The sequence below is a fragment of the Apium graveolens genome, unplaced genomic scaffold (assembly GCF_009905375.1).
Source record: "Apium graveolens cultivar Ventura unplaced genomic scaffold, ASM990537v1 ctg7102, whole genome shotgun sequence".
NCBI classification, from domain to species: domain Eukaryota; kingdom Viridiplantae; phylum Streptophyta; class Magnoliopsida; order Apiales; family Apiaceae; genus Apium; species Apium graveolens.
The window spans coordinates 1-58485 of NW_027420040.1; the positions used below are offsets into that span (position 1 = coordinate 1).

General features: G+C 33.5%; 3 protein-coding genes across 3 annotated transcripts; all 3 read right to left on the minus strand.

Annotated features, from left to right (window-relative positions):
• Positions 1–8988: 8988 nt before the first annotated feature.
• Positions 8989–10173, minus strand: LOC141703789 (uncharacterized). The gene has a single exon (XM_074507227.1). The coding sequence runs from the start codon at positions 10171–10173 to the stop codon at positions 8989–8991; it is 1185 nt and encodes a 394-aa protein (XP_074363328.1).
• An 18273-nt stretch (positions 10174–28446) lies between these two features.
• LOC141703791 (secreted RxLR effector protein 161-like) lies at positions 28447–29208 on the minus strand. Its single transcript, XM_074507228.1, has one exon. The coding sequence runs from the start codon at positions 29206–29208 to the stop codon at positions 28447–28449; it is 762 nt and encodes a 253-aa protein (XP_074363329.1).
• A 2091-nt stretch (positions 29209–31299) lies between these two features.
• Positions 31300–32484, minus strand: LOC141703792 (uncharacterized). Its single transcript, XM_074507229.1, has one exon. It carries the CDS (start codon positions 32482–32484, stop codon positions 31300–31302), a length of 1185 nt encoding a protein of 394 aa, XP_074363330.1.
• Positions 32485–58485: the final 26001 nt, after the last annotated feature.

Sequence of the window (58485 nt, forward strand, 5' to 3'; positions counted from 1 at the left end):
ATTAATTTATCATTCAAAATTTTCTATTTGTGTTCCTCAATATAGTATTTGATAAATTATCTAACAATATCATTCATTAATTTTATATGACCAAACACATCAAAAATGTGTCCCACAAAAAGTTTATTTTCCTGTTCGCAATAATTTCTCATTTTTATTTACACAACTTCTAAATATATTTATCACTAACTTCTCGTTGCCATCAATCAAGTAATTCATTTTTTTTGTGATAAAAAGATTAATGAACTCAAGTTTTAGGGAAACTAATTATTACAAATAGTAATATCCAATATCAATTAATTTCATATTTATAAAATTATAAAATAATAGTATTGTACTATTATGTATAATATACATCACATTCACAAAAATATTTATAATATTAGAGTACCATTTATTCAAATCATACATAATAAGTAAAACTTTCTAACATATGCTTAAGTTTATCATTTTTGGTAGAGCTTGAATGAAGTGATGACTTCAAGCCCCTTAATAAATTTCTCCAACTCTTCACCACTCAAGACTTCTTCTTCTGTGGATGATCCTCTCATCTGCTACATTCAAATCCATGCTCGTTAATCACCTTGCCAAAGCTAACAATATTTTACTCTAAGTTAAGAGTCCGTACATCTCGATCCAGTTTTTCCTGTCGGCCTGCAAGTTGTGAGCTATTCCTCTAAACAAGGCCAATATAGATAGAGATGCCTCTATTCCTGATGTTGGTGGAATTCTTGACAAGTCATCAGCTAAGTCATTATCTAGTCTTGATACTGGTCAAGCCGGTACTGACAATTTGAAAACGAAAACAGAAGATAAAATTGTATATTACAGAAATAAATCAAGGTATCAATCTTCACAGAAAGGTTACAGCACACAAGAAGTTGAATCTCAAAGGGATTCAACAGGCGTTAATGACCTTGTCACAAAAGAACCACCTTCTCAAAGTGAAGGTTCACACACTACTACTGGAAGGACAATTCCCTGACACTGCTCAAGGAGGTTCTGAAAAAATGGAATTTAATATTGTACCGCACACAAAGGATAAAGAAGCTCATCAGGAGCATATAGCTGAGTTCGATGCAATATTGAATGATTCAATATTTGCGATAAGCCAACAAGAACTCTCAGCTTAAAGGGTTATATAAGCTTCATGCCCCACAAGAATGATCAGGTCAAAGTCTTGATGAAGGCACCACTACGACTCCAGATGATGCTGCATATGCTGACACTTCAATATTTCTTGATCTTAAGGTTGAAGTGGTTGATGCAAAGAAGAATGCTAGTGTTATTCTTGTAACTCCTCTAATATCCATTCATATGGATTCTTCTTTTGAAGGTACATATTTAATTAGTACTATTATTTTATATTCTAGTATGGCTAAACATAGACCCTTGTGTGAGGATACCCTTATTTATATGACTGTAGACCACTCTTTCCCGGCCCTCTCTAATTTTTCATTTGGTAGTGATTGAGCCTTTCAAGTGGGAATGTGGGAAACAATTAGTGAAAAATTAGAAACTGAGAGGCCGTCTTTTATGCTGGAAAAATGAGAGGTAGACTTGAGAGAGAAGTCAGGGACATCTAGTGCCTTAAATATTGCTTTTGAAAAGTGATATATGTGTGAGAAGTGATGAGATCGCTTTAAAATAATAAAGAGAATTAAAGGTCTTTCTGTTTCAGCTACATATTAGGATAAGAATTTCCAAATCTAAAGTTGACTAAAAATTTAAGGGTATAGTATAACATTTCTCTCATGATGATGATCTTGACAGCATGCCACATCCTAGTGATATTGATGATAATATTGATGATAATGATATTGCAGGTAATATAGATGAGATTCTTATTAGAAATTGTCCCACATCATTTATGGGAGTGGCAGATAACTAGAATATAAGCCGCCAAATAACTCCTTAGTATGAGGCCTTTTGGGAGGTGCCCAAAAACAAATCGGTGCAGGCTCGGCCCAGAGTGGAAAATATCATACTAATATGGAGTTAGACCTGCTCAGTAAAAGCCCAACAAGTGGTATTAGAGCTTGAGGTTGTAACGGTCCAAAACAATCTCAGACGGAATCCCAGATAGGCCTAGGGAAAGGGCAGATGGGCTAACCCCATATGGGCTCAAGGAAAAGGCAGGTGGAACTTCCAGTATGGGCCAAGGGGGAGGCAGAAAGCTAAAAGAATTCCAGTATGGTCAAGGGGGATCCAGATCACACAATCAGCAGGAAAAAATCGAAAGGTGCTGGGCTCGATATTTGAAGGGTGAGATTGTCAGGAGTTATCCCACATCATTTGTGGAGGGGCAGATGACTAGAATATAAGCAGCCAGATAACTGCATTAGTATGAGGCCTTTTGGGAGGTGCCCAAAAACAAATCCGTGCGGGCTCGACCTAGAGTGGACAATATCATAATTAATGTGGACTTAGGCCTTCTCAGCAAAAGCCCAACAATTCTAAAATCTATGATCAAAGCCTCTAAAGCTTATATATTTCGATTCTCTCATCTTGCCTTGATGTTGAATTGAAGATATTAAGATAACATGAATGTACCAATTCTTGGAGATTATCGACAAAAAATATCTCTTATCAAGTTGCACATGTTCATGTTGTTGCTCTTAAAGCTACTACCAATATGCCATAAGTGGGATACTATAATGTCAGTGTTACAAGCAACGTTACATTAGTTAAAAAATTGTTATTCTATTGTTACCCGCTCTCAATTAGTGTTACAATAGCGATAAAGCTAATGTTGAAGAAAACTGTAACACCAATACCGTGTATCACATTAGTTACTTTTTAATTTTAAAAATATTGAAATGATATATTATCATAAAAATTGTATTACAATTATATTTTATATTATTAATTAATCATGCATGAAATGTATAATATAATACATAGATATTATAAAATCATCATTCAAATTTTTCTATCGGTGTTCCTCAATATAGTATTTATGATAAATTATCTAACAATATCATTCATTAATTTAATATGACCAAACACATCAAAAATGTGTCCCACAAAAGTGTATGTTCATGTTCGTCGTAATTTTCTTATTATTATTCGCACAACTTCTAAATATATTTATCAATAACTTCTCGTTGCCATCAATCAAATAATTCATTATGGTGATAAAAAAGTAATGAACTCAAGTTTTAGTGTAACTAATTATTAGTAACATCTAATATCAATTAATTTTAAATTTATAAAATCATAAAATACTAGTATTGTACTATTATGTATAATATACATCAGTTCACAAAAAATATTTATAATATTAGAGTACCATTAATTCAAATCTACATAATTCGTAAAACATTCTAGCATATGCTTAAGTTTAACATCTTGGTAGAGCTTGAATAAAGTGATGACTTCAAGCCCCTTAATAACTTTCTCGAAGTTTTTACCGCTCAAGACTTTTTCTTCTTTTGTTGATCCTCTGATCTGCGGACATTCAAATCCATGCTCGTTAAACACCTTGCTAAATATATTTAACTCTAACTCAATAGTCCATACGTCCCGATTCAGTTTTTCCTTCCAGCCTGCAAGTTGTGAGTTCCCCTTCCGATTCTCCAATTGCGTATGTGAAACAATAACCACAGCATTTCCTGGAAAATTTCGAGGCTTAATCTTGAAAGATGCATATGCCGCAGGATAGCCCATCCTAGGAACAATGTGTGACTGATGTGATTTGATGATAACATCACATCTCAGGATTCTTAGTTCGATATCAGCTTCATCTACTCCTTGCATCGCCAGATATGGGTTCTGCATTGTCTATAATTTAGCGGAGACATGTATGAGATTTATCCATGAATGAAAATGGAGATGTTTTTTTAAGACATTGACATGTTGAAACTAATACATATGCCTTATTTATATGAAATTTACGGGTATAATAAATTGGAATTGACAGGATATGCTAGATTACAAAGATTCAATTTGGATTTTTGACTTTGACTTAATTTAGTAAAATCCATGGACATCATGGAAATTAAAACGTCTTTTAGAATATTAAGATATTATGATATATTGGGTCAAAAAAGAAAGATCTTAATATTTGACTAAAATTCTATATTATCCTTTAAATGTATTAAACATGTATGAAACTAATACATAATTGTGTATTTATATGAAATTTAGGGGTATAATAAAATTGAGATTGTGAGCATATATGTTTCAAAGATCGATTTTGATTTTGAATTTATTCAATGAAATCCATAAATGTTTAAAAATTAAAATGTCTTCTAAGATAGTAAGATATTAGGAGATATTAGGATATATTTAGTCAAAAAAGAAATATGGTGGGATTTGACTAAGATTGTAAGATACTATCTTAGGAGATATTTAGTCACAAAAGAAAGATATCCTCGATTAAAACGTCTTCTAAGATTAAAAGGTCTTATAAGATTCTAACATATTAGGATATATTTATTGAGAGATATTCATATTTCAATGAGAACACTTAATTAATAAATAATAAAATTTAATTCCAGCCAGTCATACATATCTATGTATATTAATCCAATATATGATTTATATTCATTTTCCACAACTCTTTAATTCTATCCAAATTTTCATAAACCACAATCATCTCTTTTCTACTTGAACAACGATTGCCCACAACCATCCACTACCACATACAACCATGAACTTTAGCCACCAATATCATTACGTAGATAATAAATTTATTTTAAAAAATAACTACATTCAAAGTTCAAATCATTGCATGACCACTTTTTTCCATCCATTTCTTTCCACTCAATATCATATGCCAATACCAAAAAGTATATGTAAACCACCTGATTTAAGAATATTATCACAATCATACACACTTACTAAAATCAAACTGTCACAAATTCCAAATATTTAAATATCACAGGAACGACTACTTAGCGACCACTTTTCACCACGTATCCACCATCACAATAACCAGTGGCATCACTAACTACATACCATCACCATATCTAGATAATCAAATATAAGCCGGAATGACCATAAAAATCACAAAACTAGATAGAACTTGAAAGTAAATAATGTGTGCATAAAAGAAACCAAAGACATAAAAGCAACTTCAAAGAAATAAATAATTTATCGATGAAACATGCAGTGCTGAATAACATAACATAATATATCTAAAAAATTGGTCATGCAATATTAAATTCGAATTTCCTATTTATTTAATTAATTAAGTCACACTTAATTAATAACAAATAATTCGAATACTTACATTTTATTTAAGTCCGAATTTAAATTAAATAATCCTTCAATCATTCTTTGTGCGACCCTTTAGGTTATTGTTACGTTGGCAACAATTTTAAATCTAATTTCAAATCATAAACAATGAGCGGCATCTAGTAATACATCATTGTTACCCAAGTATTAATTATTTAATCAGTGATCAATTAAACCTTTCGTGAATAATGTACAATGTAATATAATCCCTTTAGCCTTATATTATAGATCAAACTCGAGGCATGCATTGTGTCATCCTCCGTTAACGTTCAATCCTTCTTTCCTTGATCAATGAGTAAACTATTAAACAAATCAGTATTTGAGCACGACCATGCATTTTATAGTCTTACTCAATCAAGGGCCAATAATATCACTCCTTTAATACATGAGGGCTAAATCCCATCTAGATCATTCATATTTCTCATACGATTCATAATGTACCCAATCTCTACTTTTATTATTACCCGGTCAAGGATAACTTTCAATAGTATCAAAGTATATTAATTCTCGTATAGAAATATAATGATTTCAAGTCAAAAGACCAATACATCATTATTACTGTGAGATTAACTTATGACACTATAAACATGTAGTATCTCACAACGGGTCAATCCAGCACCATATATAATATGTGTACTAAAATTAATAATAATGATATTACAAAGGAAAAATGGGTAATTTTATATCTATATCTTATATTCTTATACTTTATATCATTAAGGAATTGTGCTATTAACTAGGATAATTGATCCTAATTTATCTCTCACTTATTTTGATCCTAAACTTGCGGGACACTACTATAACCAACTACAATAATCGAGACTTTTTATTCAATAACATAAACTCAAATAAATATGTGTAGATTAAGCCCAAGCCCAACATAACTCCCCTTTAATCAAAACATTCTCCAGCTTTCTGACACCAAGCAACTGACGCATCTTCTCAAACTTGGATATTGTCAATGCCTTCGTTAGGATGTCAGTTCGTTGTTCATTCGTGCGGACATGTCTTATAATTATCAATCCTTGTTCAACACAATCACGGATGAAGTGATAGCGCAAGTCAATATGCTTGCTTCGTCCATAGAAAACTGGATTACGTGCCAAGTCCACAGCTGACCTATTATCAATGTACAATGTGACAGGAGCAACCTTGATGCCCATGATATGACTCAGTACCCGCTGCAACCAAATCGCCTGGCAGGCAGCCGCCGTAGCCGCCATAAACTCAGCCTCACACGAAGATAGTGCAACACACCGTTGTTTTTGTGACACCCAAGTAATTAAATTCTCATCAAGATAGAAAGCCATTCCTTCCGTACTCTTTCGGTCATCCATACTCCCTCCTAAGTCACTATCCGAAAAACCCGAAAGTATATAATTTCCTTGGCCTTTTATGTAGATTAGTCCGTACTGTAGCGTTCCCTTCAGATATCGACAAATCCTTTTAACTGCGTTCATGTGCAGCTGTGTAGGCCTTTCCATAAACCTGCTAACAATCCCTATAGAATAAGCAATATCAGGTCTTGTATTCACTAGGTATCTGAGCCCGCCTATAATGCTTTTAAACTGCGTAGGATTTACAACTTCACCCGAGCTGTCAGCATGTAATTGTATCTTGTGCTCCATAGGATATCTCACACTATTACATTCTGCCATGCCTGCCTATTCGAGCACCTTCTGCGCATAAGTCAACTGCCTGAGTTCAATAAACTCCTTGTCTTGAGTAACTTCCAACCCCAAATAGTAAGACAGCAGCCCTAAGTCAGACATGTCAAATTCACGATTCATTTCCCCCTTGAATTTGGCAATGTGTGACAGAGATGAGCCAGTAACTAATAAGTCTTCGACATAGACACCAACAACTAGAGAATGAGCTCCATCCTTCTGAGTATATACAGCATGCTCATATGGGCATTTAACAAAATCGAGTGTGAGAAGGTACTGGTTGAGACGAGCATACCACGCTCGAGGGGCTTGACGAAGCCCATACAAAGCCTTGGGAAGCCTATAGACTTGATGTTCGGAGCCGTTTTTGACATAGCCTTTGGGTTGTGTTACATAAACCTCCTCTTGTAAAACACCATTCAAGAAAGTAGATTTAATGTCAAGACGGTGAATCTCCCAATCATTTTTAGCTGCCAATGCAAGGAGTAAATGGACTGTTTCAAGTCGAGTAACCGGGGCAAAGCCTTCTTCATAATCGATTCCATGACGTTGAACATATCCTTTAGCCACAAGACGGGCTTTGTGTTTAGTGATAGCTCCATTTTGATCAGTCTTCAACTTGTAAACCCATTTAAGTGCTATAGGTTTATGCCCTTTTGGAAGATCCACTAGTTGCCAAGTATTGTTTTTTCAATAGAGGCGATTTCATTATCCATTGCTGTCTTCCAGGCATCGTCCTCAACAGCCTGCTCAAAAGAAATGGGTTCATCAATACCCATTAACATAAGTTCATCTTCAGCTAATTCCACCTCAGTCGTGTGGTCATAAATATCTGCAAGTGAGCGGAGCCTTGGGGGCGGTGTTTCTGCAGTTTCATCAGAAGATGTCGTGTCTGGAGTGGTAGGTGTTGTACTGTCAGTTTCTTCTTCGCTAGAATTCTCAGGTTCGGTGGGATCATTTTCCAGGATAAAGTGTGCACCGCTGTTAGGCGCAGATTTAATAGAGTCATCCCAATTCCAGGCTTTCTGTTCGTTGAAAAACACATCTCTGCTGATGTGAATACTGCCAGTTATAGGATCAAACAGTCGAAATATCTTGGTTCCAGCTTCTCTGCCAAAATGAACCATTAGTCGACTTCTATCGTCGAGTTTTTTTGTGTGTACAGCTGGAATCTTGACATAAGCAGTACAACCAAATACTTTGGCATAATGTAAGTTTTGTTTTGTTCCAACCAGGCTTCATGAGGAGTAAGATTCGACATTGCTCGTGTTGGCAGCTTGTTTAAAATATAAATGGCATGAGTGACTGCCTCTCCCCAATAAGTAGCTGGCACCTGTCTTTCCTTGAGCATGCTTCATGCCATGGCAACTACTGTACGATTCCGGCGCTCTACGACACCATTTTGTTGTGGTGTGTAGGATTCCGTGTAGTGCTTAAGTATGCCATGTTCCTCACAAAAAAGGTTGAACTCTTTTGAACAAAATTCGCCTCCTCGATCGGTTCTTAAAACTTGAATACCCTATCATTTTCAATTCTCAACAAGAACTTTAAACTTCTTGAAATAATTCAGTGCCTCATTCTTGTGTTTAAGGAAATAAACCCACATCATACGGCTGTAGTCATCAACAAGAAGCATAAAATAATTGTTCCCCCCCGGTGTGGAAGGGGATATAGGACCGCATAAATCCAAATGTATCAATTCTAGAGCAGACTTAGCAATAAAATTAGATTTATTTGGAAAAGGCTTACGTGTTTGTTTTGTCATAAGGCAACTCTCACAGATTTCTTTGGGGTGAACAATGTTTGGTACACCATGAGCCATATGATTCTTTGATAACAGTTGCATTTCCTTGAAATTTACGTGTCCGAGTCTTCTATGCCACAACCATGCTTCCTCGTCACCCTTTGTTAGTAGACAATAATGTTTAGCTTCCTGAATGTGAATCTTATAGAGTCGATTTGCAGACCTTTAGACTTGCATAAGCATCCTTCCACAACTATCATAAACCCACAGCTTCTCTCCGTTCATGACAACTCTATTTCCCTCCCCCGAGAGCTGTCCTAAGCTGATGATGTTGCTTCACAAAGTAGGTATGTAGCAGACTTCGCTTAAAATTCTGGTCTCCCCATTCTTGCACAGGAATTTGATTGAACCTCTGCCCTGAATTTGGACTACTGAGCCATCACCAAATTTCACTTCCCCTTTCACAGTCCTGTCAAGCTTTTCAAATTTCTCACGACGTCCAGTCATGTGATTACTAGCTCCATTATCAAGATACCATACGTTTTCATCTCTCTCCTTGATGTTTACTATAATCTTATCCTCGGTAATGCCAATCACATCAGGTTTGATGTTTTCGCATAAATTCATCAAGAGTGCAGGTTCTTCGTCGATTATAAATGACATATTTGCTTCCCCTCTTTGTGGCCTGTTCTTCTTAGGCTTACGACACTCATAAGCGAAGTGTCCATATGCAGCACAATTGTAACATTTCACCTGGCTTCTATCTCGAGCCATACGGTTATCCCTTGTGTGATAATCACTACCACTGCTTTGCCCAGCCTTTCCTGACTTCTTCAACCACTCTTCTCGAGTGAGAAGAAGTTTCCTGTCGTTGCCTTCTCTCTTGAGCCACTCATCCTCAGTCAAGAGTAGTTGCTGCCCCTCGTTGTTCTCCGTTTGTCCACCCAAGCGTTCCTCATGGGCTTTAAGAGAACCAATGACCTCCTCCACGGACATAGTGTCTAAGTTACCAAATTGTTCGATTGCAGACGCAATTTGGAGGAACTTAGTTGGGACAACCCTTAGTAGCTTTTTAACGACATACTCTTCAGCAATTGTCTCTCCTAACGCCCTGATTTTCGAAACCAAGCCGTTTAATTTCATACAAAAGTCATCCAACATTTCAGTGTCTTTCATCTTTAGAGACTCAAACTCTGATTTTAGGGTCTGAGCTTTAGCCTTCTTTACTTTATCCGCACCTAGGCACATTATTTTTATAGCCCCCCAAGCCTCCTTCGATGTTTTCTTTTCTGCTATCGTTAACAGCATGTCATCTGCAATCCCTTGATAGATAATGGCTAGTGCTCGCTTGTCTGTTTTTTCTTCGACTGTACCCTTTGGATCCTTTGGTTCTATTGCATCCCAAACACCGTGTGCCTGCATAAAGACTTTTATCTTGATGGCCCATGTGGTGTAGTTCGTCTTAGTTAGCATAGGATAACTCAGTCCAAATGACCCCTCGTTGTTCTTGCTAGCTTCCATTTCACTGTTTAACCACGATCGTGTTTCACAGGTGACTTGAGTGCTCTGATACCAGATGTTAGAGCAAATAAAGAAAGAGATAACACAGCTAATATTTGATTGATTACTTGTATGAAATTCTTACAATTGATGAGATCTTACAGAATAAACCAGCACTGCTACTTAAACAACTTGTAACAGAATTGTGCTATAAACTAGGATAATTGATCCTAATTTATCTCTCACTTATTTTAATCCTAAACTTGCGGCACACTACTATAACCAACTACAATAATCGAGACTTTTTATTCAATAACATAAACTCAAATAAATATGTTTAGATTAAGCCCAAGCCCAACAATATTGGTTGCAAAAGGATATGCTCAAGAGCACAAGATAGACTACCATGAGATTTTTGCACTAGTGAGACGTTGGAAACTGTTCGTTTGTTATTGGCTGTGTCAACCAAAAATAATTGGCAAGTTCATCATTTAGACGTGAAAACAATGATTACTGAGTCGCTGGAGGTGTGCGACTCAGCCAAAGGGATATGTAAAGGAGGTTAAGAACATTTAGTTTATAAGTTGATTAAGGTAATTTCACAGCTTACTAAAATCTTTTTTATCAAAACTAAAAATATAAACAAAATATGCTTAATTTTTATGAAATATTCAAATTTTACATTAATAAAACAATATTTATTGTGCTACTTAAACTTGAAAAGTGAATATACTATAGTACATATCAATTATACACCAAACTTATATATAACATACATTCATAAAATTTCAAATTAATGTGACTATTTCAAACAAGTACGTCTGTGCATTTTTAAGAATTAAAACTGAAATGTACTCTCTTTGTCCCCACCCTAACATCGTCCCACCAATTTTTAACATGTATGTAAGAGTAGTTTTTTAAAAATTAAAGTGTAAATGTACTTAGCATCTCACCCAATTGTTAATGTGTTTGTGGGAGAGTGTTACGAAAAATATTTTAAGATTAATGTAAAGTATAATTATATTATTTTAGAAAAAAAATAAAAGTAGAATATTTTAAATATTTATTTAAAAAATAAAAAATAAAAATAAATTATAGAGATATATTTTATATTTATGTTAAAGTGTGTGTCAAACACAATATCATAAACATTAACAATTGGATGGGTGAGAGGTGGGGGTGGGGGGATGGTGGTTGGGCGGTGGTTGGGGCATTTAGAGAGTAAATATTTTGACACAATTAAATATTAGTGGCCTCTTCTGCGTTTGATAAGAAAAGATAAATGCATTACTACCAAATATTAAGTTACATAATTTTTAAATATTTTAAATTACTCAAATAAAGACAAAAAGAAGTTGTTGATGGTAACCTTTTTATCTCTATCTTTAATCATAATGACAAAATTGAATGCTTCTGCATGTAAATTTAAAAGTTTATGCAGATAATGTCGTCATAATTTGACTTATTATGATTTTATAATTTGACTTATATATTATGATTTTATTAAAGATTGTTCACGAACATATTTTTATAAGTATTTAGTAGGCTAAAACATTTCATTGCTACAGAGGTGAGTATAGGCTCCAGCAGATCGTTTGAAAGAGGTATATAGCTTTTAAAATTGTGTAGCTAGTTTTGTTGTTGTGAAATTATGCTTTTTTATATTTAATCTTAAGATTTTATTTTTGTGCTTCTATAATTCTCATTATTTGATAAAATTATTATCTATTGTTGTATTGAATTCTATGTTTTGTGATTTATATATGTGCATCTTAATTCTTGTCGATCATGTTGATGGTAAACTATTTATCTCTATCTTTGATTTATATATGTTTTTTAATAGTTCTTACAAAGATTATTGAGAAGGATTTACATGTTAGATCCATTAATCTACCTCTTTTGTCAATGGACCTTTTGAAAGAAATGATACTTTTCATAAACCTTTTGTTTTTTTTTGCAAAATTGTTACGATCTATATCATTTAACAAATTCAAAGAAGATTAGGTGAGGAAGTGTTCTTTGAATATAAATTTTAGCTTTGTAGTGTGTAAGTATATGTTTATATTTCATTCTGCCTCAAACGGAAAATGGTTGTTTAAGTTTGTTAATTAATAGGCACTTTTCGATTGTGTACGAAATTGAAATTCGATTTGTAGTTTTCTAAGTATAAGTTGCATAATACTGTTGTAGTCCCTCTCATTTTTTTACAGTTTTTACGTATTTGACACGCATTTTAAGGCGATTATAATGTATAGTTTCATAATTTATTTTTGAAATTTTCCTTTTCTGTATAAAAATATGGCCATTATATTCTTATTTAGAAGATTTTTTTTTTTAAATGTTGGCAACTATACTTTTATAAGAATCTTAAACTGTGTGTAGAGTTGAATATAAAAATTGGATGGGACTTGAGGAGTAGTATAACGGAAATTGGATGGGACTGAGGGAGTAGTATAACGGTATTTAGAATAATTTTGATAGTTTATCATGACACTCACATTGTTCTGTTTTTTCTAAGTCACAGCTCAAGCCATTATTTTTTCTTCAACTTCTGTTTTGTGCCACTTTGATGAGTTACTTAGATTTTTAGGAAATTAAACAAATGGATAAGGGCAAGGCTGTTATGGAAGAACAAATAGACACCCAGGTAAGCCTTTTGTTATATATATGGAGATATAGCAGTAAAAAATTACTAAGCTTATACTTGAATTACTAATTACAATTTTAATATAAACTTAGTCTACATATAATTTTAGTGTAAGCTATTTATACTTGAATTACTAATCACAATCTTAATGTTTAGTCTACATATAATCTTAGTGTAAACAAATTAGTCTAACTATCTTATTGTCTTATTTATTAAGAGGTTTTCTCAACTTTTTGGTTCTTCCCTTTCTACCTATTAAATAAGTTACTTGTTTATCGCACTCCTTGTACATTAAAAAATAATTTTATTATAATATAAATTCGATCATCCAAACTCAAAAGTTACAATTTACAATGTTTAAACAAAACATATTACAAACCTGCTAATATCTTAACTTCTCCAATATACCATCCACACCTCTGTTTCATTAACCTGTAGTTGGCGAATACATAGTAACCTGAAATTTTTAATTTAAAAAAATGGATCAACCTAAATAAGTCCAATAATTGTGGAGAGTGTAAAATAATATTGGGTACTAGTTTTGAAACAATAACAAAATTACAACTAAGTACATTACAAGCAAGTAAACACTTACTCTCCTAACAATCAACTATAGACTTGGGAAGCTCCATACTAAAAACGGACCTGACAACAAGTCCTCCGTGTCAATTTCTTGTATTTTAATTTTCATTCCATAAGTGCAAAATGTTTGTTTAAGTTTGCTAACTAATGGATATTCTTCTAGCTGTGTGTACAAATTGAAAGACCAATATTTAGGTTTTCTATGTATAAGTTGCATAATGTAATGATGTTTTGATTAGTTTTACTAGTTTAATGGTACTCACATTGGTAATTTTTTTATTTAACAATGTTACTATTTAAGTTGTAGAAAGTCATTGTTTTTGCTTTAAACAGATGGAGAAGGGTAAAGCTGTCGTGAAAGAACAAATGGACATGCAAGTAAGCCTTTTCGTGCAAGTATGTAAATTTATATAATGATAATATGCAGTACTCTTGTAAAGTTAACATCCTGCAATTGCTTTGAGAGTTTAAGTGTACCTAAAACTCGAACAGTACCGGAGCTGGTATGGGAGCTACAGACTCCATTAATATTTTTAGGCTTATCCAATGCCAATATTACTGACACTCAAGTTCAGAGCATTTCACAGTTTCTGCAGCATCGATTTTTATAAGCATTCTGAGTTCTGACATTGCATTGTCTAAAAAAATGTACATCTACATGCATATATAGTACTTTAGTAACAGAATTACAAAGCATAGATTCAGAAGTGCATTGCATTGTCGAACAAACAAAACATTCATCATGCACTATTCACGTTGCACATACTTGGGATTTGGCTTAGTTGCCCGTTGAGACAATCTAAGTTGCAATATTATAATTGCAGATAATATTTATAATTATAATTTTAATCTAAGTTGCAATTGCAGGATGTTTCCACTTTAGATGGAAATTTATATAATGATAATATGCAGTACTCTTGTAAAGCATACATTTATAATTGACAATTATTTACTAACTTTATGCTTGAACTAATTACTAATCAATTTTGGCAATTATGGTATCACTCCAGGTTTTTAAATTACAAATTTATGCTTCAATTATTAGTTATCTAAGTTACAGCAGCTATGATATCACTCAAGATTTTCTCTCCTTTTTCTCCCTCTTTTCTACCTATATATTAATTGATATGTATATCTCTTTCAATTACTTTTTTAAATATTAATAGAAAAACAAAACAATGCTCTATCATATGCCGTTGTACTGTAACATTGTCATGCTTTTATATGTGGTAGGAGTGATTACCTACACTGTACTAAGATAGCTATAGAGTTACAACCTTAAATAACTTCATATTTTAATTAGAGTTGAACATGTATTGTAATGTCAGGAGCGTGATATGTCGGAAACCTCTCTTCCAACAACAATGATTGTTCTCTCCTCGGATACCCAAAGGTTTGTTACCCTTAGGCCTTCATATGATTCCAAATTTTTATCCGAAGAAAAATGCAAGAGAATACCCAAATTAGTTCTGTCATTCTTTTTTATAATTAGTGTTGCAAATTAATTGTAGGCCGAAAGAAATGACAATAGAAGAAGTGCTATTATTTTTTTGCTAAATTAAGAGATGTATTAGAAAAGAGAATATAAAAGGGAGATCTCCCTTGCTCTATAACCAATTAAAGCAAACTATAAGCTGATCCCTTTGTCATGGTTTAACATCAACTAGAATACAATCTATAGGCTTCATTGGGCCAAAAATTCCTTTGTCATGGGCTCGGGCATTTCTTTCTCGCCATAGCTGGCAGCAAAAAACCTGGATCAAACCAAGAGCAACACTACTCTTGGCTCTGTCCTGAATATGTAGCATGTGGTTGAGAAGTTCCTAACTTATGCAACAAGTTAGGGAGAACAAAACGACTATAGTGGCAGAGCATAAATAAGTGATTATCAGTCTCATTTACTGCATAAAATAATGATAATTTCATTACGTAGGAAGATATGTTAATCAAGCAGGAAATATAATCATCAGCTGCATCATGAAACTTCATTCACTTTATTTTACAACAACCAACTTAATCCAAATTACGACCCCTTTAATTTTTTTATAATAAAGTTTCCATTTGTTTTATAGGCTCAACACTCTCTTCATGAAACTGTCTTTTATTATTGCTAAACTGATCTAATTGATTCTGCATAGCGAACAAGATCCAAAAGAGATGAAAAGAGAGAAAAGAAAAATCGCATCTCGTGAATACAGAAAAAGAAAAAAGGTATGCCTAATACATGTTCTACTTTATGTTTTTAACGTCTACTACTATAAGATTCATAACCATATTTTATAGCAGAACCATGTCGAGGAACTTAAAGAACGTTGTCATTCTCTTAATCTTGAAAACAAATCTCTTACAATAGAGAATCAGCAACTAAAAGAAAAGCTCAACAAAATTGAAACTGATTTGGCTCTCGTCAAGGTATTTCTTTAGTTTGTTTATCTTCCTTCAGGTTACTTGCTTTAACTTGCTTACATATAATATTTAGGCCGTCTGAGAAAACTAACCATTATTGTTGTAGGAGGTGTAGAATTTTAACTGATTATTTATAAATAAGTATATATCTGTATACTTCTCACTAGTAAAACACAAATCACACACCCAGATTTGCACACCAAAAGATATACTTTTCTTTAATCAATGATACAATATATATAGAAAGGAACTAAGGTACTGGTAGCTATAAATCAGGAAAACTAGTAATGGGCCTAACAACTCCGACTAATCCCCTGCCACTTATTATGAGTCCTACCATTTCTCCACTAACAGCATGACTAAGTCATCAACTGAACAAATCAAATAAGAAAACATTATTAATTTACTACAAATACAAATAAGTTTAAGATTATTTTTCAACAATCTCCCCTGTAATCTTAAACTTAGCTGAACAAAATTTATGAAGCACTTCTCTTCATTTTGTGATGCACTTCTCACCACCATCTCTTCATTTTGTGATGCACTTCTCACCACTATCAAGTTTGATGCACTTCTCAACAAAAACAATTTTTTTGTTGATGCACTTCTCATCAACGTCATTTTTGTTTGCCGGAGCACTTCTCTCCTGGTGCACATAATCACCCACACTTCTAAAACAAAATTTCTTTCACAACCACTTGTGCCATGATATCTTTCTCATTATTTTCACTGCTCAATTTTCTCCTCAATTTTCTCCTTAATTTTTTATCATGCTTCTCTTTCTTCTTCCCATGCTTCTCTCTCGTAGACTTTTTTCTTGATACCTCATTAAATATAAATTGAGAAATTTTTTGATGCCATTAAATATGATAAATAAATACTTAACATATATATATAGGTGTATATTTTAAAATATCTTACAAAGCCTTAGATCATGAGGCTCGCATACAAGTGTAGAATTTTAACTGATTATTTATACATAAGTATATATCTGTATACTTCTCACTAGTAAAACACAAATCACACACACATGTTTGCACACCAAAAGATCTACTTTTCTTTAATCAATGATACAATATATATAGAAAGGAACTAAGGTACTGGTAGTTATAAATCAGGAAAACTTGTAATGAGCCTAACAACTCCTACTAACCCCCTGCCACTTATTATGAGTCCTACAATTTCTCCACTAACAGCATGACTAAGTCATCAACTGAACAAATCAAATAAGAAAACATTATTAATTTACTACAAATAAAAATAAGTTTAAGATTATTTTTCAATAGGAGGACCATCATTACAATTGTAAAAATTTGAGATGAAAATGTTATTAACTTGTTACATGGTCTAGATCATGATGACTACAGATAATGTAATGATAACTATATATATATAGAGTATCACGTTTGATTTTGTAAATGAGAAGATGACCTTTTATTAGTTGTTGTGGCACACCTTTGCCCATCCACATAACTTCATCCGTCCATGAGACCATTATTATATAAAGTTTTATGCCTTAAATGATTAGTGTCAAAATTAGGGTACACTTCTGCAATATAAAATTTTATTTCTGCCCCAGCTAATATTATTACATAATTAAGATAAATTCATAGAACAAACATGCGTGTGCACGTTCTCCTGCTAATATTAGGCCATGAAGATTTTGACTAGTGGTTTGCGCAAGTTGGGGGACTAGTGCAGGATAAGCTAAATTTGTTGTAGCTTTCAAGTGTTGCTTTATGTAATTGACCGTGACTTACAATTAAATGTGTTTTAAGTTTTTGTTGGATCATTATGTACCCAGAGTTTGGTCTGGTGGAATACTCTTAGCTAGAGAATTAATTAATTAAGAGAATTATTATTAGTCATGCAAAATTTTCCGTATTATGTTTTGTAATACTTTAAAGCAAAACTTGTTGGAGAACATACTTCTCCATTTGAGCCTACTCGTACAATTTTTGTCACTTACATATATAAAAGGCTTAACGTAAAAATTATTTATTTAAATTAATTAGTAGGAGGGTGATTGTCAGTCCACACTTCCATTGTTTAATATCTTTTTATATATATATGCTTTGGGAGAAGTGGTTTGGTGCAATTGAAGTGCACTAGTCCAAGTTTATATTTCTTAAATTTTACTTTTTGAATCCTAGGGTACATCCTCTATATATATTGTACATAATAATAATCTCTTTATTGCAATACAAACATTACAATCCCATTTCTAATTATAATTAAGAACAACCAATACATTTGTAATATTTTATACCTCCATTATTTATTAATTTTGCTCTGTATAAGAATAAAAAGCTTATAAAGATATGAGGGAGATATAGCTTAGCATAATAGGTTAACTGCTTGATTATCTCTAGTATCATTTTAGTTAGCTGATGAGTTTGTAACAGTTTTATATCACAAATTATAAAATTGTTTCATATTTACATCCTTACTTATTCCATTCATCTATACAATTATATCCAACGGTCTGAAATAATTATTATCTTACTAGGCAATACAAATGTTATTACCACAACAGGAAGTCCAGTACCCAATTTCCGTGACAAAGCATATTAATATTAGATTTCATTTTGTAACGGATCATGTCATGAAAGTAACAATAAATGACAGACATTTTCGCCAAGTCATTATTAGAAGTCACATTCACAAACCAAATCAATGAACTTGAAATGATAAGTTATAAAAAGTAGTAAGTAGTACAAATACTGATGCACAGGTGAGACAAAGTAGATAAAATACTAACATGGTCAAATCCTATTGCACGTCAAATCCTGATCGAGTAAAATTCTAAAAGTATTGTGTAATCCTTATGACACATCAATAATATATATAAACCATTCAAATTCAGTATTTGTTCTAAAAATAAATACTAATATCTCTTTGATATCACATGATTTTATGAGTTAAGTGAAGAAATTTTAATTATTTTGTTTCTAAAGAAACTATTCTAATGCATGTGAGATAATTATGCGGAAACGATTCTAATTCATGTGAGATAATTATGCACACAGTTGCGTATTTCTAGGCGTAGTATACAAGTCTATTGTCTATTGTAGATATACATTAATAAATTAACTATGATTACAAGAAACTAGCACCGCCAATTATTCTCACAAATCACATCAAGTCGCTTGTTTTGTTTGTCTATAGACTGTCTAAAATCATGTTAGTTTTTATAAAACTAATAATATTTCCCACATCAGTTTTTATACACAAATATCGTTTCTCCCCTCTCTCGTAAACTTAAACTAGAACTCTAATTCTCAACAATGACAAATACTAGTGTCTCTACATGCCTTTCAAGCTTCTTCAACAAAACCTTACTTTCAACATAATCATGAAATCGGCCCAAACAACTTCAAAGCACATCATGATCACAATGAAATCCATCCTAATTTTCACGTCATTCAAGATTTTCTTGAAAAAAGCAACATTGATTTTGCCTTAACTAACCCCACTATTAGATGCTATGCGGATTTGGGACACAAAAAAGTACATAAGAAAAAAGGTAGTATCTTTTTTCACAATGGCAATAGGAGGTATGAAATCACCCCTGAAGTGATTCAAGCAGCTCTATAGCTACCTATTCTAATTGACAAATCTCCTTATATCATTCTACTGAGGTCCTATTTTATTATCTCAGGATATTGATGTACAGTTATGAGTTTTCCAAGATGAGAGAACTGTTCAGAACCAAGCTTAGGAAATGCAGAATTTCTATTTTGACTGTATTATTAGATGCTTTGTCAGCAATGTATTTAACTTTGATACTCTTCTAGTTGTATCTCTGCAAATTGGTTATTCATACCGTTGATGATGAATGGCTACTTATGTTCAAAATTACTAATAATGACATTCAAGATAATGAGAGTAGGGACGAGAAAAATAAATTACATGAAAGGTTGTGATTCTTGTGGAGGTCAAGCATTTTTTCCAAAGAAAACTTTACTCAGTATGTGGCAACAAATCTTGACGCTTCTCTTGTCACTTCTTTCCAACCATGTTCCTGACACAAGAAGCTTATTTTGTAAAATAGAAGAAAATAACGGCATTGAGAATGACTGTTAAGTCAGATTCTGATGAAGATGACACTACAACTCTAAATTCAAAGCTAAATATTAATAAAGTTGCAGATAATGATGCAAGTAAGGAGGTCACTGCATCTGGACTTTTGTCAAAGAGGAAAAGGATATTGCTCAAGGTGCAAATGACTATACATTACTCTCCTACACAGTCTACTTTTATATAGAACATGAATCATCAGGAGCTATTCCTCTAAAGGAGGCCAATACAGATAAAGATGCTTCTATTCCTGATGTTGGTGGAATTCTTGACAAGTCAATATCTAGTCTTGATGCTGGTCAACCTGGTATTGACAATTTGAAAAGGAAGACAAAAGATAAAGTTGTATATTACAGAAAGAAATCAAGATATCAATCTCCACAGAAAGGTTACAACACACAAGAAGTTGAATCTCAAAGGGATTCAACGGGTGCTAATGACCTTATCACATAAGACCCACCTTCTCAAAGTGAAGGTTCACACACTGCTATTGGAAGGACAATTCCATGACACTGCTGAAAGGAGGTTCTGAATAAGTGGAATTTGATATTATACCACACACAAAGGATAAAGAAGCTCATCACGATCATAGAGCTGAGTTTGATACTTTATTGAATGATTCAATATTTACGATAACCCAAAAAGAACCCTTAGTTCAAAGGGTTGAAGAAGCTTCAAAGCGTCATGCCCTACAAGAATGATCAAGTCAAAGTCTTGATGAATGCACCACTACGACTCCCGATGATGCTGCATATGCTAACACTTCAATATTTCTTGATCCTAAGGTTGAAATGGTTGCTGCAAAGAAGAATACTATTGTTATTCTTGTAACTCCTCTAATATCCATTCATATGGATTCTTCTGTTGAAGGTACATATCTAATTAGTACTATTATTTTATCTGCTATTATGACTAAAAATAGACCCTTGTGTGAGGATACCCCTATTTATATAACTGTAGACCACTCTTTCTGGCCCTATCTTATTTCTTCATTTGGGAGTGATTTGAGCCTTTAAAGTGGGAGTTTGGGAAAATAATTAGTGAAAAATTAAGAAACCGAGAGATCATCTTTTATGCTGGAAAAATGAGAGGTAGACTTGAGAGCGAAGTCTGGGACTTTTAGTGCCTTAAATATTGCTATTGAAAAGTGATATATGTGTGAGAAATGATGAGATTGTTTTAAAATAATAAATAGATTTAAGGGTCTTTCTATTTCATCTACACATCAGGATAAGAAAATTGTCAAATCTAAAGTTGACCTAAAACTTAAGGGTGTAGTAGAACAGTTCTCTCATGATGATGATCCTGACATGCATGCCACATCCTAGTGATGTTGCTGATAATAATGGTGATGATAATGATGTTGCAGGTAATATAGATGAGATTCTTATTAGAAGTTGTCCCACATCATTTGTGGGAGGGGCAGATGACTAGAATATAAGCATCCACATAACTCTATTATTATGAGATCTTTTGGGAGGTACCCAAAAACAAATAAGTGCGGGCGCGGCCCAGAGCAGACAACATCATACCAATATGGAGTTAGGCCTGCTCAGCAAAAGCCCAACAAGTGGTATCAGAGCTTCAAGTTGTAACGGTCCATAACAATCTCAGAAGGGCTCCCAAATAGGCCTAGGGAAAGACAGATGGGCTAACCCAATATAGGCTTAAGGAAAAGGCAGGTGGACCTTCCAGTATGGGCCAATGGGGAGGCAGAAAGCCAGAAGACAGGTGTCGGGCCCGATGTGTGAAGGGGGAGATTATTGGGAGTTGTACCATATTGTTTGTGGGAGGGGCAGATGACTAGAATATAAGTAGTTAGATAAATCTATTAGTATGAGCCCTTTTGGGAGGTGCCCAAAACAAATTCGTTCGGGATCGGCCCAGAGCGGACAATATCATACTAATGTGGAGTTAGGCCTACTCAGCAAAAGCCCAACAATTCTAAAATCTATGATCAAAGCCTCTAAAGCTTATATATTTCGATTCTCTCATCTTGCCTTGATGTTGTATTGAAGATATTAAGACAACATGAATGGAACAATTCATGGAGATTGTCGAGTGAAAATATCTCTTATCAAGTTGTACATGTTCATGCTGATCTGACTCCCAATGCACTTTCAAATCCAGATATGCAAACTATTCTAGATGCTACTACCACTATGCTATAAATGGGCTACTATAATGCAAGTGTTAAAAGCTTAACATTAGTTAACAAATTATTGTTCTATAGTAACACCTCTCAATTAGTGTTACAATAGCGATAAAGCTAATGTTGCAGAAAAATGTAACACCAATACCGTGTATCACATTAGTTACTTTTTAATTTTGAAAAATTGAAATGAATATATTTTCATAAAACTTGTATTAAAATTATATTTTGTATAATTAATTAATCATGCATGAAAAGTATAATATAATACATATATATTATTAATTTATCATTCAAAATTTTCTATTTGTGTTCCTCAATATAGTATTTATGATAAATTATCTAACAATATCATTCATTAATTTTATATGACCAAACACATCAAAAATGTGTCCCACAAAAAGTTTATTTTCCTGTTCGCAATAATTTCTCATTTTTATTTACACAACTTCTAAATATATTTATCACTAACTTCTCGTTGCCATCAATCAAGTAATTCATTTTTTTTGTGATAAAAAGATTAATGAACTCAAGTTTTAGGGAAACTAATTATTACAAATAGTAATATCCAATATCAATTAATTTCATATTTATAAAATTATAAAATAATAGTATTGTACTATTATGTATAATATACATCACATTCACAAAAATATTTATAATATTAGAGTACCATTTATTCAAATCATACATAATAAGTAAAACTTTCTAACATATGCTTAAGTTTATCATTTTTGGTAGAGCTTGAATGAAGTGATGACTTCAAGCCCCTTAATAAATTTCTCCAACTCTTCACCACTCAAGACTTCTTCTTCTGTGGATGATCCTCTCATCTGCTACATTCAAATCCATGCTCGTTAATCACCTTGCCAAAGCTAACAATATTTTACTCTAAGTTAAGAGTCCGTACATCTCGATCCAGTTTTTCCTGTCGGCCTGCAAGTTGTGAGCTATTCCTCTAAACAAGGCCAATATAGATAGAGATGCCTCTATTCCTGATGTTGGTGGAATTCTTGACAAGTCATCAGCTAAGTCATTATCTAGTCTTGATACTGGTCAAGCCGGTACTGACAATTTGAAAACGAAAACAGAAGATAAAATTGTATATTACAGAAATAAATCAAGGTATCAATCTTCACAGAAAGGTTACAGCACACAAGAAGTTGAATCTCAAAGGGATTCAACAGGCGTTAATGACCTTGTCACAAAAGAACCACCTTCTCAAAGTGAAGGTTCACACACTACTACTGGAAGGACAATTCCCTGACACTGCTCAAGGAGGTTCTGAAAAAATGGAATTTAATATTGTACCGCACACAAAGGATAAAGAAGCTCATCAGGAGCATATAGCTGAGTTCGATGCAATATTGAATGATTCAATATTTGCGATAAGCCAACAAGAACTCTCAGCTTAAAGGGTTATATAAGCTTCATGCCCCACAAGAATGATCAGGTCAAAGTCTTGATGAAGGCACCACTACGACTCCAGATGATGCTGCATATGCTGACACTTCAATATTTCTTGATCTTAAGGTTGAAGTGGTTGATGCAAAGAAGAATGCTAGTGTTATTCTTGTAACTCCTCTAATATCCATTCATATGGATTCTTCTTTTGAAGGTACATATTTAATTAGTACTATTATTTTATATTCTAGTATGGCTAAAAATAGACCCTTGTGTGAGGATACCCTTATTTATATGACTGTAGACCACTCTTTCCGGCCCTCTCTAATTTTTTCATTTGGTAGTGATTTGAGCCTTTCAAGTGGGAATGTGGGAAACAATTAGTGAAAAATTAAGAAACTGAGAGGCCGTCTTTTATGCTGGAAAAATGAGAGGTAGACTTGAGAGAGAAGTCAGGGACTTCTAGTGCCTTAAATATTGCTTTTGAAAAGTGATATATGTGTGAGAAGTGATGAGATCGCTTTAAAATAATAAAGAGAATTAAAGGTCTTTCTGTTTCAGCTACATATTAGGATAAAGAATTTCCAAATCTAAAGTTGACTAAAAATTTAAGGGTATAGTATAACATTTCTCTCATGATGATGATCTTGACAAGCATGCCACATCCTAGTGATATTGATGATAATATTGATGATGATAATGATATTGCAGGTAATATAGATGAGATTCTTATTAGAAATTGTCCCACATCATTTATGGGAGTGGCAGATAACTAGAATATAAGCAGCCAAATAACTCCATTAGTATGAGGCCTTTTGGGAGGTGCCCAAAAACAAATCGGTGCAGGCTCGGCCCAGAGTGGAAAATATCATACTAATATGGAGTTAGACCTGCTCAGTAAAAGCCCAACAAGTGGTATTAGAGCTTGAGGTTGTAACGGTCCAAAACAATCTCAGACGGAATCCCAGATAGGCCTAGGGAAAGGCAGATGGGCTAACCCCATATGGGCTCAAGGAAAAGGCAGGTGGAACTTCCAGTATGGGCCAAGGGGGAGGCAGAAAGCTAAAAGAATTCCAGTATGGGTCAAGGGGGATCCAGATCACACAATCAGCAGGAAAAATCGACAGGTGCTGGGCTCGATATTTGAAGGGTGAGATTGTCAGGAGTTATCCCACATCATTTGTGGGAGGGGCAGATGACTAGAATATAAGCAGCCAGATAACTGCATTAGTATGAGGCCTTTTGGGAGGTGCCCAAAAACAAATCCGTGCGGGCTCGGCCTAGAGTGGACAATATCATATTAATGTGGACTTAGGCCTTCTCAGCAAAAGCCCAACAATTCTAAAATCTATGATCAAAGCCTCTAAAGCTTATATATTTCGATTCTCTCATCTTGCCTTGATGTTGAATTGAAGATATTAAGATAACATGAATGTACCAATTCTTGGAGATTATCGACAAAAAATATCTCTTATCAAGTTGCACATGTTCATGTTGTTGCTCTTAAAGCTACTACCAATATGCCATAAGTGGGATACTATAATGTCAGTGTTACAAGCAACGTTACATTAGTTAAAAAATTGTTATTCTATTGTTACCGCTCTCAATTAGTGTTACAATAGCGATAAAGCTAATGTTGAAGAAAACTGTAACACCAATACCGTGTATCACATTAGTTACTTTTTAATTTTAAAAATATTGAAATGAATATATTATCATAAAAATTGTATTACAATTATATTTTATATTATTAATTAATCATGCATGAAATGTATAATATAATACATAGATATTATAAAATCATCATTCAAATTTTTCTATCGGTGTTCCTCAATATAGTATTTATGATAAATTATCTAACAATATCATTCATTAATTTAATATGACCAAACACATCAAAAATGTGTCCCACAAAAAGTTTATGTTCATGTTCGTCGTAATTTCTTATTATTATTCGCACAACTTCTAAATATATTTATCAATAACTTCTCGTTGCCATCAATCAAATAATTCATTATTGTGATAAAAAAGTAATGAACTCAAGTTTTAGTGTAACTAATTATTAGTAACATCTAATATCAATTAATTTTAAATTTATAAAATCATAAAATACTAGTATTGTACTATTATGTATAATATACATCAGTTCACAAAAATATTTATAATATTAGAGTACCATTAATTCAAATCATACATAATTCGTAAAACATTCTAGCATATGCTTAAGTTTAACATCTTTGGTAGAGCTTGAATAAAGTGATGACTTCAAGCCCCTTAATAACTTTCTCGAAGTTTTTACCGCTCAAGACTTTTTCTTCTTTTGTTGATCCTCTGATCTGCGGACATTCAAATCCATGCTCGTTAAACACCTTGCTAAATATATTTAACTCTAACTCAATAGTCCGTACGTCCCGATTCAGTTTTTCCTTCCAGCCTGCAAGTTGTGAGTTCCCCTTCCGATTCTCCAATTGCGTATGTGAAACAATAACCACAGCATTTCCTGGAAAATTTCGAGGCTTAATCTTGAAAGATGCATATGCCGCAGGATAGCCCATCCTAGGAACAGTGTGTGACTGATGTGATTTGATGATAACATCACATCTCAGGATTCTTAGTTCGATATCAGCTTCATCTACTCCTTGCATCGCCAGATATGGGTTCTGCATTGTCTATAATTTAGCGGAGACATGTATGAGATTTATCCATGAATGAAAATGGAGATGTTTTTTTAAGACATTGACATGTTGAAACTAATACATATGCCTTATTTATATGAAATTTAGGGGTATAATAAATTGGAATTGACAGGATATGCTAGATTACAAAGATTCAATTTGGATTTTTGACTTTGACTTAATTTAGTAAAATCCATGGACATCATGGAAATTAAAACGTCTTTTAGAATATTAAGATATTATGATATATTGGGTCAAAAAAGAAAGATCTTAATATTTGACTAAAATTCTATATTATCCTTTAAACGTATTAAACATGTATGAAACTAATACATAATTGTGTATTTATATGAAATTTAGGGGTATAATAAAATTGAGATTGTGAGCATATATGTTTCAAAGATCGATTTTGATTTTGAATTTATTCAATGAAATCCATGGATGTTTAAAAATTAAAATGTCTTCTAAGATAGTAAGATATTAGGAGATATTATGATATATTTAGTCAAAAAAGAAATATGGTGGGATTTGACTAAGATTGTAAGATACTATCTTAGGAGATATTTAGTCACAAAAGAAAGATATCCTCGATTAAAACGTCTTCTAAGATTAAAACGTCTTATAAGATTCTAACATATTAGGATATATTTATTGAGAGATATTCATATTTCAATGAGAACACTTAATTAATAAATAATAAAATTTAATTCCAGCCAGTCATACATATCTATGTATATTAATCCAATATATGATTTATATTCATTTTCCACAACTCTTTAATTCTATCCAAATTTTCATAAACCACAATCATCTCTTTTCTACTTGAACAACGATTGCCCACAACCATCCACTACCACATACAACCATGAACTTTAGCCACCAATATCATTACGTAGATAATAAATTTATTTTAAAAAATAACTACATTCAAAGTTCAAATCATTGCATGACCACTTTTTCCATCCATTTCTTTCCACTCAATATCATATGCCAATACCAAAAACTATATGTAAACCACCTGATTTAAGAATATTATCACAATCATACACACTTACTAAAATCAAACTGTCACAAATTCCAAATATTTAAATATCACAGGAACGACTACTTAGCGACCACTTTTCACCACGTATCCACCATCACAATAACCAGTGGCATCACTAACTACATACCATCACCATATCTAGATAATCAAATATAAGCCGGAATGACCATAAAAATCACAAAACTAGATAGAACTTGAAAGTAAATAATGTGTGCATAAAAGAAACCAAAGACATAAAAGCAACTTCAAAGAAATAAATAATTTATCGATGAAACATGCAGTGCTGAATAACATAACATAATATATCTAAAAAATTGGTCATGCAATATTAAATTCGAATTTCCTATTTATTTAATTAATTAAGTCACACTTAATTAATAACAAATAATTCGAAATACTTACATTTTATTTAAGTCCGAATTTAAATTAAATAATCCTTCAATCATTCTTTGTGCGACCCTTTAGGTTATTGTTACGTTGGCAACAATTTTAAATCTAATTTCAAATCATAAACAATGAGCGGCATCTAGTAATACATCATTGTTACCCAAGTATTAATTATTTAATCAGTGATCAATTAAACCTTTCGTGAATAATGTACAATGTAATATAATCCCTTTAGCCTTATATTATAGATCAAACTCGAGGCATGCATTGTGTCATCCCCCGTTAACGTTCAATCCTTCTTTCCTTGATCAATGAGTAAACTATTAAACAAATCAGTATTTGAGCACGACCATGCATTTTATAGTCTTACTCAATCAAGGGCCAATAATATCACTCCTTTAATACATGAGGGCTAAATCCCATCTAGATCATTCATATTTCTCATACGATTCATAATGTACCCAATCTCTACTTTTATTATTACCCGGTCAAGGATAACTTTCAATAGTATCAAAGTATATTAATTCTCGTATAGAAATATAATGATTTCAAGTCAAAAGACCAATACATCATTATTACTGTGAGATTAACTTATGACACTATAAACATGTAGTACCTCACAACGGGTCAATCCAGCACCATATATAATATGTGTACTAAAATTAATAATAATGATATTACAAAGGAAAAATGGGTAATTTTATATCTATATCTTATATTCTTATACTTTATATCATTAAGGAATTGTGCTATTAACTAGGATAATTGATCCTAATTTATCTCTCACTTATTTTGATCCTAAACTTGCGGGACACTACTATAACCAACTACAATAATCGAGACTTTTTATTCAATAACATAAACTCAAATAAATATGTGTAGATTAAGCCCAAGCCCAACATAACTCCCCTTTAATCTAAACATTCTCCAGCTTTCTGACACCAAGCAACTGACGCATCTTCTCAAACTTGGATATTGCCAATGCCTTCGTTAGGATGTCAGTTCGTTGTTCATTCGTGCGGACATGTCTTATAATTATCAATCCTTGTTCAACACAATCACGGATGAAGTGATAGCGCAAGTCAATATGCTTGCTTCGTCCATAGAAAACTGGATTACGTGCCAAGTCCACAGCTGACCTATTATCAATGTACAATGTGACAGGAGCAACCTTGATGCCCATGATATGACTCAGTACCCGCTGCAACCAAATCGCCTGGCAGGCAGCCGCCGTAGCCGCCATAAACTCAGCCTCACACGAAGAGAGTGCAACACACCGTTGTTTTTGTGACACCCAAGTAATTAAATTCTCATCAAGATAGAAAGCCATTCCTCCCGTACTCTTTCGGTCATCCATACTCCCTCCTAAGTCACTATCCGAAAAACCCGAAAGTATATAATTTCCTTGGCCTTTTGTGTAGATTAGTCCGTACTGTAGCGTTCCCTTCAGATATCGACAAATCCTTTTAACTGCGTTCATGTGCAGCTGTGTAGGCCTTTCCATAAACCTGCTAACAATCCCTATAGAATAAGCAATATCAGGTCTTGTATTCACTAGGTATCTGAGCCCGCCTATAATGCTTTTAAACTGCGTAGGATTTACAACTTCACCCGAGCTGTCAGCATGTAATTGTATCTTGTGCTCCATAGGATATCTCACACTATTACATTCTGCCATGCCTGCCTATTCGAGCACCTTCTGCGCATAAGTCGACTGCCTGAGTTCAATAAACTCCTTGTCTTGAGTAACTTCCAACCCCAAATAGTAAGACAGCAGCCCTAAGTCAGACATGTCAAATTCACGATTCATTTCCCCCTTGAATTTGGCAATGTGTGACAGAGATGAGCCAGTAACTAATAAGTCTTCGACATAGACACCAACAACTAGAGAATGAGCTCCATCCTTCTGAGTATATACAGCATGCTCATATGGGCATTTAACAAAATCGAGTGTGAGAAGGTACTGGTTGAGACGAGCATACCACGCTCGAGGGGCTTGACGAAGCCCATACAAAGCCTTGGGAAGCCTATAGACTTGATGTTCGGAGCCGTTTTTGACATAGCCTTTGGGTTGTGTTACATAAACCTCCTCTTGTAAAACACCATTCAAGAAAGCAGATTTAATGTCAAGATGGTGAATCTCCCAATCATTTTTAGCTGCCAATGAAAGGAGTAAATGGACTGTTTCAAGTCGAGTAACCGGGGCAAAGCCTTCTTCATAATCGATTCCATGACGTTGAACATATCCTTTAGCCACAAGACGGGCTTTGTGTTTAGTGATAGCTCCATTTTGATCAGTCTTCAACTTGTAAACCCATTTAAGTGCTATAGGTTTATGCCCTTTTGGAAGATCCACTAGTTGCCAAGTATTGTTTTTTTCAATAGAGGCGATTTCATTATCCATTGCTGTCTTCCAGGCATCGTCCTCAACAGCCTGCTCAAAAGAAATGGGTTCATCAATACCCATTAACATAAGTTCATCTTCAGCTAATTCCACCTCAGTCGTGTGGTCATAAATATCTGCAAGTGAGCGGAGCCTTGGGGGCGGTGTTTCTGCAGTTTCATCAGAAGATGTCGTGTCTGGAGTGGTAGGTGTTGTACTGTCAGTTTTTTCTTCGCTAGAATTCTCAGGTTCGGTGGGATCATTTTCCAGGATAAAGTGTGCACCGCTGTTAGGCGCAGATTTAATAGAGTCATCCCAATTCCAGGCTTTCTGTTCGTTGAAAAACACATCTCTGCTGATGTGAATACTGCCAGTTATAGGATCAAACAGTCGAAATATCTTGGTTCCAGCTTCTCTGCCAAAATGAACCATTAGTCGACTTCTATCGTCGAGTTTTTTTGTGTGTACAGCTGGAATCTTGACATAAGCAGTACAACCAAATACTTTGGCATAATGCAAGTTTGGTTTTGTTCCAAACCAGGCTTCATGAGGAGTAAGATTCGACATTGCTCGTGTTGGCAGCTTGTTTAAAATATAAATGGCATGAGTGACTGCCTCTCCCCAATAAGTAGCTGGCACCTGTCTTTCCTTGAGCATGCTTCATGCCATGGCAACTACTGTACGATTCCGGCGCTCTACGACACCATTTTGTTGTGGTGTGTAGGATTCCGTGTAGTGCTTAAGTATGCCATGTTCCTCACAAAAAAGGTTGAACTCTTTTGAACAAAATTCGCCTCCTCGATCGGTTCTTAAAACTTGAATACCCTGTCATTTTCAATTCTCAACAAGAACTTTAAACTTCTTGAAATAATTCAGTGCCTCATTCTTGTGTTTAAGGAAATAAACCCACATCATACGGCTGTAGTCATCAACAAGAAGCATAAAATAATTGTTCCCCCCCGGTGTGGAAGGGGATATAGGACCGCATAAATCCAAATGTATCAATTCTAGAGCAGACTTAGCAATAAAATTAGATTTATTTGGAAAAGGCTTACGTGTTTGTTTTGTCATAAGGCAACTCTCACAGATTTCTTTGGGGTGAACAATGTTTGGTACACCATGAGCCATATGATTCTTTGATAACAGTTGCATTTCCTTGAAATTTACGTGTCCGAGTCTCTTATGCCACAACCATGCTTCCTCGTCACCCTTTGTTAGTAGACAATAATGTTTAGCTTCCTGAATGTGAATCTTATAGAGTCGATTTGCAGACCTTTAGACTTGCATAAGCATCCTTCCACAACTATCATAAACCCACAGCTTCTCTCCGTTCATGACAACTCTATTTCCCTCCCCCGAGAGCTGTCCTAAGCTGATGATGTTGCTTCACAAAGTAGGTATGTAGCAGACTTCGCTTAAAATTCTGGTCTCCCCATTCTTGCACAGGAATTTGATTGAACCTCTGCCCTGAATTTGGACTACTGAGCCATCACCAAATTTCACTTCCCCTTTCACAGTCCTGTCAAGCTTTTCAAATTTCTCACGACGTCCAGTCATGTGATTACTAGCTCCATTATCAAGATACCATACGTTTTCATCTCTCTCCTTGATGTTTACTATAATCTTATCCTCGGTAATGCCAATCACATCAGGTTTGATGTTTTCGCATAAATTCATCAAGAGTGCAGGTTCTTCGTCGATTATAAATGACATATTTGCTTCCCCTCTTTGTGGCCTGTTCTTCTTAGGCTTACGACACTCATAAGCGAAGTGTCCATATGCAGCACAATTGTAACATTTCACCTGGCTTCTATCTCGAGCCATACGGTTATCCCTTGTGTGATAATCACTACCACTGCTTTGCCCAGCCTTTCCTGACTTCTTCAACCACTCTTCTCGAGTGAGAAGAAGTTTCCTGTCGTTGCCTTCTCTCTTGAGCCACTCATCCTCAGTCAAGAGTAGTTGCTGCCCCTCGTTGTTCTCCGTTTGTCCACCCAAGCGTTCCTCATGGGCTTTAAGAGAACCAATGACCTCCTCCACGGACATAGTGTCTAAGTTACCAAATTGTTCGATTGCAGACGCAATTTGGAGGAACTTAGTTGGGACAACCCTTAGTAGCTTTTTAACGACATACTCTTCAGCAATTGTCTCTCCTAACGCCCTGATTTTCGAAACCAAGCCGTTTAATTTCATACAAAAGTCATCCAACATTTCAGTGTCTTTCATCTTTAGAGACTCAAACTCTGATTTTAGGGTCTGAGCTTTAGCCTTCTTTACTTTATCCGCACCTAGGCACATTATTTTTATAGCCCCCCAAGCCTCCTTCGATGTTTTCTTTTCTGCTATCGTTAACAGCATGTCATCTGCAATCCCTTGATAGATAATGGCTAGTGCTCGCTTGTCTGTTTTTTCTTCGACTGTACCCTTTGGATCCTTTGGTTCTATTGCATCCCAAACACCGTGTGCCTGCATAAAGACTTTTATCTTGATGGCCCATGTGGTGTAGTTCGTCTTAGTTAGCATAGGATAACTCAGTCCAAATGACCCCTCCTTGTTCTTGCTAGCTTCCATTTCACTGTTTAACCACGATCGTGTTTCACAGGTGACTTGAGTGCTCTGATACCAGATGTTAGAGCAAATAAAGAAAGAGATAACACAGCTAATATTTGATTGATTACTTGTATGAAATTCTTACAATTGATGAGATCTTACAGAATAAACCAGCACTGCTACTTAAACAACTTGTAACAGAATTGTGCTATAAACTAGGATAATTGATCCTAATTTATCTCTCACTTATTTTAATCCTAAACTTGCGGCACACTACTATAACCAACTACAATAATCGAGACTTTTTATTCAATAACATAAACTCAAATAAATATGTTTAGATTAAGCCCAAGCCCAACAATATTGGTTGCAAAAGGATATGCTCAAGAGCACAAGATAGACTACCATGAGATTTTTGCACTAGTGAGATGTTGGAAACTGTTCGTTTGTTATTGGCTGTGTCAACCAAAAATAATTGGCAAGTTCATCATTTAGACGTGAAAACAATGATTACTGAGTCGCTGGAGGTGTGCGACTCAGCCAAAGGGATATGTAAAGGAGGTTAAGAACATTTAGTTTATAAGTTGATTAAGGTAATTTCACAGCTTACTAAAATCTTTTTTATCAAAACTAAAAATATAAACAAAATATGCTTAATTTTTATGAAATATTCAAATTTTACATTAATAAAACAATATTTATTCTGCTACTTAAACTTGAAAAGTGAATATACTATAGTACATATCAATTATACACCAAACTTATATATAACATACATTCATAAAATTTCAAATTAATGTGACTATTTCAAACAAGTACGTCTGTGCATTTTTAAGAATTAAAACTGAAATGTACTCTCTTTGTCCCCACCCTAACATCGTCCCACCAATTTTTAACATGTATGTAAGAGTAGTTTTTTAAAAATTAAAGTGTAAATGTACTTAGCATCTCACCCAATTGTTAATGTGTTTGTGGGAGAGTGTTACGAAAAATATTTTAAGATTAATGTAAAGTATAATTATATTATTTTAGAAAAAAAATAAAAGTAGAATATTTTAAATATTTATTTAAAAAATAAAAAAATAAAAATAAATTATAGAGATATATTTTATATTTATGTTAAAGTGTGTGTCAAACACAATATCATAAACATTAACAATTGGATGGGTGAGAGGTGGGGGTGGGGGGATGGTGGTTGGGCGGTGGGTGGGGCATTTAGAGAGTAAATATTTTGACACAATTAAATATTAGTGGCCTCTTCTGCGTTTGATAAGAAAAGATAAATGCATTACTACCAAATATTAAGTTACATAATTTTTAAATATTTTAAATTACTCAAATAAAGACAAAAAGAAGTTGTTGATGGTAACCTTTTTATCTCTATCTTTAATCATAATGACAAAATTGAATGCTTCTGCATGTAAATTTAAAAGTTTATGCAGATAATGTCGTCATAATTTGACTTATTATGATTTTATAATTTGACTTATATATTATGATTTTATTAAAGATTGTTCACGAACATATTTTTATAAGTATTTAGTAGGCTAAAACATTTCATTGCTACAGAGGTGAGTATAGGCTCCAGCAGATCGTTTGAAAGAGGTATATAGCTTTTAAAATTGTGTAGCTAGTTTTGTTGTTGTGAAATTATGCTTTTTTATATTTAATCTTAAGATTTTATTTTTGTGCTTCTATAATTCTCATTATTTGATAAAATTATTATCTATTGTTGTATTGAATTCTATGTTTTGTGATTTATATATGTGCATCTTAATTCTTGTGGATCATGTTGATGGTAAACTATTTATCTCTATCTTTGATTTATATATGTTTTTTAATAGTTCTTACAAAGATTATTGAGAAGGATTTACATGTTAGATCCATTAATCTACCTCTTTTGTCAATGGACCTTTTGAAAGAAATGATACTTTTCATAAACCTTTTGTTTTTTTTTGCAAAATTGTTACGATCTATATCATTTAACAAATTCAAAGAAGATTAGGTGAGGAAGTGTTCTTTGAATATAAATTTTAGCTTTGTAGTGTGTAAGTATATGTTTATATTTCATTCTGCCTCAAACGGAAAATGGTTGTTTAAGTTTGTTAATTAATAGGCACTTTTCGATTGTGTACGAAATTGAAATTCGATTTGTAGTTTTCTAAGTATAAGTTGCATAATACTGTTGTAGTCCCTCTCATTTTTTTACAGTTTTTACGTATTTGACACGCATTTTAAGGCGATTATAATGTATAGTTTCATAATTTATTTTTGAAATTTTCCTTTTCTGTATAAAAATATGGCCATTATATTCTTATTTAGAAGATTTTTTTTTTAAATGTTGGCAACTATACTTTTATAAGAATCTTAAACTGTGTGTAGAGTTGAATATAAAAAATTGGATGGGACTTGAGGAGTAGTATAACGGAAATTGGATGGGACTGAGGGAGTAGTATAACGGTATTTAGAATAATTTTGATAGTTTATCATGACACTCACATTGTTCTGTTTTTTTTTAAGTCACATGCTCAAGCCATTATTTTTTCTTCAACTTCTGTTTTGTGCCACTTTGATGAGTTACTTAGATTTTTAGGAAATTAAACAAATGGATAAGGGCAAGGCTGTTATGGAAGAACAAATGGACACCCAGGTAAGCCTTTTGTTATATATATGGAGATATAGCAGTAAAAAATTACTAAGCTTATACTTGAATTACTAATTACAATTTTAATATAAACTTAGTCTACATATAATTTTAGTGTAAGCTATTTATACTTGAATTACTAATCACAATCTTAATGTTTAGTCTACATATAATCTTAGTGTAAACAAATTAGTCTAACTATCTTATTGTCTTATTTATTAAGAGGTTTTCTCAACTTTTTGGTTCTTCCCTTTCTACCTATTAAATAAGTTACTTGTTTATCGCACTCCTTGTACATTAAAAAATAATTTTATTATAATATAAATTCGATCATCCAAACTCAAAAGTTACAATTTACAATGTTTAAACAAAACATATTACAAACCTGCTAATATCTTAACTTCTCCAATATACCATCCACACCTCTGTTTCATTAACCTGTAGTTGGCGAATACATAGTAACCTGAAATTTTTAATTTAAAAAAATGGATCAACCTAAATAAGTCCAATAATTGTGGAGAGTGTAAAATAATATTGGGTACTAGTTTTGAAACAATAACAAAATTACAACTAAGTACATTACAAGCAAGTAAACACTTACTCTCCTAACAATCAACTATAGACTTGGGAAGCTCCATACTAAAAACGGACCTGACAACAAGTCCTCCGTGTCAATTTCTTGTATTTTAATTTTCATTCCATAAGTGCAAAATGTTTGTTTAAGTTTGCTAACTAATGGATATTCTTCTAGCTGTGTGTACAAAATTGAAAGACCAATATTTAGGTTTTCTATGTATAAGTTGCATAATGTAATGATGTTTTGATTAGTTTTACTAGTTTAATGGTACTCACATTGGTAATTTTTTTATTTAACAATGTTACTATTTAAGTTGTAGAAAGTCATTGTTTTTGCTTTAAACAGATGGAGAAGGGTAAAGCTGTCGTGAAAGAACAAATGGACATGCAAGTAAGCCTTTTCGTGCAAGTATGTAAATTTATATAATGATAATATGCAGTACTCTTGTAAAGTTAACATCCTGCAATTGCTTTGAGAGTTTAAGTGTACCTAAAACTCGAACAGTACCGGAGCTGGTATGGGAGCTACAGACTCCATTAATATTTTTAGGCTTATCCAATGCCAATATTACTGACACTCAAGTTCAGAGCATTTCACAGTTTCTGCAGCATCGATTTTTATAAGCATTTTGAGTTCTGACATTGCATTGTCTAAAAAAAGATGTACATCTACATGCATATATAGTACTTTAGTAACAGAATTACAAAGCATAGATTCAGAAGTGCATTGCATTGTCGAACAAACAAAACATTCATCATGCACTATTCACGTTGCACATACTTGGGATTTGGCTTAGTTGCCCGTTGAGACAATCTAAGTTGCAATATTATAATTGCAGATAATATTTATAATTATAATTTTAATCTAAGTTGCAATTGCAGGATGTTTCCACTTTAGATGGAAATTTATATAATGATAATATGCAGTACTCTTGTAAAGCATACATTTATAATTGACAATTATTTACTAACTTTATGCTTGAACTAATTACTAATCAATTTTGGCAATTATGGTATCACTCCAGGTTTTCAAATTACAAATTTATGTTTCAATTATTAGTTATCTAAGTTACAGCAGCTATGATATCACTCAAGATTTTCTCTCCTTTTTCTCTCTCTTTTCTACCTATATATTAATTGATATGTATATCTCTTCCAATTACTTTTTTAGATATTAAAAGAAAAACAAAACAATGCTCTATCATATGAAGTTGTACTGTAACATTTTCATGCTTTTATATGTGGTAGGAGTGATTACCTACACTGTACTAAGATACCTATAGAGTTACAACCTTAAATAACTTAATATCTTTATTAGAGTTGAACATGTATTGTAATGTCAGGAGGGTGATATGTCGCGAGCCTCTCTTCCACCAACATTGATCGTTCTCTCCTCGGATACCCAAAGGTTTGTTACCCTTAGGCCTTCATATGATTCCAAATTTTTATCTGAAGAAAAATGTAAGGGAATATCCAAATTAGTTCTGTCATTCTTTTTATAATTAGTGTTACAAATTAGTTGTAGGCCGAAAGAAATGACAATAGCAGAAGTGCTATTTTTTTGCTAAATTAAGAGATGTATTAGAAAAGAGAATATACAAGGGAGATCTCCCATGCTCTATAACCAATTCTCGAGATAGAAAGCAAAACTATAAGCTGATTACATCAAAATAAGATGAGGCCTATTATATACTACTCTAGAGAACCAAGTTGAGCTGTTAAGCCTGGTTTAACATCAACTAGAATACAATCTATAGGCTTCATTGGGCCAAAAATTCCTTTGTCATGGGCTCGGCATGTTAAAAATAAATAATATATTTTTGACTATTAATATAATAGAATTGTGTGGAAGTCTCTGAAATAATCTTGATACATGTATTAGTATCTTGGTATATGTATTAGTATTTTTCTATGTTCAATGTATTGGTGTAGGTACATATAATCTCTGGATACATGTATCTTGGTCAAGTGATGTCTATTGGAGTCTAAGAGTTATCTAGATCTTTCTATGGAGTCCTATATAAAGCCTTGTACCAAGTCATTTGTAATCAAGTAATTTTTCAAGTAATACATTTCTTCTCCTAAATTGTCTTGAGTGAGTTTGAGTGAGATCCTTTCTTCCAACAAAGTGGTATCAAGAGCCAAAAATTCTACTTCTACTTGTCTTCAAAGAATGCTTGTGTGGTGTAAAGAAGAAGAAGATCATGGAAAATGGAATGTCTCAATGGCAAATGCCAAAGTTCACCAAAGATAATTATGAGAATTGGTGCATTCGTATGAAGGCGATCATTGGAGCAAATGATGTGTGGGAAATTATGGAGAAAGGATTGGAGGTGCCCGAAAATGAAGCAAATTTGAATCAAGTTCAAAAAGATCAACTTCAAGCCCAAAGAAAGAATGATCAAAAGGCGATCATGATCATTCATCAATGTTTGGATGATTCAATGTTACAAAAAGTGACTTCCGCAATAACGTCAAAGAAAGTTTGGGATACTCTCAAATCTTCTTTTAGTGGCGATATTAAAGTAAAGAGAGTTCGGCTACAAACACTTCGTGGCGAGTTTGAGGCTTTGCGAATGAAGGAATCCGAATCAATCTCATATTATTTTTCAAGGGTCTTGACCGTTGTCAATCAAATGAAAAGCAATGGAGAAGAGGTAAGTGATGTTCGTGTTATTGAAAAAGTTCTTCGTTCACTTGACTCTAAATTTGATTACAAAGTTGTGGCAATTGAGGAGGCTAAAGATAACAAGCCCATGAAGAAAAAATGTTAAAGAAGGAGCCAATTGAACAAGCCTTACAATCAAAGTTATCTTTTAAAGATAATGATGGAAGGTATATGAGGAACCAAAGAGGTCTTGGACAAGGACGTGGAAGAGGATTTCTATATGGACAAAGAAGAGGTCGTGGCCAACAAAGGGAGGAAAGTCAAAAGTATGAAAGATTGTACGAGACAAGAAATTCAAGAGGCCGTGGAAGAGGAAGAGTTACACCAAGGTATGGCAAGTCAAATGTTAAATGCTATAATTATCAAAAATTTGGTCACTATGCTTCCGAGTGTCACACTTCAAAAAATCAAGTGGAGGAGAAAGCTAATTTTGTTGAAGATAAAGGCAATGTTGATGAACCCACTTTATTTCTAGCGCATAAAGGAGAAGTAAATTGTGAAGATAATTTGTGGTATCTTGATAGCGGCGCAAGTTATCATATGTGTGGCAGTAAAAATTTGTTCGTGGATCTTGATGAGAAAGTGAATGGAAAAGTTACTTTTGGAGACTCTTCGGGAGTGCCCATCAAAGGCAAAGGTAACATCTTAATTCGCTTGAAAAATGGAGATCATAATTTTATTTCAAGTATTTATTATGTGCCTAGCATGAAAAATAATATCTTGAGTTTGGGGCAACTAATGGAGAAAGGCTATACCATCACCATGAAAGATGGATTTCTCAATTTGAGAGATTCTAATGATAATTTAATTGCAAAGGTGCATATGACGAAGAATCGTATGTTTATTCTCAAAATTCAAAATGATGTTGCAAAATGTCTTAAGGCTTGTGTTGGAGATTCTTCTTGGCTTTGGCATCTTAGGTTTGGGAACTTGAACTTTGATGGACTAAATTCACTATCAAAGAAGCATATGGTGAATGGATTGCCTCACATCAACCATCCAAACCAAATTTGTGAAGGATGTCTTTTCGGAAAACAATCAAGAAAGAGCTTTCCAAAGGAATCTATGTCAAGAGCAAAGGAGCCACTTGAACTCATTCACTCCGATGTATGTGGGCCTTTTAATCCTCCATCTTTTAGTAAGAATTGCTATTTCTTGTTATTCATTGATGATTTTAGCCGCAAGACATGGGTGTACTTTCTCAAAGAGAAGTCTCAAGTTTTTGAATGCTTCAAAAAGTTCAAAGCCCAAGTTGAAAAAGAGACCAAGTATCAAATAAAAGCCATTCGTTCGGATCGAGGAGGTGAATTCAATTCAAAGGAGTTCTTGCAATTTTGTGAAGCTCATGGTATTAGACGACCCGCAACGGTTCCAAGATCACCGCAACAAAATGGAGTCGCCGAAAGAAAAAATAGGAGCATTCTTAACATGGCTCGAAGCATGCTAAAGAGCAAGAATATGCCTAAGGAATTTTGGGCCGAAGCGGTAGATTGTGCCGTCTACTTGTCAAATAGATGTCCCACGAGAAGTGTTAAAGACATAACATCGCAACAAGCATGGAAAGGAAAGAGACCATCTATTGCTCACTTAAGAGTTTTTGGAAGCATAGCTTATGCACACGTCGATGATGAGCTAAGAACAAAGTTGGATTATAAGAGTGAAAAGTATGTGTTTGTTGGCTATGATGCAAGAGCAAAGGGGTAGAAACTTTACAACCCCATCAATGGAAAGATTGTTATTAGTCGAGATGTTGTATTTGACGAAGAGAGCTCATGGGATTAGAGCAACACATAAGAAGATTATAATTTCTTCCCATTTATTGATGAAGAAAGTGAAGAAAATATCACTCCTCCCACATCACCACGAGCAACAAGTAATGGACAAACTCCTTTATCTTTTTCAAGTGATGATGAGGAGACACCACCAAGACGTTATAGAAGTCTTGGAGAAATATACGATGAAACGGAAGAGGTTCCCGCTATTTCCAAATTAACACTTCTTTGTCTTCTAGCGGAAACCGAACCAACAAGCTTCAAAGAAGCCGTGCAAGATGAAAGGTGGAAGAAAGCAATGGACGACGAGATTGAGTCTATAAAGAAGAATGACACATGGGAGTTAGCAACACTTCCAAAAGGACAAAAAGCTATTGGTGTAAAGTGGATTTATAAGGTGAAGAAGAATGCCCAAGGTAAGGTGGAAAAATATAAGGCAAGATTGGTGGCCAAAGGCTACAATCAAAGACATGGAGTTGATTATGACGAAGTTTTTTCCCCGGTTGCAAGAATGGAGACTATAAGGCTAATCATCTCATTAGCGGCTCAAAATGGATGGAAAATTCATCAAATGGATGTGAAGTCCGCTTTCTTGAATGGTGTTCTTGAAGAAACCGTGTATGTGGAGCAACCATTGGGATACATCGTAAAAGGACAAGAAGGAAAAGTCTTAAAGTTAAAGAAGGCCTTGTACGGATTGAAACAAGCGCCGAGGGCTTGGAATAATAGACTTGACAAATACTTTCAAGCTCAAGGATTTTACAAGTGTCCTCATGAACATGCTCTATATGCCAAGGTTGCTAAAAATGGAGAATTTCTTCTTGCGTGCTTGTATGTGGATGATTTAATATTCACGGAAAATAGTCCAAGTATGTTTGAGAAATTTAAACAAGACATGACAAGAGAATTTGAGATGACCGATATTGGGCTTATGTCATATTATCTTGGCATTGAAGTAAAGCAAATGGATGATGGAATACTAATATCACAAGGAAGCTATACAAGGGAGATTTTGAAGAAATTCAAGATGGAAAATTGTCAAGCCGTAAGCACCCCCATTGAATGTGGAACGAAGTTGTCGAAATTTGAAGAATGTGAGAAGGTTGATCCTACATATTTCAAAAGTCTTGTGGGAAGTTTGAGATATTTGACATGCACGAGGCCCAACATACTCAATAGTGTTGGACTTATTAGTTGCTATATGGAGGCTCCAACAACAACACACATGAAGGCGGCCAAGAGAATTCTTCGTTATCTCAAAGGCACAATGGATTATGGATTGTTGTATCATTACTCAAATGAGTTCAAACTTGTTGGTTATTGTGATAGTGATTGAGCCGGTGACATTGATGATCGAAAGAGTACCACCGGATATGTATTCTTTATTGGTGACACATCTTTTTCATGGAGTTCAAAGAAATAACCCATTGTTACCCTGTCCACTTGTGAGGCGGAGTATGTGGCGGCGTGTTCTTGTGTTTGTCAAGCTATATGGCTAAGGAGAGTTTTGGAAGAGCTCCACATGCCACAAAATGAGTCCACGGAAGTATTGGTTGATAACAAGTCGACAATAGCTTCGGCCAAAAATCCGGTCTTTCATGAACGGTGCAAGCACATTGATACAAAATATCACTTTATTCGGGAATGTATCGAAATGCGTGAATTGGAGTTGAATTATGTGAAGTTCCAAGATCAAATTAGTAACATATTTACAAAGCCTCTCAAAAGTGACGCCTTCAACAATCCGAAGTCTACTTGGGATAGTCAAAATTAAGGAGGGGTGTTAAAAATAAATAATATATTTTTGACTATTAAAATAATAGAATTGTGTGGAAGTCTCTGGAATAATCTTGGTACATGTATTACTATCTTGGTACATGTATTAGTATTTTTCTATGTTCAATGTATTGGTGTAGGTATATATAATCTCTACATACATGTATCTTGGTCAAGTGATGTCTATTGGAGTATAAGAGTTATCTAGATCTTTCTATGGAGTCCTATATAAAGCCTTGTACCAAGTCATTTGTAATCAAGTAATTTTTTTTTCAAGTAATACATTTCTTCTCCTAAATTGTCTTGAGTAGGTTTGAGTGAGATCCTTTCTTCCAACATTTCTTTCTTGCCATAGCTGGCAAAAAAAAACCTGGATGAAACCAAGAGCTACACTACTCTTGGCTTTGTCCTGAATATGCAGCATGTGGTTGAGAACTTCCAACCAGGTGTCGCCAACAATTGATAGATCTAACTTATACAACAAGTCAGGGGGAACAAAACGACTATAGTGGCAGAGCAGAAATAAGTGATTATCAGTCTCATTTACTGCATAAAACAATGATAATTTCATTACGTATCAAGATATGATAATCAAGCAGGAAGATATAATCATCAACTGCATCATGAAACTTCATTCACTTTATTTTACAACAATCAACTGAATCCAAATTTGACAACAACGAACCAAAGCCTCTACCAAAAAATCAAAAACCAACTTCACTAAAACCCAAAGTAACTAAAGAATATGCATCACAGCCTTTGTGCTGATATGGGCAGCTTGTAGTTGAAAAATTACGACCCCTTTATTTTTCTTATAATAAAGTTTCCATTTGTTTTATAGGCTCAACACTCTCTTCATGAAACTGTCTTTTATTATTGCTAAACTGATCTAATTGATTCTGCATAGCGAACAAGATCCAGAAGAGATGAAAAGAGAGAAAAGAAAAATCGCATCTCGTGAATACAGAAAAAGAAAAAAGGTATGCCTAATACATGTTCTACTGTATGTTTTTAACGTCTACTACTATAAGATTCATAACCATATTTTATACCAGAACCATGTCGAGGAACTTAAAGAACGTTGTCATTCTCTTAATCTTGAAAACAAGTCTCTTACAATAGAGAATCAGCAACTAAAAGAAAAGCTCAACAAAATTGAAACTGATTTGGCTCTCGTCAAGGTATTTCTTTAGTTTGTTTATCTTCCTTCAGGTCACTTGCTTACATATAATATTTAGGCCGTCTGAGAAAACTAACCATTATTGTTGTAGGAGGTGTAGAATTTTAACTGATTATTTATATATAAGTATATATCTGTATACTTCTCACTAGTAAAACACAAATCACACACACAGATTTGCACACCAAAAGATCTACTTTTCTTTAATCAATGATACAATATATATAGAAATGAACTAAGGTAGTGGTAGCTATAAATCAGGAAAACTAGTAATGGGCCTAACAACTCCTACTAATCCCTTACCACTTATTATGAGTCCTACAATTTCTCCACTAACAGCATGACCAAGTCATCAACTCAACAAATCAAATAAGAAAACATTATTAATTTACTACAAATAAAAATAAGTTTAAGATAATTTTTCAACAATCTCCCCTGTAATCTTAAACTTACCTGAACAAAATTTATGAAGCACTTCTCTTCATTTTATTCATTTTATGATGCACTTCTCACCACCATCTCTTCATTTTGTGATGTACTTCTCACCACTATCAAGTTTGAGGCACTTCTCAACAAAAATAATTTTTTTGTTGATGCACTTCTCATCAACGTCATTTTTGTTTGCTGAAGCACTTCTCTCCTGGTGCACATAATCACCCACACTTCTAAACAAAATTTCTTTCATAACCACTTGTGCCATGTTATCTTTCTCATTATTTTCACTGCTAAATTTTCTCCTTAATTTTTTTATCATGCTTCTCTTTCTTCTGCCCATGCTTCTCTCTAGTAGACTTTTTTCTTGATACCTCATTAAATATAAATTGATAAATTTTTTGATGCCATTAAATATGATAAATAAATACTTAACATATGTATATATAGGTGTATATTTTAAAATATCTCACAAAGCCCTAGATCATGACGCTCGGATACTAAGTGTAGAATTTTAATGATTATTTATACATAAGTATATATCTGTATACTTCTCACTAGTAAAACACAAATCACACACACAGATTTGCACACCAAAAAATCTACTTTTCTTTAATCAATGATACAATATATATAGAAAGGAACTAAGGTACTGGTAGCTATAAATCAGGAAAACTAGTAATGGGCCCTAACAACTCCTACTAATCCCCCGCCACTTATTATGAGTCCTACAATTTTTTCACTAACAGCATGACTAAGTCATCAACTGAACAAATCAAATAAGAAAACATTATTAATTTACTACAAATAAAATAAGTTTAAGATTATTTTTCAACAGGAGGACCATCATTACAATTCTTCTAAAAATTTGAGATGAAATGTTATTAACTTGTTACATGGTCTAGATCATGATGACTACAGATAATATAATGATAACTATATATATATATATAGTATCACATTTGATTTTGTAAATGAGAAGATGACCTTTTATTAGTTGTTGTGGCACACCTTTGCCCATCCACACAACTTCATCCGTCCATGAGACCATGATTATATAAAGTTTGATGCCTTAAATGATTAGTGTCAAAATTAGGGTACACTTCTGCAATATAAAATTTTATTTCTGCCCCAGCTAATATTATTACATAATTAAGATAAATTCATAGAACAAACATGCGTGTGCACGTTCTCCTGCTTGTCATACTGAATCTCTCACATGAATTACTAACAATGCATGGCAGGATAAGCAAATTCAGGCCATGAAGATTTTGACTAGTGGTTTGCGCAAGTTGGGGGACTAGTGCAGGATAAGCTAAATTTATTGTAGCTTTCAAGTGTTGCTTTATGTAATTGACCGTGTCTTACAATTAAATGTGTTTTAAGTTTTTGTTGGATCATTATGACATATACCCAGAGTTTGGTCTGGTGAAATACTCTTAACTAGAGAATTAATTGATTAAGAGAATTATTATTAGTCATTCAAAATTTTCTGCATTAGTAGGAGGGTGATTGTCAGTCCACACTTCCATTGTTAATATCTTTTATATATGCTTTGTTCAGAACCAAGCTTAGGAAATGCAGAATTTCTATTTTGACAGTATTATTAGATGCTTTGTCAGCAATGTATTTAACTTTGATACTCTTCTAGTTGTGTCTCTGCAAATTGGTTATTCATACCGTTGATGATGAATGGCTACTTATGTTCAAAATTACTAATAATGACATTCAAGATAATGAGAGTAGGGACGAGAAAAATAAATTACATGAAAGGTTGTGATTCTTGTGAGGTCAAGCATTTTTTCCAAAGAAAACTTTACTCAGTATGTGGCAACAAATCTTGACGCTTCTCTTGTCACTTCTTTCCAACCATGTTCCTGACACAAGAAGCTTATTTGTAAAATAGAAGAAAATAACGGCATTGAGAATGACTGTTAAGTCAGATTCTGATGAAGATGACACTACAACTCTAAATTCAAAGCTAAATAATTAATAAAGTTGCAGATAATGACGCAAGTAAGGAGGTCACTGCATCTGGACTTTGTCAAAGAGGAAAAGGATATGCTCAAGGTGCAAATGACTATACATTACCTCTCTACACAGTCTACTTTTATATAGAACATGAATCATCAGGAGCTATTCCTCTAAAGGAGGCCAATACAGATAAAGATGCTTCTATTCCTGATGTTGGTGGAATTCTTGACAAGTCAATATCTAGTCTTGATGCTGGTCAACCTGGTACTGACAATTTGAAAAGGAAGATAAAAGATAAAGTTTGTATATTACAGAAAGAAATCAAGATATCATCTCCACAGAAAGGTTACAACATACAAGAAGTTGAATCTCAAAGGGATTCAACGGGTGCTAATGACCTTATCACATAAGACCGAGCTTCTCAAAGTGAAGGTTCACACACTGCTATTGGAAGGACAATTCCATGACACTGCTGAAGGAGGTTCTGAATAAGTGGAATTTGATATTATACCACACACAAAGAGATAAAGAAGCTCATCACGATCATAGAGCTGAGTTTGATACTTTATTGAATGATTCAATATTTACGATAACCCAAAAAGAACCCTTAGTTCAAAGGGTTGAAGAAGCTTCAAAGCGTCATGCCCTACAAGAACGATCAAGTCAAAGTCTTGATGAATGCACCACTACGACTCCCGATGATGCTGCATATGCTAACACTTCAATATTTCTTGATCCTAAGGTTGAAATGGTTGCTGCAAAGAAGAATACTATTGTTATTCTTGTAACTCCTCTAATATCCATTCATATGGATTCTTCTGTTGAAGGTACATATCTAATTAGTACTATTATTTTATCTGCTATTATGACTAAAAATAGACCCTTGTGTGAGGATACCCCTATTTATATAACTGTAGACCACTCTTTCTGGCCCTATCTTATTTTCTTCATTTGGGAGTGATTTGAGCCTTTAAAGTGGGAGTTTGGGAAAATAATTAGTGAAAAATTAAGAAACTGAGAGATCGTCTTTTATGCTGGAAAAATGAGAGGTAGACTTGAGAGCGAAGTCTGGACTTTTAGTGCCTTAAATATTGCTATTGAAAAGTGATATATGTGTGAGAAATGATGAGATTGTTTTAAAATAATAAATAGATTTAAGGGTCTTTCTATTTCATCTACACATCAGGATAAGAAAATTATCAAATCTAAAGTTGACCTAAAACTTAAGGGTGTAGTAGAACAGTTCTCCATAATGATGATCCTGACATGCATGCCACATCCTAGTGATGTTGCTGATAATAATGGTGATGATAATGATGTTGCAGGTAATATAGATGAGATTCTTATTAGAAGTTGTCCCACATCATTTGTGGGAGGGGAAGATGACTAGAATATAAGCATCCAGATAACTCTATTATTATGAGATCTTTTGGGAGGTACCCAAAAACAAATAAGTGCGGGCGCGGCCCAGAGCAGACAATATCATACCAATATGGAGTTAGGCCTGCTCAGCAAAAGCCCAACAAGTGGTATCAGAGCTTCAAGTTGTAACGGTCCATAACAATCTCAGAAGGGTTCCCAAATAGGCCTAGGGAAAGACAGATGGGCTAACCCAATATAGGCTTAAGGAAAAGGCAGGTGGACCTTCCAGTATGGGCCAATGGGGAGGCAGAAGGCCAGAAGGCAGGTGTCGGGCCCGATATGTGAAGGGGGAGATTATTGGGAGTGTACCATATTGTTTGTGGGAGGGGCAGATGACTAGAATATAAGTAGTTAGATAAATCTATTAGTATGAGCCCTTTGGGAGGGTGCCCAAACAAATTCTTTCGGGATCGGCCCAGAGCGGACAATATTATACTAATGTGGAGTTAGGCCTACTCAGCAAAAGCCCAACAATTCTAAAATCTATGATCAAAGCCTCTAAAGCTTATATATTTCGATTCTCTCATCTTGCCTTGATGTTGTATTGAAGATATTAAGACAACATGAATGGAACAATTCATGGAGATTGTCGAGTGAAAATATCTCTTATCAAGTTGTACATGTTTCATGCTGATCTGACTCCCAATGCACTTTCAAATCCAGATATGCAAACTATTCTAGATGCTACTACCACTATGCTATAAATGGGCTACTATAATGCAAGTGTTAAAAGCTTAACATTAGTTAACAAATTATTGTTCTATAGTAACACCTCTCAATTAGTGTTACAATAGCGATAAAGCTAATGTTGCAGAAAAATGTAACACCAATACCGTGTATCACATTAGTTACTTTTAATTTTGAAAAATTGAAGTGAATATATTTTCATAAAACTTGTATTAAAATTATATTTTGTATAATTAATTAATCATGCATGAAAAGTATAATATAATACATATATATTATTAATTTATCATTCAAAATTTTCTATTTGTGTTCCTCAATATAGTATATATGATAAATTATCTAACAATATCATTCATTAATTTTATATGACCAAACACATCAAAAATGTGTCCCACAAAAAGTTTATGTTCATGTTCAGCAATAATTTCTCATTTTTATTTACAACAACTTCTAAATATATTTATCACTAACTTCTCGTTGCCATCAATCAAGTAATTCATTTTTTTTGTGATAAAAATATTAATGAACTCAAGTTTTAGGGAAACTAATTATTACAAATAGTAATATCCAATATCAATTAATTTCATATTTATAAAATTATAAAATAATAGTATTGTACTATTATGTATAATATACATCACATTCACACAATATTTATAATATTAGAGTACCATTTATTCAAATCATACATAATAAGTAAAACTTTCTAGCATATGCTTAAGTTTATCATTTTTGGTAGAGCTTGAATGAAGTGATGACTTCAAGCCCCTTAATAAATTTCTCCAACTCTTCACCACTCAAGACTTCTTCTTCTGTGATGATCCTCTCATCTGCTACATTCAAATCCATGCTCGTTAATCACCTTGCCAAAGCTAACAATATTTTACTCTAAGTTAAGAGTCCGTACATCTCGATCCAGTTTTTCCTGTCGGCCTGCAAGTTCTGAGCTATTCCTCTAAACAAGCCAATATAGATAGAGATGCCTCTATCCTGATGTTGGTGGAATTCTTGACAAGTCATCAGCTAAAGTCCTTATCTAGTCTTGATACTGGTCAAGCTGGTACTGACAATTTTGAAAACGAAAACAGAAGATAAAATTGTATATTACAGAAATAAATCAAGGTATCAATCTTCAACAGAAAGGTTACAGCACACAAGAAGTTGAATCTCAAAGGGATTCAACAGGCGTTAATGACCTTGTCACAAAAGAACCACCTTCTCAAAGTGAAGGTTCACACACTACTACTGGAAGGACAATTCCCTGACACTGCTCAAGGAGGTTCTGAAAAAATGAAATTTAATATTGTACCGCACACAAAGGATAAAGAAGCTCATCAGGAGCATATAGCTGAGTTCGATGCAATATTGAATGATTCAATATTGCGATAAAGCCAACAAGAACTCTCAGCTTAAAGGGTTATATAAGCTTCATTCCCCACAAGAACGATCAGGTCAAAGTCTTGATGAAGGCACCACTACGACTCCCGATGATGCTGCATATGCTGACACTTCAATATTTCTTGATCTTCAGGTTCAAGTGGTTGATGCAAAGAAGAATGCTAGTGTTATTCTTGTAACTCCTCTAATATCCATTCATATGGATTCTTCTTTTGAAGGTACATATTTATTTGTACTATTATTTTATATTCTAGTATGGCTAAAAATAGACCCTTGTGTGAGGATACCCTTATTTATATGACTGTAGACCACTCTTTCCGGCCCTCTCTAATTTTTTCATTGGGAGTGATTTGAGCCCTTCAAGTGGGAATGTGGGAAACAATTAGTGAAAAATTAAGAAACTGAGAGGCCGTCTTTATGCTGGAAAAATGAGAGGTAGATTTGAGAGAGAAGTCAGGGACTTCTAGTGCCTTAAATATTGCTTTTGAAAAGTGATATATGTGTGAGAAGTGATGAGATCGCTTTAAAATAATAAAGAGATTTAAGGGTCTTTCTGTTTCAGCTACACATTAGGATAAAGAATTTCCAATCTATAGTTGACTAAAAATTTAAGGGTGTAGTATAACATTTCTCTCATGATGATGATCCTGAACAAGCATTGCCACATCCTAGTGATATTGATGATAATATGATGATGATAATGATATTGCAGGTAATATAGATGAGATTCTTATTAGAAATTGTCCCACATCATTTATGGGAGTGGCAGATAACAAATATAAGCAGCCAAATAACTCCATTAGTATGAGGCCTTTTGGGAGGTGCCCAAAAAATCCGTGCAGGCTCGGCCCAGAGTGGAAAATATCATACTAATGTGGAGTTAGGCCTGCTCAGTAAAAGCCCAACAAGTGGTATTAGAGCTTGAGATTGTAACGGTCCAAAACAATCTCAGACGGAATCCCAGATAGGCCTAGGGAAAGGCAGATGGGCTAACCCCATATGGGCTCAAGGAAAAGGCAGGTGGACCTTCCAGTATGGGCCAAGGGGGAGGCAGAAAGCTAAAAGAATTCCAGTATGGGTCAAGGGGGATCCAGATCACACAATCAGCAGGAAAAATCGACAGGTGCTGGGCTCGATATTTGAAGGGTGAGATTGTCAGGAGTTATCCCACATCATTTGTGGGAGGGGCAGATGACTAGAATATAAGCAGCCAGATAACTGCATTAGTATGAGGCCTTTTGGGAGGTGCCCAAAAACAAATCCGTGCGGGCTCGGCCTAGAGCGGACAATATCATATTAATGTGGAGTTAGGCCTTCTAAAAAAGCCCAACAATTCTAAAATCTATGATCAAAGCCTCTAAAGCTTATATATTTCGATTCTCTCATCTTGCCTTGATGTTGAATTGAAGATATTAAGACAACATGAATGTACCAATTCTTGAAGATTATTGAGAAAAAATATCTCTTATCAAGTTGCACATGTTCATGTTGTTGCTCTTAAAGCTACTACCAATATGCCATAAGTGGGATACTATAATGTCAGTGTTACAAGCAATGTTACATTAGTTAAAAAATTATTATTCTATTGTAACCCCTCTTAATTAGTGTTACAATAGCGATAAAGCTAATGTTGAAGAAAACTGTAACACCAATACCGTGTATCACATTAGTTACTTTTTAATTTTAAAAATATTGAAATGAATATATTATCATAAAAATTGTATTACAATTATATTTTGTATTATTAATTAATCATGCATGAAATGTATAATATAATACATAGATATTATAAAATCATCATTCAAATTTTTCTATCGGTGTTCCTCAATATAATATTTATGATAAATTATCTAACAATATCATTCATTAATTTAATATGACCAAACACATCAAAAATGTGTCCCACAAAAATTTATGTTCATGTTCGTCGTAATTTCTCATTATTATTCGCACAACTTCTAAATATATTTATCAGTAACTTCTCGTTGCCATCAATCAAATAATTCATTATTGTGATAAAAAAAGTAATGAACTCAAGTTTTAGTGTAACTAATTATGTAACATCCAATATCAATTAATTTTAAATTTATAAAATCATAAAATACTAGTATTGTACTATTATGTAATATACATCAGTTCACAAAAATATTTATAATAATTAGAGTACCATTAATTCAAATCATACATAATTCGTAAAACATTCTAGCATATGCTTAAGTTTAGCATCTTTGGTAGAGCTTGAATAAAGTGATGACTTCAAGCCCCTTAATAACTTTCTCGAAGTCTTTACCGCTCAAGACTTTTTCTTCTTTTGTTGATCCTCTGATCTGCGGACATTCAAATCCATGCTCGTTAAACACCTTGCTAAATATATTTAACTCTAACTCAATAGTCCGTACGTCCCGATTCAGTTTTTCCTTCCAGCCTGCAAGTTGTGAGTTCCCCTTCCGATTCTCCAATTGCGTATGTGAAACAATAACCACAGCATTTCCTGGAAAATTTCGAGGCTTAATCTTGAAAGATGCATATGCCGCAGGATAGCCCATCCTAGGAACAGTGTGTGACTGATGTGATTTGATGATAACATCACATCTCAGGATTCTTAGTTCGATATCAGCTTCATCTACTCCTTGCATCGCCATATGGGTTCTGCATTGTCTATAATTTAGCGGAGACATGTATGAGATTTATCCATGAATGAAAATGGAGATGTTTTTTTAAGACATTGACATGTTGAAACTAATACATATGCCTTATTTATATGAAATTTAGGGGTACAATAAATTGGAATTACAGGATATGCTAGATTACAAAGATTCAATTTGGATTTTTGACTTTGACTTAATTTAGTAAAATCCATGGACGTCATGGAAATTAAAACGTCTTTTAGAATATTAAGATATTATGATATATTGGGTCAAAAAAGAAAGATCTTAATATTTGACTAAAATTCTATATTATCCTTTAAACGTATTAAACATGTATGAAACTAATACATAATTGTCGATTTATATGAAATTTAGGGGTATAATAAAATTGAGATTGTGAGCAATATGTTTCAAAGATCGATTTTGATTTTGAATTTATTCAATGAAATCCATGGATGTTTAAAAATTAAAATGTCTTCTAAGATAGTAAGATATTAGGAGATATTAGGATATATTTAGTCAAAAAAGAAATATGGGGGATTTGACTAAGATTGTAAGATACTATCCTAGGAGATATTTAGTCACAAAAGAAAGATATCCTCGATTAAAACGTCTTCTAAGATTAAAACGTCTTATAAGATTCTAACATATTAGGATATATTTATTGAGAGATATTCATATTTCAATGAGAACACTTAATTAATAAATAATAAAATTTAATTCTAGCCAGTCATACATATCTATGTATATTAATCCAATATATGATTTATATTCATTTTCCACAACTCTTTAATTCTATCCAAATTTTCATAAACCACAATCATCTCTTTTCTTTTTTTTTTTGCCAAGCACATCTCTTTTCTACTTGAACAACGATTGCCCACAACCATCCACTACCACATACAACCATGAACTTTAGCCACCAATATCATTACGTAGATAATAAATTTATTTTAAAAAATAACTACATTCAAAGTTCAAATCATTGCATGACCACTTTTTCCATCCATTTCTTTCCACTCAATATCATATGCCAACCCAAAAACTATATGTAAACCACCTGATTTAAGAAAATTATCACAATCATACACACTTACTAAAATCAAACTGTCACAAATTCCATATATTTAAATATCACAGGAACGACTACTTAGCTACCACTTTTCACCACGTATCCACCATCACAATAACCAGTGGCATCACTAACTACATACCATCACCATATCTAGATAATCAAATATAAGCCGGAATGACCATAAAAATCACAAAACTAGATAGAACTTGAAAGTAAATAATGTGTGCATAAAAGAAACCAAAGACATAAAAGCAACTTCAAAGAAATAAATAATTTATCGATGAAACATGCAGTGGTGAATAACATAACATAATATATCTAAAAAATTTGTCATGCAATATTAAATTCGAATTTCCTATTTATTAATTAATTAAGTCACACTTAATTAATAACAAATAATTCGAATTACTTACATTTTATTTAAGTCCGAATTTAAATTAAATAATCCTTCAATCATTCTTTGTGCGACCCTTTAGGTTATTGTTACGTTGGCAACAATTTTAAATCTAATTTCAAATCATAAACAATGAGCGGCATCTAGTATACATCATTGTTACCCAAGTATTAATAATTAAATCGGTGATCAATTAAACCTTTCGTGAATAATGTACAATGTAATATAATCCCTTTAGCCTTATATTATAGATCAAACTCGAGGCATGCATTGTGTCATCCTCTGTTAACGTTCAATCCTTCTTTCCTTGATCAATGAGTAAACTATTAAACAAATCAGTATTTGAGCACGACCATGCATTTTATAGTCTTATCAATCAAGAGGCCAATAATATCACTCCTTTAATACATGAGCGCTAAATCCCATCTAGATCATTCATATTTCTCATACGATTCATAATGTACCCAATCTCTACTTTTATTATTACCCGTCAAGGATAACTTTCAATAGTATCAAAGTATATTAATTCTCGTATAGAAATATAATGATTTCAAGTCAAAGGACCAATACATCATTATCACTGTGAGATTAACTTATGACACTATAAACATGTAGTATCTCACAACGGGTCAATCCAGCACCATATATAATATGTGTACTAAAATTAATAATAATGATATTACAAAGGAAAAATGGGTAATTTTATATCTATATCTTATATTCTTATACTTTATATCATTAAGATTAATAATTATGGGTAGGTGGTTCTGTGCACGAGTAAAACGCCAGTGAAAATAATACTACTTGTTTATATCTATCTCATTAGGTATGTTTTACTAGTGTATAATATTAATACCAGGTGCAATATTTTTTTCCTAATAATAAATATTAAAAGTATTATCTCATTATAACTAGGCAAGTTTACATACATGATTTAATGACAAACAACAATATATCACCTCCACCTGACGGTAAAATAAATATTAAAACTTGATCACTTATGAACAATTGGCTGGGTTAGTGTATTACTATCCAGAGCAACTGTTGGTTAAGTCACTTTTGGTTTTCAAAATTCTCATGATATATATAGGGGCTATTCTAATAGAAACCATTTTAGAATAGAAACTAGAAACCAAATAATTTTTCTTAAAAAAATTACTTCGAAACATAACACAAATGGTATGTAAATCGATCATTGGAGAGATGAAGAAAAATACAATGAAGTAGAATTTTAAAAAAAAAACTTACCGTTTGATAGAAAAAATCAAATTAAAAATGGAGGGAAAAAGTTGAGATTGGGTGTGGCAGGGTGTAGATTAGTTGGGTGTGTGCTTTTAGAGGGACATAGATTAGATTGATCTAATGGCTTAGATTAGTTTCTAGTCTTTATTTTAATTTTGGTTTCCATTTGATCATTCCCCTATATATATAAATAGGGGCTACTCCAATAGAAACTAATTTAAAATAGAAACTAGAAAAAAAATAATTTTTTTTTAAAACTAATTTGAAATATAACACATATGGTATGCAAATCGATCGTTGAGATATATAGAAAAATATAGTGAAATCGGATTTTAAAAAAAACTTACGGTTTGACGGGAAAATCAAATTAAAAATGGAGGGGAAAAGTTGAAATAGGTGTGGGAGGTGCAGAGTAGTTGGGTGGGGTGATTTAGGGGGACCATTAGATTAGATAGATCTAATGGCTTAGATTAGTTTCTAGTTTCTATTTGAATTTTAGTTTGTATTTCATCATTTCCCTATATAGATATATATCACCGTAAACTAAAGATTACAATTGCTTAATTGATGGAATCTATTCTTTATAGTGAGCATGAACACAAGGAGGAGAAACGGCAGAGGGACATCCTCGCAAACCGTGAAGCTGGAGGAATGTTTATCAAATCTCTGGAAAAAAGTTGTCAAGGGAAGGCTCTTCTAAAAGCATCTCCTATATTTGAGAATAATCGGTTGCAAGAGGAAAACAAGAACATTAAAAGTACCATGTGTTGGTTTTTAATTTAAACTAACTATTTTTTATGCAGTCCAGAATATCAGTTGATTGATTTAGTTAGAGTATTAGTTGGATTATTTTTAGGATCGTAATTTAATAACAATAGTAGTGGAGATTGTTCATAAGAGTATGTGTAGTAATTTCCTAGTTTTTAACCACTTTGTAGAGCTATTGCCATTACATATGTATTGCTTGAAGTCATTGAAGAATAGAGCTTTTGGGTAAATGTACTTATGTTCTCTATTTTTTTTTCAAAACAGCTTATACATATATTTTTATATGTAGTTACCTATTTAAACGTTTCTAATATTTGGTATCAGAGCTCTTGGTGATCTATATTTACAAAGTACATGTTTAACGAGACCATGATGGATTTGAGAAGAGCAAGGGATGAACGATGGGCTTGAGTTATTCGATGTTAACCAAAACTAATTACACAACATGGGCCTTAAAGATGAGACTATTTATGCAGGCTCACACAGTTTGGGGGCTATCAAACCAAACAATCCAAAAGGCGGGGCAGAAGAAAGGACAAATAAAATGCTCTTGCCATGATTTATTAGGGGATACCTGAGAAGAAGAAATATAAGGATGCCTGGGAAGTGATTAAGACTTTATGTCAAGGTGCTGAAAATCTTAAGGTTCAAATGCTTAAGACAATATTTGGGTCGTTGAGTATGAAAGATATAAAACAGATAGATCCCTTTTGGTCGCGACCGTATTGAAAGAAGAAGAAGAAGTAGGGAGAGGGGCATCAGATGGAGCAGCCTTTTTCGGGTATGGCTCGACCGTCTTTCCCTATTTGTGGCCTCGATGCCTTTTCAGCCGTGGAGAAGGCCCTGAGCCCTTGAGATGCTCAGAAAGAGTAGTCATGCGAGCTGGAGGGAGGACCTGAGAATGAGTCCCTGTGGTCACAGCCGTGGGCTGAACTTGGCCCGAGGTCGCAGCTTGCTCAGCCTCTTCCATGAAGGGAATATGGGAGATGGCCTCTTCTGAAAAGAAGACATATATTGATACATTAGTCACAGTGGAGAGAAGAAACGCAAGTAGATAATAAATATAAGAAATTAAAATGCAATGTAAAGTGAGATGCGTGCAGGAAATGTAAATATGCGAGCACACGGGCTCGCACGTACGGGCCCGATGTTCTTACCCTTTCTAGCTCTTTTCTTTGGCTTCTTCTTTTGGGGAGTCAACCTCACTCCTTCTTTCAAAAACCCACACGCGACTAGGTTTGATGTCGTTATGAGTTTTCTAGTATCCCTGTCTGCCTTAGGGGATCCCAGAAGGCTATCCGCATTTATTATTTCCTGTCCAACAAGGATAGTGCGAGGTGGGTTGGCTGGAGATGAGTAAAAAATTTTTTTGTTTATTTTTCTATCGTTGAGTATGAAAGATATGAAACAAGAAGTACATATGGTGCAAAGGGAAGATGATGAACCTACACTTTTACTGGCAAAATATGAACAAGAATATACCAATGTGTTTTTGTTAATAAGACGGATGTCGTACCAAAGTTGATGACTGATGGGAACGAAACAATAGTAGAATAAAATTTGTGGTATCTTGACAACGACAATAGTAACCATATGAGAGGTGAAAAGACTAAAATTTAAGAAACTCGATGAGGGAATTAAATATCGACGAGGGAAAGAGTTCCATAGTCTTCAAGTGCAAGAACGGGAAAGAACGTGTACTATAATAAGTTTAGGACAACTATTAGAAGAAGGAAACAAAGTGGTGTCGAATGGGAATTACTTGTGGTTTTTGAAAAAGTGGGAGAATATATATGAAGGTTAAGAGATCTCACAACAGATTATATAGAGTTATTATTGAAAATGTTAAACCTGATTTTATACATCAGAGAAATTAATGATTACTGAGGAGGTGTGCGACTCAGCCAAAGGGATATGTAAAGGAGGTCAAGAACATTTAGTTTATAAGTTGATTAAGGTAATTTCACAGCTTACTAAATTTTTTTTTATCAAAACTAAAAATATAACAAAACATGCTTATTTTTATGAATATTAAAATTTTACATTAATAAAAAAATATTTATTTTGCTACTTTAACTTGAAAGTTAATATACTATAGTACATATCAATTATACACCAAACTCATATATAACATACATTCATAAAATTTCAAATTTATGTGACTATTTCAAACAAGTATGTCTCTGCATTTTTAAGAATTAAAACTGAAATGTACTCTCTTTGTCCACACCCAATTGCTAACGTCGTCCCACCAATTTTTAACATGTATGTAAGAGTAGTTTTTGAAAAATTAAAGTGTAAATGTAGTCAGCATCCCACCGAATTATTAATGAATTTTTGGGAGAGTGTTGGGAAAATATTTTAAGATGAATGTAAATTATAATTATATTATTTTAAAAGAAAAATTATAAATAAAAGTTGAATATATAAATATTTATTCAAAAAAATAAAAATAAATTATAGAGATATATTTTATATTTATGTTCAAGTTTGTGTCAAACACAATATCACCAATATTAACAATTGAACGGGTGAGGGGTTGGTGGGTGGGGCATTTAGAGAGTAAATATTTTTGACACAATTAAATATTAGGGGCCTCTTCTGCAATATGAAGTTCGTTTAGCAAGAAAAGATAAATGCATTACTACCCAATATTAAGTTACATAATTTTTAAACATTTTAAATTACTCAAATAAAGACAAAAAGAAGTTGTTGATGGTAACCTCTTTCTCTCTATCTTTAATCATAATGATAAAATTGAATGCTTCTCCATGTAAACTTAAAAGTTTATGCAGATAGTGTCACCATAATTTGACTTATTATGGTTTTATAATTTGACTTATTATGGTTTTATTAAAGATTGTTCACGAATATATTTTTTTAAGTATTTACAAGGCTAAAACATTCCATTGCTTCAGAGGTGAGTATAGGCTCCAGCAGATTGTTTGAAAGAGGTGTATAGCTTTTAAAATTGTGTAGCTAGTTTTGTGGTTGTGAAATTATGCTATTTTTATATTTAATCTTAAGATTTTATTTTAGTGCTTCTATAATTCTTCTATTGTTGTATTGAATTCTATGTTTTGTGATTTATATATGTGCATCTTAATTCTTATCGATCATGTTGATGGTAACCTCTTTATCTCTATCTTTGATTTATATATGTTTTGTAATAGTTTTGATCTGCTTACAAAGATTCTTGAGAAGGCTGTACATGTTAGATCCATTACTACCTCTTTTGTCAATGGACCTTTTGAAAGAAATGATATTTTTCATAGACCTTTTGTTTTTTGCGAAATTGTTAGGATCTATATCATTTAACAAATTCAAAGAAGATTAGGTGAGGAAGTGTTCCTTGAATATAAATTT

Bases quoted from the DNA above. Each gene is read 5' to 3' on its own strand.
- LOC141703789 (XM_074507227.1), bottom strand. From the start codon at position 10,173: ATGGAAGCTAGCAAGAACAACGAGGGGTCATTTGGACTGAGTTATCCT.
- LOC141703792 (XM_074507229.1), bottom strand. From the start codon at position 32,484: ATGGAAGCTAGCAAGAACAAGGAGGGGTCATTTGGACTGAGTTATCCT.
- LOC141703791 (XM_074507228.1), bottom strand. From the start codon at position 29,208: ATGGCAGAATGTAATAGTGTGAGATATCCTATGGAGCACAAGATACAA.